Source organism: Magnolia sinica, chromosome 5 (genome assembly GCF_029962835.1).
Source record: "Magnolia sinica isolate HGM2019 chromosome 5, MsV1, whole genome shotgun sequence".
Taxonomy (NCBI): domain Eukaryota; kingdom Viridiplantae; phylum Streptophyta; class Magnoliopsida; order Magnoliales; family Magnoliaceae; genus Magnolia; species Magnolia sinica.
Window position 1 is genome coordinate 69,113,154 of NC_080577.1, and position 72,089 is coordinate 69,185,242.

Consider the following 72,089-nt stretch of genomic DNA (forward strand, 5'->3'; position numbering starts at 1 on the left):
AACCTACCGAGTTCACTGCCCCGGTAGCTTTATTGGGTCCCTCTGATGGATCGCGGTTTGTAAACTCCCCGGCTGCAATGGTTCAGCGAACTCATAAGAGTTACAGAGACTATTTGTGTACAACCTTGATTCCAACTACTTAAGAGTCTGAAAAACTGTGATTGCTCTAACTATTCAAGAGCTTAAACTGTGTGTGAAACTAACTGAGATTAAAAACTAGCTCCGCCCATTATAAAAAACACCATATAGGTGACATTTACTAACAATCAAGAATAAGTTGTTACTTTACTATATGTTGAAAATCACATATATTATCAAAGCATGTCTGTAAACATTGATAAAGTAAACATCATGCAGACATATGCTTAGTCATTTCTCATACATTCACAAAAATTTTGAATTATCAAAATTCATTCACAATATGTCAAAGTAATTAAGCATGAAATTACATTAGATGCAAATGAAAATTTACAAGTCTTCTGATCCGTGCCTAATGCAATCATGTATCATTGAAACTCTTGCTTTAATTGAACCTCAGCGGCTGCATTATCTAACTCCGCATCAACTATAAGTCTAACCCAGTCAGGAGCATCAGTTAGTTCTTGTTCCAAAGAAGCTATTGTTGCTTCATCCTTTGAAAATTTTGATTATTCAAGGTTGGTTATTCGAACATTGTCTTCAATATCTGCTTCGAGTTTACTGGTCCTTATATCCACTTCATACTACTGAGCCTTGAGATCAGAGATTTGCTGCCTAAGACTCAATATCTTCTCACCTATGGCCGCTGAAGAATGCTTAGAAGCCTTCAACTATTCCTGGAGAGAGTTGAATTCCTTACTATACCTAAAAATCATTGTCATTGCCTTTGAAAATTTGACTTTAAGTTGTGATAATTCTTTTTAACGAGCAAGTATTTTAGGAGCAATAGTCATATCTCAAGCAACTTCTAGTTTATGAATTGTGGCACAAAAATGAGAGAGAGAATCGCGTAGAGGAGAAATATTAATCTTTGCCATCCTCGCCGCATTGTCTAAATGCGCCAATGCTATATCTAAATTTGGCCACTATGTGGGATCCTTGAAAATACATATAGCCGCTGATAAAGAACCCTTCAGTAGAACTAATGCGTAGGGAGGAATCTTTTCTAAGGATAGTATGTTTGAAATAGTGGCAACAAAATTTGAACTTGTGGAGCCGCTTGAAGATGAATGAACTACAGTAAAAAGATGAAAGAAATATGAATTAGAATAGAACTTATGAAATATTCTTGTAAAATAAGGTATATTTACATATAACTGCAGCTGAAGCAACTAGAGCTGAAACCTACACTTCCACAGATTGTACTCTCTCAGGAAGGGATAAAGGACCGGGAATATCTGGAACCATGTTTTTAAAAGAAGGTGCCCTGATCTCGGTACTTGAAGTAACTATAGTCAGAGTTGTAGTATCGATTGGCTTCGTTGGAAAGATTATCTCACGCACTACTGTACTGGGTCTAGCTAGAGGCATAAGAGATACTCTAGTCACCCTAGTAGAATGCAGACCAAAGTAGGAGCAGCCGCCTCATTCTAAACTACGTCTATAGTAACACGACGTGTCTTTAAAGTCGTTAAAGTACCAGCTATTGGACCAGAGAATATTTTACGTGGAAGAGGAGAATAGTTATTGTTGAATGACATAGTCAAATCAACTTCCTGTACATCATTATATTGTCCGTAGTCTAGAGGCTCTTCTTCTTCGTCAATTTCTGTAGTTATTACCTGAGGGACAGTGGTATCCTATGGTGTTTCTTTCTCCACCACAGTAGTTGCAGCGATAAGTTCCTCTTCACCAATGTCGACTTCCCCTTCTTCCTTATTTGTATCCATTTTCCCTTCTTCTTTTGAATCATTGGAAGACGAATCATTTTTGGCAAAAGAAGTACTACTAGAAGAGGACTCTTCATCTTCACCATCTGATGATGATGACGATGATGATGAATTCAAATCTGGTTCTTCGATAACCACCTGTTTCCCTTTCTTCAAAGATCTTACTTTCATCAACAGGAACGAGTTTTTTCTGCAGTAACAATTGCAGGAGAAACAGAGGATCTAGCCTGAATATGTGATCGTGTGACAGGAGAAGATGAATCTCTACGAACAGATGATGGTTGAGGGAGAATATCTGGAGATACTTCTTGAGGTTCAATAGGTTCTACAACCTCTGAAGCAGGAGACGGGATAGTAGAAACATGAGTCGAAGGGGCCTCTATAGTATCAGCAATATTTACTTGACTGGTCTGCTTCCTTCGAGCTCTAAGATGCTCCAAAGGGGAATCCATGGGCTATCCAGCCCTCAAGAGTATTCAGTGGTTTAATTTGGTGGATTGGTTCTTCTAAAGAAATCTTCACGCAAGCTTCATCGAGGGCAGGGGCATGATCATGCTCAACAGTGTGCCCTACTCCTTGCACAAGGTCTCGTTTCCTCAACTTAGGAGGAGGCACCCATATTGGAGAATTCATTGCCATACAATGATGAACTAGGAGATATTGGTGTGTCCACCTCCTCATCCAAGGATATGTAGTGCGAACAAAACGCCCAAAACCAAGAATGATGAATTTAAAATTAATGCACATGGCAACCAATTACTTTCAGACCAACCCCAAGTTGTAAGGACCCACACCATATCTTCTTATAATGTGAGTCACTACTTCAGGATGTTCGGGTACTGTTTGATCATAACCAAACTGATGGGTGTTTGGGTAATACGGTTCTCTCCAAAATTCATTACCTTCTCTTAGCGAAAGACTGATGGATCTGATTGAGATGAAGAAGGCTCATTCAGTCGGAGGAAGATTGTCATTATCCACCGCTTCATAATCATCAGTGTATTTAGAAAATGAGAACTGATAAAATCGATGGCGCTTGTTGACTTGATCTTATTAGCTATCCATTCATACGTCTTCCTGGTCATTGATCGTTTTTGATAATGTCGTACTTTCGTCGGGTCATTGGATTGGTTATTTTTGAAACTGTGACAAATAGAAGAAAAAGAAGAGAGTAAATAAAGTATTGATGAAATTTATGCATATATGATACAATAAGTTGAAAATTATACCGCAATCCTCAAGAAAAATGGGCCAGCCAATGAAGGTGAGGAATTTTTTGGATGTCAGGGAACTTAGACATTTCTCTGAAAAGTTGGACCAAAGTATCTAAAACCAATGCTTGCCTTTGAGAGGGTGAGAAATGTGAGAATTCTGCATTGTCTGGGATGTATTCATCATAAAAATGGCTGGTTACTAGGAGTCTTGCCATTCTGTGTAGATCCCAAACAGTGATACTGACCTTGCCCAATGGTATGTGAAAGGAATTGGTGGTCGAGCACCAATAACTAAGGAAACCCTTGAAGACTATAGGGTCTTTATAGAAATACTCAGAGGTGACTTCTATAGCATCATATAGGATGACTTCTATTAATGTTGTGGAATGCTTGCCTAGAATTGCTTTCGCCCAGTCAGTGTAATAATTGCGTGAGTACAAGAAACCGTGAGTACAGAACTCTTCATTTACCCACAGAGAATCTCTATCTCTAAAGTGTTGTCGTACTGTCTCGTAAAAAGCCATGGGAAATGTAAATGCTATCTTATCAAGCTCCTAGGATTGTCAAATTTTGTAGTGCCAAAACCTCTTAGAATCTGTATCTTGTGTAGTTGTTACTATAAGATCAATTTCATGTCATCCTTGCCTACATTCAAAGACAAGATCAAGAAGTTCGAATACAAGTGCAAGAAGTTCAAAGTCAAGTTCAAGAAGTTCAAGTAATAAATTAAGTCTTCAAGCTTCAACTACTTCAAGAAATACAAGTAATAGATCAAGTCTTCAAGCTTTAACTACTTTAAGAAATTCAAGTAATGGATCAAGTCTCCATGCTTCAGCTATATCAAAAGAATGATATGTGATGAATCAATCTCACAAGTAAGGTTCGTTTGACCTTAGACTGACTTTAGGATAGGTCATACATTATCATAAGTCATTTACTAATTTTATAGGTCATTTTTTGACTAGTCCTAGTCATGATTTGACTAGTCCAGACACTGGCTCGACCAGTTCAAGAATTCCCTTAACCAGTCCAAGGTTTGTTATGAATTTTTAGGATTTTCTGTTGGACCCTCGACCAGTCCTGGAGACTGCTCGACCAGTCGAGTGAACAGTGCTCGACCAATCGAGCAGGCTCGACTCAAAGTCCAGCAAGCATTTTTGGTCCCACTCGACCAGTCGATGCAGGGCTCGACCACTCGACTAGGAATGATCTTATCTTATCGCACCCGAAAATTTGAAAATTTGTTGGTCCTTCAACCAGTCGAGCTGACCATTAGACCAGTCGAGTGAACAGTTTTTTCACATATAAATAGAGCACGAATTTTAGAGTTTGGTAAGTCAGTCAAGAAAAATCAAGATGCCACTCTGAGAGATAAGTTTGTGGTATTCTTAAGCTATATTGTGCTCGTTTAATATTCTCTTTTAATTAGCTTTTTGCATTTGATTATGAGTTTTCTATTCCAATCTTATTTGAAGAAGGGATTTAAGTTTTTTTTCCCTTTCTTGAGATCAAAATCAAATCAAGCTAGCCCAAGGTGATTTAATTTAAAAATCATTTAGATTTTAGAACCCTTTCATAAGTGAGTTTGGACATTGAACATCTACATTGAACATCTACTTCGAATTGGTTCTACCGGGCTTCATCAAAGGAGAATATCCAGATAAGTATATTTACATTTTTATAAATCTCTTTTTGGTTTTTGAGGTTGTGCTAGGAAAAATCTCCTTTTGGTTTGTCTGAGGTGATCCAGAAAATCTCAGTGTGTGGGGTTTTTGAATTGTGTAAGCCCTCTTGAAAGACACAATTGTGAAGGTTTTAGGTGAACCTTGAAAAACCTATTTCATAGTGAAAGCCAATATCCCGAGGGTGAGGATATTGGGAGTGGAGTAGTTGTATGGATGTTTTCTAATAGTTGGTGTACACAAAAGCAAACCACTATAATTTCTAGTGTTGTGGTGGATGGTTGAATGTGGATAAGTGTGTGAATGTTGTAATTCATTTTCAGCATTTGTGGTGAATGATTTTAATTTATTTTCTGCATGTGTGGTGAATGTTGTAATAGCAGTAGATATTTTTTTCTGTTTTATTCCTTATTCCTCAGTATTGGTTTGGGATTTTGATACACAGACTGTTCCAAAAATCAGGTTGTCATACCATAAGCCATTGGTTTTTGGTGTAAGGTTGTCCCTAGAACAACATTTGTATCAACCTCTCAATACTCGTGCATTTGAGGTTGATATTCATTTCTGCTATTTGGATTTGATAAGTGCTATCTTTATTTGTTTCTTTCTAATTCTGCATTTATATTTTAATTTGGCATAATCTTATTCACCCCCCTCTAAGACTCTTAGCACGGCCTTTTCAAGTGGTATCAGAGCCTAATAGGTCGTTTTATCTTTGTTATTTGGATTAAATTCCTGAGCTAATCGATCTAAGCTTTTTAAGATGTTAAATTTTGATATCCTCTCAATCACTAGGCCTCCACCATTTGATGGCTCAATTATGCCTATTGGAAAGCCAGAATGAGGATTTTTTTAAAAAATCCATAGATGAGAGCGTGTGGCAAGCCACGGTGACCAATTGGACCCCTCCTACCACTGAAGTGACTGGTACTGATGGATCTGTAACTGTAAAAGTTTTACCTTATTTTACTTGGACCAATTTTTTAAAAAGTGAGAGTAGTGCCAATGCAAAGGCTTTAAATGCTATTACTTGTGCACTATCACCGGATGAATTCATGAGAATTATATCCAGTGATATGTAAAGCAAGCCTGGGATATTTTGGAAATGACACACGAGGGTACAACAATTTTCAAGAAATCTAAAGTCCAAATTCTCACAACCAAATGTGAGGAAATACGTATGGAAGAAAGTGAAACTTTCATGGACTTCTATACAAGATTGAATGACATTGTCAACTCTATGTGGGGTCTTGGTGATAGGATCCCAGAAAGTAAAGTTTATGCAAAAATACTGTGCTCATTGCCTGAACGGTTCAATTCAAAAGTGATCGCAATTCAGGAACTTCGTGATACGGATAATATGAGGGTAGAAGAGTTAGTTGGGTCTCTTCAAACCTAAGAGTTAAGTTTTAAGGCACCCAAAGGTAAGTCGATCGCCCTCAAGTCTTCTAAAATTACTTCTCAAGAAAATAGTAATGATTCTGATTTAGAAACTCCTGAAGATGATATGGCTCTTTTAGCTAAAAAGTTTTATAAGAATTTCAAAAGTAAAAAGAGGGTTGATTTATAAAAACCTATTGAAAAGAAAAAACCTAGATCTAAAAATTAAAAATCTTTAAAAGACAGCTAATGCTACAATTGCCATGAATATAGGCATCTAACAAACAAATGTCCTAAGGACAAGTCTAAAAAGAAAGGTATGTTGGCTACGTGGGATGATTCTTCCTGCTCTGAAGTCTCTTCTGAGTCAGAAGATTTTGAACCGAGTTGGCTAATGATGTTAAAGCCCTAATGACTTTAGCCAAGTTCACTTTCTCAGATAATGATGATTCAACCAATGAAGAAAATCTGAATAGTGATAATGAAAATGAAGAAGACCTTTAAGATGCTTATGATGACCTATACAGGGAAAGTTGCAAAATTGTTGTAAAGTGAAAACTTCAGAAAGAAAAGTTTTTAAAACTAAAAGAGATTTTTGATAATCTAGTCTTAAAAAAATTACACTTTTCAGATTGCTTTAAATCATAACCCTTTGGCTAAAAAAATTGTTGACCTACTTAAGGAGCTCTTAAAATCTAACTCAGTGGGTAGGACTTATAACAACTACAAACATAAGAAGACCAACTATACTCCTAAACCCAAAACTATAATGAAATGGGTCCCTAAGGTTACTTGTTTGGTTGCTCACATTGCTTTCAAGGCTTCAAGTCAAAGTGGTACCTAGGCAGTGGATGCTCTAGACATATGATAGGTGACAAAGATTTATTCACCAATCTCAAAGACATGACTGATGGTTCAGTCATATTCGGTGACGGTAACAACTGCAAAATTGTTGGCCAAGGTATGGTTCAACTCTTTAACCTCCCTCTATTTGAGAATGTTTTATATGTAGAAGGTTTAAAACATAATCTATTAAGCATCTCTCAAATATGTGATAATAATCATAGTGTAAAATTTACCAACCAAGAGTGTGAAATTTTAAATAAGAATGGTTCTGTAATATTAATTGGTCGCAGAACTTCTTAGAACTACTACACTGTTAGTGATTCAATCTCATCTAAGCTATCGTGTTACATGGTCCAAACCAATGAGACTGAGTTATGGCATAAGCGCCTAGGACATGTACACTACCGCAACTTGTATAGATTGAGCAAAAAAGAATTGGTAAGAGGTCTACCCAAAGTAAAGAAAGTAGATAAAATATGTGGCGAGTGCCAGATTGGTAAAAAAACTAGGAGTACTTACAAAAAGGTGAACTCCTATGCCACATCTAAACTACTCAAACTTCTCCACATGGATCTCATTGGACCAACTAAAATGGAGAGTCCAGGTGGCAAGAAGTATATTCTGGTGATTATAGATGACTTTACTAGGTATACTTGGGTAGTCTTCGTAAGAGAGAAATCAGAAACTCTCGATTAAGTAAAAAGGGTACTTAAGCGTATCCAAACTGAAAAAGAATCACAAGTCACTAAGATTTCTCGACCTTAGTGACTAAGAGGCGAGCGTGTGAGATCAGTACGAATATTGGCTATTGATTTTAGCCAGGTTTCCCAATTGATTTCTCGACCTTACTTCAGAGGTCCTTCCACATCTTCGACAATAATGGCTTTACATATTGGCCAAGATAATGCATCGCTCCTATCAGAGAAATCAAAAGTGGGGACAACTGGATCTTTAATATAATCTAGGCATTTCTTGGTCACTTTGATTCTCTTTCTTGGATGGTCTTCATGGACAGGAGGAGAAGAGGAGGGTTCAGGGAATTGAGTAGGGGTTAATGAAGTCGGAAGTTTAGCATGAGAAGGTTGATCTGTCTTTGGGTCCATAATACGATAAGTTCTTTTTGTTCGAGCCATTTTAGGAGTTGAAGAAATTTAGCTAAGTCTTGGGAAGTTGAAGGAATTTGGTTAAGTTGAAGAAATTTAGCTAAGTGTTGGAACTTGAAGGAAATTCAGCAGAGTTTCGAAATTTGAAGAAATTGTACTAAGTACAGAGAGTTGCGCTGGCAACAGGAGTTGCGGGGGTGATAGAGTTGCATGGACCAAAAGAGTTATGCGGGCAGCAAGTAGCGCGGACAATTGAGTTGCGCGGAGAGGAGAGTTGCACGATGATAAAGGCTCGGTCTAGGAATTCTAAATGAAGGGAATGGTTAAGTCTTGCTATTTGTAGGAAATGAAGACTCAAATAGAGTTGAGCGGGACCAGACAGGGAATTGGTGGTACATGACAGGGAGTTGCTCGAGACCGTGCAACTTGACTTAAAGAAAGAGGAATTGATCCTCTGTTTGCCTTAATGATAAAAACAAACATAGGATCAAGGGGGCATTTATTAGAGAATAAAAAAAGTACAAATGATAAAGGGATGAAGAAAGAAACAATAAAGAAGTGAAGAACAAAGGATCAACATGAACTTTTGATTTCACGTGATCCTCGACCAGTCAAAGGTTGTCCTTGACTAGTCAAGGGTTACGTTGATGTTGCGCGGACTGCGTAAATTTGAGGCGGTTTCCAAATTTTTCCAACTCGGTGCGAAAGTTGGAGTTGCATAATTATAAATAGGAGTCCCTAGGATATTCCTAGGCATCTTCTAGGGTTTGAGGAGTGGAGCAAAAGGGTGGAGAGCCACTGCGAAGAGTTTTTCTTCTTCTTCCTAAGTTCTTTTTATGCTTTTCTTAAGAGATTTTAGTTCAATCATGTCTATGGTTGGCTAAATCCCTTAGCTAGGGCTAAGGGGTGAAGCTTGTCATGTGATTAAGATATTTTTCTTGTTTGATTCTTGTTCTCGTGGAAATTTTTTGATTCTAATTTGATATTTAAGGAATACTTTTAGTATTTAATGGTTTGTTGTGACAAATTATAATAGATCTGCAATAGCTTTGAGTATCTTCTTTTCCTGATTTGAGATTGTGAAGTTAGAAAGGCCTGTTGTTCACCATTGTCCCTTGGGCATGGCTGAGTGATGGAATCTCTTCTAACCTTCGCAATTCTCCTATGTTTGGTTGTGGTATCAGTATATCCTGTTGTTTACCATTGTCTCCTGGGCATGGTTAGATGATGGAATCACTTCCAATACTCACAACTCTCATCCGTTGAGATTTAGGTCAATGAAAGTTCAGATCTGAGTTTATTGATATATCTTCCGATTAGATAGGATAGGTGAAAAGGGCAAGCTTAACAGTCCTAGAGGGGGGTGAATACGACTATATTAAATAAAAATTAAAGTACCAAAATAATAAATAAATTAGGAAACTCAATCACACTAGTATTAAAAAAATTGATTCAAACTAGTTTGTATGACAACCTACACCTAAAACAAAGTTTAGGAAGGACAACCTTATTTCACGAACGATCGTAAGGATCAAGATCTCAAACCAAGCAAGAGAAAATAAAGCTATCTATTACAAACATTCACCACTTTTGCATAAATAAAATTACAACCATTCTCCACAAATGCAAAAAGTAAACATTCACCAAAACACCAAGAGTTATAGTGGTTCAGTGTGTACAACAACTATTCTCAAACAACAACACCTACTTCACTCCCAATAATCACTATCCACGTGATATTGGCTTTCACTAAGAACAAGGTTTTCTTAGGGTCACCTTAAAACTTGATACAGTTGTGATTTTAAAGGGCTATTGCAAACAAAAGACCCCTCACTGAGATTTTCTAGCTATATCAGAAAAACCAACAAATGAGATTTCCAGGGCATCTCAATAAAACCAAAATACAAAAGATAGAATATACTTATCTTCACTTTGAAGACGTATCTCTTGATGTAGCCTGTAGAACCGCTTCTCTTAAAGTAGATTGTTCAATGTCCAGTCACATAAACAAGGGTTCTAGGTTTTAGATTGATTTTAAATCGATTTAAACCAAAGGCTACTTATTTGAATTCCTCAAGATCTTAAAGAAGAGTATCTACTCTCTTTATAGAATAAGATTCATAAAACAAGAGATGTAGGAGCTAAAACAAAAGGATATTAAATAAATATTAAAAATACCATGCAATAGCTTGACAATAATGAGGACTTTTCTCTCTCTTTATGAAGACTTTTACTAGCTTAGATTGGTAATTTCGGATTGAGAGAATGCCTCTATTTATAGGATGAAGATTTGTTGCTTCGACTCGTCTAAGACTTCTTTCGACTCGCCTAAGGTCTAATAAATTTTCAAAATTTGAGTGCGATCGGATAAAATGGTTCTTCGATTGGTCGAAGGCCCTGTTTGACTGGTCAAGCATGGGCTTTGATTGGTCGAGGGTGTAAAAATTCAGTTGCTGGACTTCAAGTCAAGCAACCCTCGACTGGTCGAAGGCCCCTCTTCGACTGGTCGAGCAGTCTGCTCGACTGGTCGAGGAAGCAACAAAAAAATCCATTTTTCTGAATTCAAACTCGGACTGGTCAAAGATTTCTTAGACTGGTCGAGCCACAGCTTAGACTAGTCGAACCTTAGCCTAGACTAGTCAAAGTATAGTCTAACATAAGTATAAAAACCCATATATACCTGAAACGACTGAACATTGAAGTTTAAACTTCACGGAACATGTTCTTCTAATTGATTCTTCAATAGAACTTGTAGAGCTTGATCTTTTAGTAGAATGTGAAGCTTGAACTTTCCATCTTGATCTACTTCCTAACTAGAACTTCAATAAAGTATTGAACTTAGTAGATTTTGAACTATCTGGACTTAAAGTAAGGTCTTGAACTTTCCATCTTGATCCACATTAGACGGACTACTCCATAAGTTGTTTTGTCTGAACAAAATTTGACAAACAAATGTGTGATTTATACAATAGAGCATTTACAATCTCCCCCTTTGTCAAATTCATGACAAAACGTTTAATATAACAATTACTAGAATAGAATCTTAAATACAATGTTGTAGAAGGTGCAGCTTTAATGAATGTGTAAAGATTTTGCTACTCCCCCTCAATGTGAGCTTCTCCCTGTATTATAACATACCATTCTAATGTAAAACTCCAACAACCATTATTAACATTTTCCATTCCAACCATATATCATCAAATATCATCATTCATATAATGCTGAGCATCTTCTACTTTCTACTTAAAATTAGTAATTCTCTCCTCCTTTTTGTCACAAAATGACAAAGGGAAGATCATTCATGTGATTATAATCAATAAACCATAACAGATTCAGTAGAAAAATAAGAAAATGCATAGAAACATGTTAATTAAAAGGAGTTATCACAAATGTCATCAAGAAGCATAAAGAGAGTAATGTTTGAGAGTTAGTAACCAACACACACAAAGATAAAAGTTATACATCCCCAAGATAAATGAAGATCAAGCTAATCGGATCTAGTGGAAGATGGAGGAGGTATGGAAGGATCAATTTGGTGAAGTCCTTTTGTAATGCGATGAAAATATTTTCGCATATATTTCATAGATGCTTTGTGACTTACAGCCAGAGTATCCTGAGTTACCTTTAGCTCAACAACTTTCTCTTCCAATGACTTGAGCCGATCATCAACCTGGGAAGGCTAATAGTCAAGATCAGCTGCATCATCCGATTCAAGTTCGGTAAAGATGTCATTCATGGATGTGTCTTCTGGTAATGATGTGTCTTCTTCCTCTTCTTCATCCTCATCTCTCTGGCCGAGATGGAATTCCAGGTTCATCTTATGGATATTTGTATTATCAAATGGGAGGGTTGACTCTGGTGCCTCAGTCGATGGAATGACAACATTGCAATAAATAGCAAGGCTTGTCATGGATAAGCAAAAGGGATCGACCCATGGCTAAGATGGATACGAAATTGGATAATTAAATAACATATTAATGAGGGAAGACAGATAGGAATGCCAGACACAACAGCTTGAAGAACACGAGACATGAAGGGAGTAAGTTCAGACTTATTCCCAAACCGTGGATAGACATTAGATGTGAAAATGCGATGAAGGACTCTTTATTTAGGAAGAATCTTATTGGCATGGAGGGCATTTCAAGAATTCCATTCAGCATTAAATCAACATAATTTACAAGTAATATTTTATTGCTTAGATTTAGTCATTTTTTTAGCAAGGGTTGTAATGGGTATGCCTTCATCATTGACATTAACATCAAGTAAACCTGAGATCAGGTGTCGATCAATAGGAATAGTCCCTTCTCTAAAATTAATAGAGAATATCAGATTATCAAGGGACAATTCACCTATTGAAGCATACATTCCTTGTGCTATTGAGCGGTATACCGTTCCGCCCCAACTAAGAATGTTTTCCCAACCAATCGCAATAAGGATAGGTAAGAGATGGAATGGAGCAATGTGGTCTACGTTCACAGTCCTTTCAATGAAAATTTCTCTAGAGCAGAAATCCCTAACATGCTCTGAATCTTCTTCGGGAGATCCTACGGTTCTCACCCTAATTGGAGTCGACCTAGAGGAGGAGCCGCTAAGGCCCTTGCGAGTAACCCTCCTCTTAGTGTAATGCTCCATTTAGAGATTGCAATAGAGCGTATTAAGGATGATAGATGGGTTTAGCTTAAATCAGATTTTTGCACAAAACCCACTATAGAAAGGATGTAAAATACAAAATAAGCCACAAATGGAAGATTAACTAGCAAATAGGAACCCAAATCTAGAAGGAAATTTGAAATAAACCACTTACATTAAAGAAATGGAGATGGGTTCGACGAGTAAAGCCATGGTTAGTCTAGGAAGAAAGCAAAAATGAAGAAAAAAGTGTGTTTTTCCCTCTTGTAATGAGCAAACCTGCGCATCTCGACCGGTCGAGTACAGTCCTCAACCCGTCAAAGGTCGATTGGTCGAGGACGTGCTCGACCCATTGAGCAGCTAACAAAAAATCTCATTTTTTAAAATTTGAAAATTAAATGTTTTACATTTTAAAAATTATAAACATACAATGATAATAAAAAAATTTTATAAACAACATGATTTAATTAATTAAAAGTACACATACCAGTATCATGTTTTAATTTAAAATATCTATTTTTGTCAAGCGGTTTGGTCATAATGTCTGTAAGCTACTTTTCAGTCTAAATATAATGAAATGTTCTTGTCCTCAACTAATTCTTGAATATAATGATATCGAATATCGATATGTTTCGTATGAGAATATTGAATAGGATTCTTTGAAATATTAATTGCACTTGAGTTATTACAATATAATATCATTGTATCTTGCGCAATCCCATAATTAGCTAACATCCTTTTCATCCAGAGCAGCTTGGTGCTAGCATTGTCAGCTGCAATATATTGAGCTTCGCCTGTTGAGAGTGATACAAAATTCTGTTTCTTGCTGAGCCAGGAAACTAAACAATTCCCTACATAGAAACATCCACTGCTAGTAGATTTTCTATCGTCGATGTTTCCTGCCCAATCTGCATCAGTATATCCAGCAAGTTATACAATTGTATCATACGGATACCATAGACTGAAATTAGAATTACTTGAGACATATCTGATTATCCATTTAACAGTGATTAGATGTGATTCCTTAGGATTAGATTGATATCTAGCACAATTTTCAACGCTAAAAGCAATATCAGGTCTACTAGTAGTTAAGTATAGAAGACTACCAATCATGTTATGATATAAACGGGAGTTTATACTTTTACCTATTTCATCCTTTAAGAGTTTGAGAGTTGTACTCATAGGAGTATCAAACTTTTTTGCATTCTCAAATCTAAATTTCTTTACCAGATTTAAAACATAATTAGTTTGATAGATGAATATACCATCTTCCTGTTGTTTTACTTATAATTCAAGAAAGTAATTCAATTCTCCAACCATACTTATTTAAAACTTGGATTTCATCAGATCTGCAAACTCAATGGATAAGTTAGTGCTTGTAGATCCATAAATAATATCGTTAACATAGATCTATACTATTAAGATATGATCATTATATTGTTTTGATGAATGACGTTTTATCAACGCTTCCCATGATAGAGTTGTGACTAAGTAAGAATTTAGTCAACTTTTCGTATCATGCCCTGGGAGTTTGTTTTAAACCATAAAGTGCCTTTTTAAGACGATATATATGATCTGAAAGCTTAGGGTCTTCAAAACCCTTAGGTTGTTTAACATATACTTCTTCATGTAAATCACCATTTAAAAATGCATTTTTAACATCCATTTGATATATTTTAAATTTCTTATAGCAAGCAATTGAAATAAATAATCTAATGGATTCAAGGCGTGCAACCGGTGCGAAGGTTTCATCGTAGTCAATTCCTTCTATCTGAGTGTAGCCTTATACAACCATTCGAGCCTTGTTTCTAATGATATTTCCCATTTCATCAGATTTGTTTATAAAAATCCATTTGGTTCCAATTTATGTTTATCAGAAGGTATAGAAACCAAATACCAAACATCATTTCTGACAAATTGATTTAACTCTTCTTGCATAGCCAATATCCAATTTTCATCAGTAAGTGTTTCCTTTACATTTGCAGGTTCGATTTGAGAAGTGAAGCAGACGTAGTTAAAGATATTTTCTAACTGTTTTCTTATCTGAACACCACTATGAGGGTTTCCTAATATCTGATCAGTCGGATGGTCTTTGATTGATCTTAATTCAACATTATCTGAATTAGACGAACAGTCAGATTTATCAATAAGGTTGACTTCATCATCATCTTGACTTGGTGTGGGTGTGATCAGGTGATCGTCAATTACACATTAATGGATTCCTGAATCACTCCTGTTCTTTTGTTAAGATCATGATATGCTTGACTATTTAGAGCATAATCTAAGAACATTCCCTCATCACTCTTATCTTCGAAATTTTTCAAATTTTCTCGATCACGTAAAATGAAACATTTACTTCCAAAAATTCGAAATGACTATTAGCTTCTTATTGAACCATAACTCATAGGCTATTTTATCTTTTTATCTTTAATTTTTCTAACATACACACGATTTATAATGTAGCAAGCAGTATTAACAACTTCGGCCCATAAATTTTTTAGTAAGTTCATGTTATTTAGCATTACATTGGTTATTTCCTATAACACTTTATTCTTTCTTTCAACAACCCCAATTGAGGTGTTTTAGGAGCAGAGAACTCATGTGATATACCATGGTCTGTACAATACTTCTCAAAATTGCTATTTTTAAACTCAGTACCATGATCACTTCTGATTTTGATCACATGTACTTCTTTTTCAGTCTGAATTCGTTTTAAAAATTTTCTGACTTCATCGAGAGTCTCTGATTTCTCTCGCAAAAAGGCTACCCACGTATATCTGGTAAAATCATCAACAATAACCAGAAAATACTTCTTTCCATCTCTACTCTCCATTCTTGTTGGTCCCACTGAGTCCATATAGAGTAGTTCAAGAGGTTTGTTTGTGGTTAAGGAGTTCACTTTCTCGTGACTACTCCTAATTTGCTTGCTAATCTGACATACGCCACAAATTTTTTCTTTCTTTTTTAATTTAGGTAAGCCACAAATATGATATCTCTTGCTCAATCTATAAAGATCTCTAAAGTTAACATGTCCAAGACGTTTATGCCATAGTTCCATTTTGTTTGTTTGGACCATGTAATATGAAAAATTAGAAAAGCATGAGTCATTAATAATATAACAATTTCAGAAGTCCTACGACCATTTAATCTCACACTTCCCTTCTCATTTGAAATCTCACATCTTTGATTTGTAAAATTTACAGTGTTTATTATCGCATATTTGAGATATACTTAGGAGGTTATGTTTTAGACTTTCAACATACAGTACATTCTCAAAAGAAGGAAGATTAGAGAGTTGAATAGTACCGTGGCATATGATTTTACAGTTGCTTCCATCACTAAAAGTAACTGATCCGTCATTTACTTCCTTGAAGTTGGTGAATATCTCTTTGTCACTTGTCATGTGTCTTGAACATCCACTATCCAGGTACCATTTTGAATGGCTAGTGGCTTTGAAGGCTGTGTGGGCAATAAGACATGTAACCTTTGGAACCCATTTCATTATGGTTCTAGGTTTAGGAGTTCCATTAGATTTTCTCTGTTTCTGGGAGTTGGAGTTTCTCCCCTTTCTATTAACTCTAATTCCATCTGAGTTGGATTTTAGAAGCTCTTTGAGTAAGTCCATGATTTTTTCAGCTAAAAGAGGTTTGTTATATCTTTGATTTCCATAGGTGATGATATTAGTATTAATCTTAGAAACTTGAAAAGGTTTTGAATTTTTGAAATCATTTTGACCATAATTTCTCAAATTCTTACCTTTTGAGTTTGAGGATTCTCCTTTTACAAATATAGGAGACGAATTCTTATTTTTCAGAGAATTATCTTTAATGTAGCCCATACTTGATTTGTCACCATATTTTCTGGATGAGGTTAATAGTTTTTCCAGTTTTAGGTCTTCGTGGGCATATCTCCAAGTATCCTTAGAACTCAAAAGAGTAAAAAACTTTGAGTTTTAGATTCTTATTTTCAATTTTAAGTTTTTCTAACTCTGAGGTTTGAAATTTAAATCTAGTTTTAGTTTTTCAAAACAATCTGAAAGATGAGATTTTTCTAAACCATTACTTTTAAGTTCTTCTTTTAATTTAAGATATTTTTCTCTTTGAATTTTTAGTTTGACAACAATTTTACAACTTTCCCTATATAAGGCATTCTAGGCATCTTGAAGATTATCTTCATTCTTATTTTGAAGTTCACTCTTGAGATTTTCATAATCAAATAAGTTACAACTATCTAAGGAGGTGACTCTGGTAATAGTCATTAGGGCTTTTACATCATTTGTTTTTTTTTTTTTTTGTTCTGATTCATCAGACTCAGAAGAACTTTCAGAGCCGGATGATTCACCCCAAGTAGCTATCATGCCCTTTCCTTTTAACTTATCCCTTTTAGGACATTTATTCGTCAAGTGCCCATATTCATGACAGTTGAAACATTGATTGTCTTTTACAGATTTTCAAGATTTAGATTCTTCTTTTCTTTTGTTAGATGGTTTTTGAAAATCTGATCTTTTCTTATTTTTAAAAATTCTGTAAAATTTTTTAGCAAGTAAAGCCATATCATCTTTTATATCTTCAACATTAGAATTAACACAATTTTCTTTTGAAACAAATTTAGATGATTTAAGAGCAATGGACTAAAATTTAGATGAAACAATTTTCTTTAGGAGCGTTAAAATTTAACTCATACGTTTGGAGAGAACCAACTAACTCCTCAAACTTCATATAATCAGTATCTCTTAATTCCTAAATGATAGTTACTTTGGAATTGAATCTCTCAGGAAGAGATCACAGTATTTTTACACAGACATTGCTTTCTAGGATTCCATCTCCTAGACCTCATATGGAATTTACTATATCATTTAGTTTTGTATAGAAGTCCATGAAAATTTTATTTTCTTTCATATGAATTTCTCTAAAGTTTGTAGTGAGGATTTGAACTTTTGATTTCTTGACTATAAAAGTTCCTTCATGTGTCATTTCGAGAATATCCCAAGCTTGTTTAGCCATATCACATGAAACAATTCTCTTGAATTCACCAGGTGATAAAGCACAAGTTATGGCATTTAAGGCCTTAACATTAGCATTGCTTTCACTTTTCTGAGTTGCAGTCCATTAAAAGAATGCAGTTTCTCTAATATATTTAGTTCCATCACTACCTAATACTTTAGACATAGGAGGTTTCCATTTGGTTACAGTGGCTTGTCCCATGCTTTCATCTAAGGATTTTAAAAAAAATTCTCATTCTGGCTTTCCAGTATGCATAGTTAGAGCCATCAAAAGGTGGTGGCCTGGTAATTGTTGAGACTCAAATATTACATATTTTCTCCTATTTACATCTTAGTTTTATGAACATGATAATGTTTAATGTTCTATTTTACTTATGTTTGTGTTGCAAGGTAAATTTAAGAGATTGGATTGAAAGGGTGCTAAAAGCATGGATTTGATGCTTAAGAATCACCAAGGTAAGGGATGGATCTTAGGAGACCAAGATTGAAGAATTCACATGCCAAATATCTAAGAAAATCAAGTGAGGAATGAAGAGAATCAAAGATTTGAAGTGAAGAAAAGAAATCCTGAAATTGTCATGAAAAAGCATTTATGAAACTCTGGAGAGTGAAGTCTATTTTGAAAAACTGCGCAGACTGAAGTATATTTTAGCAAACTGCGTAAATTTGAGGCGGTTTATAGAACTTTTTAACTAGGTGCGAAAGTTAGAATTCCACAACTATAAATAAAACTCCCTAAGATGTTCTAAGGCATCTTTTAGGATTTAAGGAGTGGAGCAAAAGGATGGAGAAGCCATCGCCAAGAGTTTTTTTTCCTTCTTCCTTAGTTTTTTTTTCATGTTTTTCTTCAAAGACTTTGGTCCAATCATGTCTATGGTTGGCTAAACCTCTTAGCTAGGGCTAAGAGGTGAAGCTTGTAGCATGATGGGATGTTTCTATTGCTTTGATTCATATTTATATTGAACTTCATGGATTCTAATTTGATATTTAAGGAATACTTTCAGTTTTTAATGGTTTATTGTGACTCAAATTACAGTAGATCTGTAATAGCTTTGAGTATCTTCTTTTCCTGATTTGAGATTGTGAAATTAGTAAGTCTTGTTGTTCCCCATCGTCCCTTGGGCATGATAGGGTGATAAAATCCTTCCTAATCTTCACAATTCTCCTGCTTTGAGATTATAGGGTTGGTAAATCCTGTTGTTTGCCATTGTCTCCTAGACATGGTTTGGTGATGGAATCCCTACCAATTATCATAGTTCCCCTTCATTGAGAATTAGGTTAATGGAAGTTCATATTTGGTTTTATTGATATATTTTTCAATTGGATAGGATAAGACTCCAATTCTAATTATGTTACTTGAATCAAGCAAGAGGGCTCCCTGATCTCTATTAGTGGATCCTTGACACCTTAGTTCCCACCTTTAAATTCTTAGTTTTAATTACTTAATTCACAATTGCTCTCTCAATCATTTTAGAATTAGTTTTACATCTTCTTCTAGTTCTACTTCTAGTTAATTTCAGAAACGCACAAGATCAGTCCCTATGGGTTCGACCTCGGTCTTACCGAGACTATTACTACATCGCGACCCTACACTTGGGGTTGTGAACAAGTTTTTGGCGCTGTTGCCAGGGATTGAGTTGCGTTTTCTGGATTTGATTAGTTTTGGAATTAGGTTAAGATTTGCATTTATTTACTTTCTATTTTTAGGTTAGGGTTCTTTCTAATATGTTTTTAGAAACTAAATTTTCTTTCTATTTTTAGATTTAGAAACTTTCCTAATTTGTTTTTAGAAACTAACTTTTCTTTCTATTTCCAGATTTAGAAACTTTCCTAATTTGTTTTTAGAAACTAACTTTTCTTTTTATTTTCAGATTTAGAAACTTTCCTAATTTGTTTTTAGAAACTAACTTTTCTTTCTATTTCTAGATTTAGAAACTTTCCTAATTTTTTTTTAGAAACTAAATTTTTTTTCTATTTCTAGATTTAGAAACTTTCCTAATTTGTTTTTAAAAACTATTTTTAAGAAAAAAAAAACTAATTTGTTTTTAGGACTAACTTTTTATTTTATTTTTAGGTTAGGGTTTTTTCTAATTTATTTTTAAAAACTAACATTGTTTTCTGTTTTGTAAGATCCTAACATAGAACTCTCCAAACCAGTAAACTCCTTCTAACTTCTCCTCTACTTACTTTCCATATTGCTATAGGAATTTTCTTTTATTCTATTTTAGGATTATATTCAAAATTAGGGTTTTACCATGTATATGCAAGAGTGGGAACGTCAGCATGCTGAGCTAGTTCAAAAAAGTGCGGGATATTGTGAAGGGCTGTCAGATGATTATGTTAGAAAACAACCTGTCTCAAAATTTTCTGAAATCGTCATCGAGAACCGACCGGAATGTAATGCTCCATCGGTTAAGAAATCCTTACGTGATCATATGCGAGAGAATAATTACACTCTACGGATTAAGAAAATAGTACGTGAATGTTAGAGTCATCGTGATTATGGGAGTGAGGACTATCTTCCCCCATCAAATAAGAAGAAAACAATGTGTGATTATATTGTGAGTGATAATATGTACCAACAACCATCAAACTCTCCCACCTATGACTTGTATGACTATGATCAGTGAAAACATCAACATTGGAGAGAGGAACCACCAATTGATTTTAATGACTACTCCCTTGGATTCTTTACCTATGGGATTGAACAAGAAATAATCTGAGAGGAGCCAATTCAGAAATACATAGCTATTCAAGAACAGTTCAACGAATATGTCACACAAGCACTCGCTGCCATTAGAACATCATGCAAATTGCTCATATCTTCAATGCAAAGAGTTCAATCACACCTCAATGAAGAGGAAGAGGCTAGGTTATCCTAGCCTCAACCTAATCCAAAAAAATAATGTAACGACCTTGGAATTTTTGTGCTAATCTTTCCTTAAGTAGTTGTTTTTGGGGTAATTAGCGCTATACTCGATTGCTTGTGAAATTTGCATCAGTCACTTTAAATTGTATCTGCATGGCTCTAAACTTGTAGATTAGTTAGCGCTACGTTACTCTGAAACCTGGGATCCATCGCTAAATCCAGTTGTTCTGGGGAATTTTTGGAAGTTCTGGATCGGAGCTGGACCGCGCGTCGAAAGTCCGATGGCGATGATCTTAGGCTGTTGCGGTCACCGAGTTGGGCTTGACCATCACCTCGAAAATCAAGTCCATGTGATGTTCTGGGTCGATTTGCTTGAGCTCGGAGTGAAGAGTGTGAGAACGGTTGGAATTTAATAAGTTTTTATGAAATCTGAGTCGTGTCGCTTGCGCGACGATTTTAAGCAATCTGACTGTTGGATTTTGACCCAATTTCACCCTCTGATCAAGATAGTTGGCCCAGGCATATCCTAGTGCTTGTGGACCTGATCGAGATTCCGTGACCGTTGAATTGAGTGTGGTCCGCCACGGCTGATCTGAAGAGCCGGTCGATATGAAAACTCAGCTTGACCTAGATCCATGGTCAAGGAGCTTAAGTCCGACCTTTCGTGGTTATAGGCCCACCAGAAGTGCTTCGTTGGATCGAGAGAGGCTTGCTTTGGTTATAACCTAAGTATACCTTGTCCCTGGGGTTATTTCCATCATTCTGAGGCCTATATATAGTCCTTAAACCCTAGCTCTCTTTTCCATACGATTTTCTCTAACCCTAGCTTGGAAAGAGAGTGGAAAAGAGAGAGAAAGTGAGAGAGATAAGTTGGTGAATCATCTTGGATTCTTCCTTGTTCTTCTTCATCTTTGAACCTTCACTTTGAATCGTTCTTCTGACGGTTCTGAGTTCTTTTTGGGGTAAGTTAACCTAACCCTAACCTGTGTTAGAGCTTAGATTAGTTTTGGAGTTGTTGTATCTCATTTCTATCCTTGTCTTAGGGTATTCTATCGCCGTTGATGAAGACATCTCGTCTAAATCTCATTTCTATCCTTGTCTTAGGGTATTCTATCGCCGTTGATGAAGACATCTCGTCTAAATCAGTTCGGTGTTATTTCCTTACTTAAGGTGCGGACTTTAAGTGTATAGGTTATGGTTTTCAAGTCCTTCAACACCAGTTAGTGATTTATTCTTGTTATGGATGAGATTTCACATGCCAAATGTTGCGTTTACATTGTTTTCCTAATATGCATGTGCTATATTGAGATTTGTGTATTCTATATGTATTTATAAAGTACCGTATACGTATAAAATATGCACTTATGTTTGCCATGATTATTTGTCATATATGTATGCTAGATGCATGTATGACGACTCCTTGGTAAAAGGAATTGTCTAAAAGCATGTATTTCAACATACGTCATGTATGTTGTTCCATGTATGCTAAGTGTTTGTAGAAATGCATGAATGATCTAAAGTGTAACTTATTACACTAGTTGCGGGCGTTGAGAAGTGATTCTCAACACTCCTATTGATGCGCATGATTTCCTTTATGCAAGTTACATTCCATGTTATTTAAATTCAAGCATTACTTATGCTTACATTTATGTTAAGTTGATATTCTTCAAATGCGTATGTACCATGATTTGAGTTGTTGTTCCATTACTGTTTTACATTCCATATGAATATCTGTTGTAGTATAAGGTGTTTGGGACTATGCCTTAGTCCAAAAAATTGGTAATTGACCCTATATTCGTGGTTGAGATTGCTTTCACCACGTAGGACGTATTAGACGAACCCGAGCCGTACTAGAGTTGGCGGCAGTGGTTTGGCCACGCGGAGTGTTTGCGCACTCTATGTCGTTCAATTCAACGTGCGCTCGTGCTAGTCTAGTTCGTCAAGTAACCCGATTGTCCGATGTATGTTCACCATGTATTGGACGCTATTGCTTGAATCTAGGGTACCGAACTCACCAGTGAAATCCTATTAACTATGGTACTTGATCCGCTAAAACTCATGAGCCGAACATGGTGGTATGGGACACCGTGGTCGAGCTGTCGGCCTACGCTGGGGTGACGAGCCTTCCCGTAGTGACCAGTGAGCAACTAAACTCGTGAGCCGATCATAGTGGTATGGGACACTATATTCGTGCTGCAGCCTACATTGATTGGTGACGAGCCCTTTGTAGTGACCTCGAGCATACCTGGATACCGCAAGGAAGTGACGAGCCGAATTGTGGTAGTAAGGGCATGAAAGGCGTGCATTGATTGGTGACGAGCCCTTTGCGACGACCTCAAACATATGATCGTATGAGATGTCTAGGATTGACGACCCTAGTATGGATCACTGTTTGGATGGTGATATGAGGAAGGTATCTTAGCTTCCCAATCCTGCTGTATGAAATGGACTAATAACAACTTGGTAATCATATCCATGCACTGCATTTGCATGTGCTTTGTAGATGTGGCGCACTTTGAGGCGATGTTATGCGTAACATAAGATGAAGACGCTGAGGGTGTACGCGTGAGGGCACGCATCATATTGCATACATCCTTGCATTAACAAGAGTACTTAGGATTTATTTAATTATCTTGCTTTATCATTACTGTTTGATTGAACTAATAACATGTTAACCAATGCCTTATTGTTCCACTGAGTTGATCACTCACTCCCACGTTTCTGGGGCGGTGTTAAACACCCACCAGACTCTGTCATAGGCTCTGATGTTGCAGATGTGGATGCGACTTCTGAGGCAGAGCGGGAGCTGGATGATGATGAGGCTGCCTTCTCTTATATGCAGTTTTCAGACGGGTTCTAGCGAGCCTCGGTCTGATGTGCGGGATCATGGGATTATTTTTGGGAACTTAAATGATGTAACTTGATACTTATAATTTTGTTAAATAACACTTTCATACGATCTGGCTTATATATGTAATTCAGGGGTTTACACTTGAACACATATTTTACTATAAGTCTTCCGCTTGCTTTATTCACTTATCCCTGAATCATATCTGTGTTTTGGCTTAATCTATTCTATATTTTATGCACTAATACAGTCAACATACATCCTTCATTAAATATGTTGCATAAGTGATGTTTTGGAACTCGGGAGCAGAGTTATGCTCGACCCCCGAATTTCAGGGCGTTACAAATAATGTGAGGAAAGTGATCCTAACTCGCTTATGAAGAGTACTGAAATTGAGAATGAAGAGTTGGACTGTGTTAACTGGCATACGGTTCAATTTTCCAAAGAGTCGATCTAAATGACTGTCTAAAGGAATAATCAAGAGATATGGGTATCTTTCAAATATAATGATACTTTCACATAATACACTTGGCTTTAATGAAGAGGAAGAGGCTAGTTTATTCAAACCTTAACCCAACCTAGAAACAGAATGTGAGGAAAGCGATCCCATCCCACTTATGAACTGTATTGAATTAGAAGATGGTGAGTATTGGGATGACAATCATGATTTTATAGCCCAAATTCCCTTGGAATCAATTTCAAGTTTGGCCTAGGTAAATGATCATGAGGTACAGGAAGTTGTCGACTATAATGATCTACTCTACCCATCTGACATGTATGATTTACATGTGGAGGATGAGCCTCTTTCAATTGATCTTCCAAGTCTTTTGAGACATGTTCAGACCACTCCCCTGGTTTAGATTATAATATGATTAGGGAGCTGGACGAGTTGCTCGATATGACTTTGGAATTTGAAACCACTCAATTGAGGCCACCATCTAAGCTCTTAACCCTTGACACTATAATGCTTCTACTGAGTAGTATAAATGAACAGAGTCTTCACATCAATGTGCCTACTGACCCACAGTCTACTTATGCAGGGTAGGGTGAGATGTATCCGGTGAAAATTGACTCTCATCAAGGTGAAGAGCAAGAGAGTATGTTTCTTAGACTTTGGCTAGTCTAAGAGAAAACAAATGAATCAATGGGCATATCATCACAGACCTCAATGTGGAAAATGAACCCCTCTCAACTGACTCTCTTAACTCTCTGGAAGATTGCTTGGCATATTTTGTAGATTCAAATGACCCTATGATAAAAGAAATAATGGATGCCTTACAGAACAATGCCTCAGTAGTTGTTATTAACTGAGAGAACCCTTACTCTAAAGAACCTCCTTCCACAGATCTTGAATGTTTACCATCAAAGGAGGAGGAGCTGAAAATTGAACCTAAGTCTGAAACTTTGGAATGTGTTGAGGCTACATCACATACTATTTTTTTTTTTGAATTTCACTTACTTATAGTCTCTGATTCACCATATTGCTCTAACTTTGAAATTTTGTTTGCCACAGGTGAATTATATATGCTTTGGATACCTCAGGCGATTCATCGACGATTTTTTGCTGAGGCCCATAAATTTCTCTGGAAAATCATGCTCCAGGGCATCTAGGCCTATTGTGAAAAGGGCTTTTGGATGATCTTGTTAAGAAACCTACTGAGAAATTTATCAAGATACTGGCCGAAGGAAGAACCTTGTGGCATGACTAAGTAGCTTTCCCCTGTTTTCCTAGTTAGGTTTATTGCTTTTAAAGAATTTAGGATTAAGATAGTTTGCTTTTCGTCATTTAGGATAGTTTACTTTTTACTATTTAGGAAAGTTTATTTTTTTATGGTTTAATTCTTGTGCTAACCCATCTTCACATTGAGATATTTTGGAAAAAAAAACCTTAAAATTCCTTCTTCAGGTACTACCTTTCCACCACTTCCCTTTTCTTTTCATTGCCTCATTTGCATTAAATGTTTATCTCTTTTACATTGAGGACAATGTATATTTTAGGTCAGGGTGTGTGGATTAGGCAGGCTACTCAGTTGTTTTCTTAGTCTTTGGGCGAAATTGTGAAAAATTGAGAAATTTTTTTAAAATTTCTGCAAATTTAAGTAATCTCAAAGTTAATCCATGAATTAGAATTACAAGATACTTAATGTTGATGCCTTATATCTCTTGGATTTTAGTCACTTGGGAGATCTCAAAATTAAGTTAAGTCATTGATCCTCAATTAGAAGTTTTAAACATTGATTGAGTCATGATTTCACATGTCACATCCATCTTACATATTAAAATGTCAGTTTGATATTGAATTGTTAACTTGATGATTATTAAGCATGGAAGGAACCAACCTAGGAAATTTGTCCATCATGTTCAATGGGAAGAATTGAAAAGAAAGAAAAAGAAAATATCCAGCTAAAAAACAATTATCGTCGAAAAGGGCTACTTATTGAAGATCATTGAAACTATCGAACATAGCGTGAAAGCCATCGATGAAAAAATCAAAAGCTAAAAAAAGGTGGAACTAAAGGATGAATTGTAAGGCAAGTTTCAGTTTAAGTTTTGGTTGTCTTGAATGCTCTTTTAATTATCAATGTTATCATGAAAGTGACGAATTGAACCTTTGATTGTGATAAGTCTAGACTTCATTATACACCCATGGAACTCAATGCTTGGAATTGTTCTAATTGGAGAATTAATGTTTTGAACTTGATTATGAAACTTAAGGAGTGTTAGAGTTTATGAGAAGTTAATGCACAACATTAATATATTTTAGAATTCTATTATCTGGATTGTTTTTTTAAACCACTTGAGCTTATAGAAATTATCGTATAGTTCTCTAAATATTTTTCACATACTTTGCTTGGGACTAGCAGAATGCTAGTTGGGGAGTGTGTTAAGACTCAAATATTGCATATTTTTCCCCATTTATATCTTGGTTTTATGAACATGATAATGTTTAATGTTCTATTTTCCTCATGTTTGTGTTGTAAGGTGAATTTAAGAGCTTGGATTGAAAAGGGTGCTAAAAGCACAGATTTAATGCTTAAGAATTATTAAGGCAAGGGATGAATCTTAGGAGATCAAGATTGAAGAATTCACATGCCAAATATCTAAGAAAACCAATTGAGGAATGAGGAGAATCAAAGATTTGAAGTGAAGAAAAGGAATCCTGAAATCCTCATGAAAAAGCATATTCTGAAACTCTACATCATTTTGTGAAATTGTGCAGAGTGAAGTCTATTTTGGAAAACTAGGTAGAGTGAAATATATTTTAGCAAACTGTGGAAATTTGAGGTGGTTTCTAGAGTTTTTTAACTAGGTGCGAAAGTTGAAGTTCCACAAATATAAATAGGACTTCATAGGATGTTTCGAGGCATCTTTTAGGGTTTAAGGAGTGGAGCAAAAGGGTGAAAAAGTCGTCGCCAAGAGTTTTTCTTCTTCTTCTTTAGTTGTTTTCATGTTTTTCTTAAGAGACTTTGGTCCAATCATGTATATGGTTGGTTAAACCTCTTAGCTAGGGCTAAGAGGTGAAGCTTGTAACATGATTGGATGTTTCTATTACTTTGATTCATGTTTATGTTGAACTTCATGGATTCTAATTTGATATTTAAGGAATACTTTCAATTTTTAATGGTTTATTGTGACTCAAATTACAATAGATATACAATAGCTTTGAGTATTTTCTTTTTCTGATTTGAGATTGTGAAATTAGTAAGTTCTGTTGTTCGCCATCGTCCCCTGGGCATCGTAGGATGATGGAATCCTTCATAATCTTCACAATTCTCCTGCTTTGAGATTATGAGATTAGTAAATCCTGTTGTTTGCCATTGTCTCTTAGGCATGGTTTGGTGATGGAATCCCTACCAATTATCATAGTTCTCCTTCATTGAAAATTAGGTCAATGGAAGTTCAGATTTGATTTTATTGATATATGTTCCAATTGGATATGATAGGACTCCAATTCTAATTGTGTTACTTGAATCAAGCAAGAGGGCTCCCTGATCACTACAAGTGGATATTTGGCACCCTAGTTCCCACCTTTAAATTCTTAGTTTTAATTATTTAATTCACAATTACTCTCTCAATCACTTTAGAATTAGTTTTACATCTTCTTCTAGTTCTACTTCCAGTTAATTTCATAAATGCACAAGATCAGTTCATGTGGATTCGACCTCAGTCTTACTGAGATTATTACTACATTGCGACCCTACACTAAGGGTTGTGAATAGTAATAGACAAGCTATTAAATTTTGACACAATGAAAGCTCTAGATCTTTTAACTCAAGAAAATTAATCCTAATAAAAATGAGCAACTTAGATCTGATACCACTTAAAAAGGGTGAGCTAACAGTCCTAAAGGGGGGGGGGGGGGTGAACAAGACTATGCCAAATAAAAATTAAAGTGCTGAAATAATAAATAAATCAGAAAACTCAATCACACTAGTATTGAAAAATTGATTCAAACTAGTTCGTAGGACAACCTACACCCAAAAAAAAGTTTAGGCCGAATAACCTTATTTCACGAACGATCATAAAGATCAAGATCTTAAACCAAGTAAGAGAAAATAAAGCTATCTATTACCAACATTTACCACTTTTGCATAAATAAAATTACAACCATTCTCCACAAATGCAAAAGTAAACATTCACCACAACACCAAGAGTTATATTGGTTCGGTGTGTACAACAACTGTTCTCAAACAACCATACCTACTTCACTCCCAATAATCATTATCCACGTGATATTGGCTTTCACTAAGAACAAGGTTTTCTTAGGGTCACCTTAAAACTTGATACAGTTGTGATTTTAAAGGGCTATTGCAAACAAAAGACCCCTCACTGAGATTTTCTGGCTATATCAGAAAAACCAACAAATGAGATTTCCAGGGCATCTTAATAAAACCAAAATACAAAAGATAGAATATACTTATCTTCACTTTGAAGACGTATCTCTTAATGTAGCATATAGAACCGCTTCTCTTGAAGTAGATTGTTCAATGTCCAGTCACATAAACAAGGGTTCTAGGTTCTAGATTGATTTTAAATCGATTCAAACTAAAGGCTACTTGTTTGAATTCCTCAAAATCTCAAAGAAGAGTATCTACTCTCTTTATAGAATAAGATTCATAAAATAAGAGATATAGGAATTGAAACAAAAAGATATTAAATAAATATTAAAAATACCATGCAATAGCTTGACAATAATGAGGACTTCTCTCTTTTTATGAAAGCTTTTACTACACTACCAAAAAAGGGGCAAAGGATACAGACCATATTAGCTTTTTGCTACAGATGTCAAGGTTTTAATCTGTAGCTAAAGAGTTGTCACACCATTAATACTTAACAGTGGCGTGAGGGGATCTATAGGACCTACAAAAATATATGTATTCTATTTAAGCCGTCCATCTATTTTGAAATATTATTTTAGGACATGAAACTAAAAATCAGCTAGATTAAAGGCTCGAGTGAACCACATGGTAGGAAACATGAAGATTAAATCACATGTACTTCCTATGGTGTGGTCCACTTGGGCCTTGAATCTAATTTAATTTTGGGATAAAGAACTACAAATATTTATGAAAATTAATGGATGGAATGGATAAACCAAATACATCATAGTGGTCCCCACGGAGCCCCTGACAGGACCGTTCGTCTGTCTTACCACACCCACACCCAAAAATGGGCGCGCGCTCAAAACAGAGCCGCGCCCGAAAAATCTCCTTTATTTCTCTCTCTCTCTCTCTTCGTTCCCTAACCCTATCTTTGCTCTATCTCTCTCATCTTCCTCACTCCCTCTCTCTCTCTCTCTCTCTCTCTCTCTCTCTCTCTCTCTCTCTCTCTCTCTCTTCCTCAATCTGTCTCTCCCTCTCCATCTCGTGCTCCATCTCCCTCTCCATTTCCCTGTCTCGTGCTCCATCTCCCTCTCCCTCTCTTGTTCTTCATTCTTCCTCTCCCTATCTCGTGCTCCATCTCTCTCCATCTCCCTCTCCGTCTCGTGCTACCTCTCCCTCTCGGCGCATCATCTCCATTGCCACCATCATTGTCTCCAAATCTGGTGCAACCAGCAACTCCCACCCTTCACATCTTCCCCGACAGGTATTCATTTATCTCAAATGGAGATTTAGATTTTTTTTATAGATCAACAAATCCGTAAATTATAGAGAAACAATATGGAATTAAGGGTTTCCTAAAATCTGTAATGGGAAAAGGATTGGGGCTTTCCCAAAAAAAATTACTTTTATAGTTTAATCTGTAATGTGTACCATTTAGGGGTGAACACAGTTCGGTTGGTCCGGTTCCAAGGTGAAACCGGAACCGAATCGTTCCCAACAGTTCCAAGAAAACTAGAACCCTAACCGGACCATTCGCACCCTAGAACTGAATTGGAACTGGATAATAAAAAACTGGTTCGGTTCTATAGTTGCATGATTTGTTTTTATAATCCAATCCAATTGCATGGTTTTTTTTTTATAATCCAGCCCAAGCTCTTCTGGAGGTGTGAAAGCAGTGGAAGCTAAGGCAAAGTCATTTAACGCTCGAATGATGGTTAATTACTCTTAGATTATTAATTACCATTTTTCCATACTTTGATAAAAGCTTCATGCATTATGCTTTACCATATTTTTGTAAACTTAGCTTGTATTTCTCTTAAAAGATTAATGTTTGTGGTACAGAAATTGAAATTATGGAAAAGCTTGTATTTCCTATGATTTTAATATATTCAAAAAGATATGTGGAGAAAGAACAAGGGATGCATCCAAAGTTCCAAACTTATGTAAAGAACAAGGGACGCATCCAAAGTTCCAAACTTATGTAAAGAACAAGGGACGCATCCAAAGTTCCAAACCTATGTAAAGAACAAGGGATACATCCAAACCTATGTAACAAAGACATGGCACTTCTTTTGAAATTAAGCTATGTCAAGTGTTGACGCATGTCTGTCTCTCCGTCCAGCACTCCTGGTTACAACTAAGAGATTTATTTTTAAGTTTAGTAAAGTTATGTTTAATTTTTTAGTCTAATTAAAATAGGTTGTAAATCATTTGCAGGTTTAGCATATAAAAAAGTTAATGTTGAAAGTCTCAAAAACTGGTGAACTACTAATGAGGATTTTGAGATGTTCGAAAGAAGAGATACGTTGTAAGTGCAATTTGGAAAGAACTTATATGAGGAAGAGACCAGGAATGATAACAAGATGTGAATGCTTGACAAAGATTGTTGTCAATAAAAGAAGAGTGTAGATACATAGGCTCTAATCAAGTTTGTAGAAAAACATAGTGACAAGTTAATAACTCCAACAAATCTCATTGTCTAAGATTGCATAGAATGCATCAAATTCTCAATTGAATGTGATTGAAAAAAATGAATGTTTAATCCAAATGGCATTACTACCCATTATCGACAAAATGGGTTTGAACTACACCCATTGGGCTTTTTGAATGACTAGTAATGCCATCTGGACTGAAAAAGAGTTCCCTGTCCCAATTCCAAAGGCAAATGGATGAAAATTTCAAATCATTTCATCACCAATTATATTGATGACTACAGGATATTTTCAGAATCTATGCAAGAGCATTCCAGCATTTAAATGAAATTTGGAAATTGGTCCGAAATCATCAGCACATAGGGCTAGTTCCAACTCTTCCATTTGTTCCTGAGTTGTGGTTGCATAAGCTACTTTTGGGGGTCATTCACCATCAATGGCCATTGTTGTTTTAGGCCTTCCTCTATAGTGATTTGTGCATATCATACAAAATGATGGGTTTAGTAACAAAGCTTTTTTTATATGATGCTTGCGGATTAGACTTGCCAGCATGTCACATGTATTGCTTTGTGAGAACCATTCATCAGATAGATCCACCAAGCCTGTTTCTTGGCCTCACTAAACTAGTTGGCATTCATGTATGGAGAAGATGGACAGTTAAAAAATGTTGAGCAGCAGTTCACCTATCCCATATATTTAGTTCAGCTGAGAGATTTTGCATTCTCAACAGTTACTGTGTAATTTTCATATATTTAGTGTTGATTCCAAAAATTCTGTTTTGCTTGTGGATTTAATCATGATGCAGTCATCTGAATTTTGAATTTTTCTTTTATTGGAACTAATGAATATGATGACCAAATTACAGAGAATATCACAGGTCAGAAAAAAGCATAACTGTTGTTGTTGCATTTGTACTCAATGATCTTAGTAATTCTTATGGAATGTTTGAATCCATCTAAAATGAAAGTTTCTATATAAGGTCTTTTTCAATGCTACTACAGTGCTTGAAAAGTCGTTGTTCTTGGTTTTGTTAATGTGTTAACTGAAATACTTGGAATGACTGAAGTTGTTAGCAAATGGGGCTGCATTCAATCTGGAATCTAGAACTAATTGATCATATGCCATTGTCTTCTTTTTGAATTCTCTGTCCTCTTAAAAAGACTGGGTACATTCCTTTTAATTTTTCATTTTGAAAATAGATGGTTGCTCAATGTGCTTAACCATCCCAAAGTTTAGGTAATGTCTGTTTTTTTTTCTTTTTGTTTGGTGAGCTAGACTGTTGATTTGATGGTTCCATCATGGAACAAGACCTCCATTATTAGAAGTTCCTAATAAGCCCTTTTATCAATAAGCCCTTTTGCATGATTCAGATTGTTGTTTTGTGATTTTAAGGGCAAGCTTAAGTCGTTGATTTCTTTCTGCAGGAAGATTTTTTTATAATATTGCATGACACCCTGGCTGAAAGGGAACAAGTGACCGAATTACAACCAGTTCCAGATGCTCATGTACCAGTAATGAAATTCAAGTTCTATGGAATATCAATTGATCTTCTTTATGGTAGTGGGTACTCATCTTCCTCTTGGTCCATGATATCCTGGCTTTTTGTCATTTCGTTCGTATAATTTTTTTGTTCTGTCAATATAGCTAGGTACAACATTGGTGCAGCTATCTTGCTCTGGGCACCCGTAGTCTTAGTATGTCTCATTGTCCTTCAATAATTTAATATATCGAGATTTCTTTCCCTTGTCCTTCAATAATTTAATATATTGAGATTTCTTTCCCATCATTATTTACATTTTTCTTCTTAGTCGATACTTGGAAGTTAATATAATCATTTACTCTGTTCTACAATCTTTAAAATCTTTATTTGTAAATCTGTGCCCATATGCATTGTCGGAGAAACTAAAAAACTTACTCATTCTCAGATTGCATTGTGGAATATGCATCCATTATTCAAAGAAAGGATGACATTCCAAGCACTCACACTTTCTCTCCTTGCTAGCTAAATTGGTGAGTCTTCTTTCCTTCATACTATATGATTCACTGATGAAGTGGCCTGGCCATTTGGACAGGCCCATGTTTATATTATCTTGAAATTGATGAAGCAGATCTAGATGTGCGTCGGAGCTATCTGGATGTTGAGCGGGGGTCCCTGGAAGGTGGGAATAGCTGTTATGACCATGATGAAGCTGTCCATTTCCTATGGACAGCAATATGGGTGGCCTAGCCATTTGGACAGGCCCATGTTTATGTATTATCTCAAAATTGATGAAGCAGATCCGAATGTGCGTCAGAGCTATCTGGATGTTGAGCGGGGGTCCCTGGAAGGTGGGAACCACTGTTATGACCATGATGAAGCTGTCCATTTCCTATAGATAGCATTGGAGGGGCCTGATCATTTAGACAGGCCATGTTTATATCTATATTTGCAGGGACCACACCCTTAACCTAAACCACACCCTAAACCTATAACCTAAACCTTAACCTATAACCTATAAGCTAAACTTATAATCGATAACCTAACCTTAACCTAAAGCTAAAACCTAAACCTAAACCTATAACCTAAAATCTAAACCTAAAACCTAAATGTATTCTCAAATCCTTAAACCTAAACCTACACCTAATCCTAATCTCAACTCCCTAACCTAAACCTAAACCTAAACTTGAAAACCCAAACCTAAACCTAGTCCCGAACCTTAACCTATTTTCAATTCCCTAAAGCTATAACCTGTAACCTATAACCTATAACCTACACCTAAACCTAAAACCTAAACCTAAACCTAAAACCTAAATGTATTCTCAAATCCTTAAACCTAAACCTACACCTAATCCTAATCTCAACTCCTTAGCCTAAACCTAAACTTGAAAACCCAAACTAAACCCGATCTCAAACCCGAACCCTATTTCCTAAACCTAAACCTTAACCTATTCTCAATTCCCTAAAGCTTTAACCTATAATATATAACCTATAACCCTAAACCTTAACCTAAACTTATAACCTCAACCTAAACCTTAACCTAAACCTAAACCTATAACCTTAACCTAAACCAAAACCTATAACCTAAACCTTAACCTAAAACCTAAACCTATAACCTAAAACCTAAACCTAAACCTAAAACCTAAATGTATTCTCAATCCCTAAACCTAAACCTACACCTAATCCTAATCTCAACTCCCTAACCTAAACCTAAACCTAAACTTGAAAACCCAAACCTAAACCCGATCCTGAACCTGATTTCCTAAACCTAAACCTTAACCTATTCTCAATTCCCTAAAGCTATAACCTATAACCTATAACCTATAACCTACACCTAAACTTATAACCTTAACCTAAACTTAAAACCTAAATATATTCTCAAATCCTTAAACTTAAACATACACCTAATCCTAATCTCAACTCCTTAACCTAAACCTAAACTTGAAAACCCAAACTAAACCCGATCTCAAACCCGAACCCGATTTCCTAAACCTAAACCTTAACCTATTCTCAATTCCCTAAAGCTTTAACCTATAACCTATAACCCAAAACCTAAACCTAAACCCTAACCTAAACCTAAACCTATAACCTAAACCTAAACCTTAACCTAAACCAAAACCTATAACCTATAACCTACAACCTACAACCTAGAACCTAAACTTATAACCTATAACCTAACCTTAACCTAAATCTAAAACCTAAACCTAAACCTATAACCTAAACCTAAAACCTAAAACCTAAACCTAAACCTAAAACCTAAATGTATTCTCAAATCCATAAACCTAAACCTACACCTAATCCTAATCGCAACTCCCTAACCTAAACCTAAACCTAAACTTGAAATCCCAAACCTAAACCCGATCCCAAACCCGAACCCGATTTCCTAAACCTTAACTGGGCATCCTATGCACCCTATATGCTCAAGTAATATTTTCGGTATCCACTCATACGGCCATCCACGAATATCCCTGTAGAGGTAAGGCCCTGATGAAGCAAGGGCGGTATCATCATGAAATGAGATGCCAATGCATGAGTCACACATACAGATCATGCACCAGCTTCAGGCACTCAATGTGCATAAGGGGAGAAACTTCATCCCTCTATGACCACCACACAATGCAATCAATACACACAGATGAGGCATATGGGTCATAATGATGTAAGTGCGCTACCTGTAGAATATACTCCTTCCCAAGGATGAACAAGGTCTAGATACATTGACAAGTACTCTAAGGGGAAGTGAAGTCCTCTAGTGAGGGCTCAATTGTAGGGCCCGTATCCTAGTCCGTACCATTTCGTAGACTCCTGCGATCCTTCCCGCTGAATTTCGGCAATCTGTGACCTATAATCAACGTTTGTACACGGCCTTAAGTCATATCCCATAGATCCGAGTCAGCTCAATTCAAACTTATAATATTGCGACCGCAACGTCACCTCGGTTTCAACGCCGCATCTTGCATACCAATCTGATACCCTGGCCATGAGATGTGGGCCCGCGTTCAGTTCAAGAAAACACCACTCGTTTGCAATCCCAAGAGAATTTCTACATCATGTCCCATCAATCAATCAATCAATCACCTCATGTCAAGCACAAGAGCAATCCCAAAGTTAACTCTCTCCCTCTCTCTTTCTCTCTCACACACACACCCATACATGTTAAGTACATCTATCAACTCACACCCATCACCTCTCTTACAACCACCCCTTCTCTCTCTCTTTCTCTTCACATTTTCTAAGCAACCAAGAACTGCACATCCAAGCACTCCAAGGAGAGAAAAGTGTGTTGTGTGTGGCCCACTTCCTATCCCAAGATCCATCATCCTAGCCCGTCATTTCTCATCATCTTCTAACCAAGTGAGACACAAGGAGTTAGACGTTCCATCGGACCAAGAAGATCGAACGATGGGTATTTTATAGGCCTAGATTTCATACTTTAATGATGGGCCAAGTAAGGCCTATCGATTGATGGTATGGATCTCACTTTGGACCCTAGATGTGGCCGATGGCCCACCATGATTCACATGATCATTCCATGATGGGGCCAATCTCCATGGACCCCATCATGATATTTACTTTCTAGTTTGAAAAGGGTCATCTAGACCTTCCATTTTGGTAGAGAAGGAATCTCCACCATTGATTCTGATTTGGTGGGCCCACATGTAAAGGGACCCACATGATGAATGGTGTATGGATGGAAGGGAGGGCCTATAGTGTTGGGGTCCCTCCATCACATGTCTCTCTCTCTCTCTCTCTCTCTCTCTCTCTCTCTCTCTCTCTCTCTCTTTGATCGTGGCCCACCTTGTGATATAATTTACATCCATGTCGTCCACCTTCATGGGACCCACTTGATGGACGTGTTAGATCTACACCGTCCAGGCCATGTGCCCTACCTTAATGGTGATGGGAAAACACAAATATCTAATTGACCCAAATCAAGTGGGCCATGACCATGTAAGACCCACCTTGATAATATATTCAGACCGTCCGTCCAGCGTCCCTGGACACTAGATGTGGGTTAGTGGAGTGTGAACAGACAATGGGATGTAATAACAGCAAAAAAAGGGTATATAAGTATATATATATATATATATATATATATATATATATATATTAGCTTGGTTGAAAGGTTTTAGGTGGGCCGCTATGTAGGCCCCACCTTGATGTATGAATCTAATCCACGCCGTCCATCCTATTTCTCAGCCTATTTTAGGCGTTGAGCCGAAAAATGAAGCTAATCTGATTTTCTAGCGGGCCATAGCATAGAAAACAGTGGTTTCTACCACTTAAATCTATTAGGGCCCACCTTGATGTTTCTACACGCCAAAACATGCTGATATTGGGCTCGTTTGGTTTGTCATGAGCCACAAAATCCAATAAGTGGAGTGGATTCTCCTGATACGGGCCCCACCTAGGATAAACCGTCGAAAAATTTAAAAAATAAATAAATAAATAAAAATTATAGCAGGCACTGCTACTACTGCACGTCCAGAAGACGCTGCAGTAGCGTCCTGCTGCATAGGAGGGAGATGGCAGGGACCATGGGTCCCAGCCGCTAGCCCCATCATGAAGTAAGTGTTTTATCTACGCCTGCCCACCCTGCACGTGTGTTGTGTCCGTGCAGCGTGGGACCCACATGATGTATTTGTTTTATCTATACCATCCACAATTTGACCGGTGGGGCCCATCATGATGTATATTGTCCAACCATTTTGAGATATCATTTTATGGTATGAGGTAAAGAATAAGTTAGATCTAAAGTTCAAGTGGACCCCACCATTGAAATAGTGGACAGTGACATCCACTGTTCAAACTTCTAAGGGTCATAGTAGTTTTCAATTAAGCCAATATTTGTCTTCACTTCATCTATCACTATGTTAACTTATGAATAGGTGGGATCTCAAATACATCACAGCGGGCCACTCCGTGATGTGTCCAACCATTGATCTAGTGGACCACACTGCAGAGATTAGTGGAGGATTGAACGTCTATCATTGAAACCTATTAGGGTCACAAAAGTTCTGGATCAATAGGGAATTTGTTTTCCCTCTTAATCCAGGTCTTTAAGACCTTATGATTAGATTGGGTGGAAAATAAACTTTATGGTGGGCCCTGTGATCTGTTTAACAGTGAGAATTATTATCTCCACTACTATTTGTGGTATGGTCCAAATGATCATTTGATCCTTCAATATGATTCTTTTTTAAGGGATGTATGAGGCCCAACTTGATATATATATATAAGGCCCATGTGATGAGGCCCATCTGGATGTATTTGAGGCCCATGGATCAAGGCTCAATGGGATGTACATAAGGTCCATTGCAATGTGTAATTCCACTATGGTTTATATAATGATGTTTATGGAGGGCCGTGCCTTGGGAGCAATGATAGTTTAACGTCCACATTGTAAGGATAATGTTGATTAAATGTCCGCATTATGATTCCCCCTAGGGTCCATTGATAAGCCCATACTTGTGTGTAGGCCATCTAGGCCCATCCTCGTTAGAAGGATAGTTCATCACCATATAACATGCTTAGTGTAACTCCATGATTCATGTCCATACGCATCATATGTATGCTTGATATGAGGAATGTTTGATCATAGCATAAGCCGTTGGGCTGAGACCTTTACGGGACTCCTTATGAGACGGAGTGCCCCACATGATCACGCAGTATGCGCAGGATTTCTACATGACTGGTCGGTGTGACTCGTGTATCTCGCATATGTGTGACATGATCATTATACGCCCTAGAGACATCAGGGCCGTGGCCTCCACTGGCACATCGTGGATAGCCGAATTGGATATCAGAAATATTGGCTTAGCATTGTGGGCACTTAGGATATCCTTGGGTGAAAATCCCAAAACCTTTTTGGTACCAGGAGATGCTCCAACATCTAGACTGAGTGCATACACGAGCACCCAAGTGCCGAATACCAGTAGGCCGCGTCTCCCACTGTGTCCTGGTTGGTTAGAAGGGGGTGTGGCTTTATCCATCCAAGTGAGGGGGTTGTACGCTAGGCTGAGTTTGACCAGCTCCCAAATGAGTCCACTATCGACGAGTCAGGTAGGTATTAGCAGACTACTGGTCAGGTAGATAGTGTGGTCTCTTCCACTCGCTGGGCTGTACGACTAGGGAGGCGGCAGTCAGTGTGGAGTGTACTAGACCTCAGTGATATCCCATAGGAGAACTGTACTGATATGTGTACTTAATGAGGACTGGCATGCTTGTATTGCATCTCACGTATGACATTTGGCTACGTAGGCCTTGCATCGCATAGCCTTGGTATGGCCAATAGCATTCATGCCTTGCATCGCATAGCCTTGGTACAGCTGATAGTATTCATGGACTTACCAGCATATTTCCGCATTACCTGATACCGCATACTTGGCACTTGTCGTGCGCACACACTTACACCACCCTCTAGGTTTTTGTAAGCTTATGCACGACCATTGCGTGCAGGTGATGTTGGATTGCAGCAGCGCTGAGGTAGGAGCGCACATCAGATTATTTTGAAGCTTTTTGATCACTTTGTATTTTCCTTTTCGCATTGTACTTAAAGTTTTTGATATAATGGATATGTGGTGATGTTGTTTTGTGACTTGGTTATACTTGTGATTATGCTCCATTACAAAAAAAATCATACTAAAAATCCTCCTTGTAGGATCCCAGGATTGGAATCTGGCATATGAATGCCGGGAGTCGAGAATGGGGCACTACGGAGGCTTGGGCGCCGGATTCGGCGATCGAGAATTTTATGAGCCCGTTTTCTGAGTTTGGGGCGTGACAGAAGTTGGCATCAGAGCATAACTTGGAAATACCTGAGGATCACATCACATATCTACTATGAACTTAGAATGAATAGGTCCCGAGTCCGAATAACTTAGTGATTTTTCAACATAGACCCTTAACATTTATGCCTTCGAGAATTCTCAAGGCTGATTAGGCCCTTGTTCCTTCCTATAGGACATGTCGCCTAGGAGAGTGACCCGAGCGACTCCCGCTCCCCCGTGTGAGCCTGTCGCAGCCCCAACAGCACCCATGACTGCAAAGCAGCTTCAACAGATGCTGTAGACGATGACCGCTATCCTTCAGGGGCAGGGCGGGCAGCCTGTTGTTATGTTAGCCCAGGCGAAGCAGGAGTGCATGAGCGCCCTTCTCAGAGACTTCCGACGGCATGATCCCTACATTTCCAGGGCATCTTAGACCCTACTATAGCGGAGATATGATGCTCCGAGTTAGAGAAGATTTTTAACATTATGAGATGTACGACCCAGCAGCGGGTCCCATTAGTTGTATTTCTTCTCCAAGGTGAGGCTCAGCATTGGTGGGCATCTGTCGCTTGAGCGATAACGGCCGATTTTGAGTGGACCTGGGAGGACTTTGTAAACCGGTCTGACCGAAAGTTGTTCCCGAGCATGTACAGTAGCAGCACGCATTAGAGTTTGAGACCTTAGTCCAGGGGGACATCACTGTGTCCCAGTATGAAGCACGTTTCGTCGAACTATCGAGATTCGTGATGTACCTTGTTTATGATGAGGGGCGAATGGCCTGTCATTTTGAGAACAGCTTGCGTCCTGCCCTCAGGAGTCGTGTGATCGGACACATGCTTCCGACATTTGAGCAGATTGTGCAGAGGGCCTAGGTCTATGAGGCAGATTGGGCCAATTTGCAGAGGGTCTATGACCAAAGAGGAGACCAGAATAGGAAGGCGCCCTCCAATAGCTCCCATCAGAAGCACCATCATCCACAGCAGCGACGCACAACCCGCCTAGCATTCTGAGCACCAGTGGCATCGCCAGCACCACCTTCAAGACCATTCCCGGGTACTTACTTTGGATGCGGTAAGACAGGACATCGTAGGCATGAGTGTTCCCATCCGCAGCAGTAGCAGCCGAGGGCACCATATCAGCCTCCACGGCAGCCCCCACAACAGTAGCAGCGACCGCAACATCAGCCTCTTAGACCTCCTCCGTAGCAACAGAGGCAACAGATCAGGCCGCCACAGCGACAACAGCAGCAGTAGAGACCTCAGAGGGGACCTGCACCTCCCCAGCAAGCCCAGAGCAGATTTTATGCCTTCCAGCAGGACCCTCAGTCATCAGGAGGGGTCGTCAAGGGTACTCTCCCTATTTTCACATGCATTGTACGTGTATTATTTAATTATGGTGCATCGCATTCCTTTATGGCCAATGATTTTTGTCGATCGACCGGTTTGCCAATGGAGTCTGCCATGAGGATTTGTCATGGTTGACGCCTTTGGGGAAGACTGCAGTGATAGACTGATTTTGCTCATCTTACCCCGTTCTGATTGGGGATGTCTTTTTACCTGCTGATCTGTTCGTATTGCCGGTGTCTGAGTTTAATGTCATCTTAGGCATGGATTGGCTCGCCGAGTACAACGCCATATTGGACTGCTCCGCGAGGACAGTTATGTTTTGTGTACTTGGCATGCCAGAGTTCCAGTTTGTTATCGAGCCCAAAGGAGTGCAACTTTCCTCTCTGTTGTTTGTGCTGTTGAGGAGTCAGTTGCTTTAAGTATCAGCTAGCTGCCAATCGTTTGTGGTTTTCCTAATGTGTTCCAGGAGATTCCGGGGTTACCACCTCATCAGCACACCGAGTTCCAGATTGATCTCGGGCCTGGTACTACACCTATTTCGAAGGCCTTGTATCGTATGACACAATTGGAGTTGCGAAAATTACAGAAGCAGTTGGACGAGTTGTGCGATTTAGGCTTCATCCGTCTGAGCAGTTCATCGTGGGGAGCGCCGGTGCTCTTCGTAAAGAAGAAGGATAGCTCATTGAGGCTTTGCATTGACTACCGTGAGCTCAACAAGGTCACGATTAAGAACAAGTACCTGCTCCCGAGGATCGATGATTTGTTTGATCAGCTGCAGGAGGCATAGTTCTTTTAGAAGATATACTTACGGTCCGGTTATCATTAGGTTCGGGTCCGAGATGAGGATATCCCGAAGACAGCCTTCAGGACGCGCTATGGTTATTTTGAGTTCCAGGTCATGTCCTTTGGACTGACCAATGCGCCCATAGTATTCATGCAGTTAATGAACGAGGTCTTCCGTCCGTATCTTAACTAGTTTATTGTGGTGTTCATCAATGACATTTTGATATATTCGAGGACCCGTGAGGAGCATGAACGATATTTGGAGATTACCTTGTAGACCCTCCGTACACACCAGCTTTACGCAAAGCTGGAGAAGTGCGAGTTCTGGCATGAGGAGGTGAAGTTCCTTGGTCATGGTGACGAGGCAGGGCATTGCAGTAGACCCCTCGAAGATTGATGTCATGCGTCAATGGGGCCAGCCCACGAACGCTTCTAAGATCTGCAGTTTCCTTGGTTTGGCGGGCTACTACCTACGTTTTATTAAAAGATTCTCTCGTATTGCAGCCCCGTTGACCAGGTTGACCCGGAAGGGTGCCGAGTTCATTCAGAGCGACGCTTGTGAGCAGGTATTTATGGAGTTGAAAGACCACCTCATGTCCACTCCTGTCCTCACTCTTGCCTCTGGGAGTGATGGATTTGTTGTATTTACCAATGCCTCGCGAATTAGCTTGGGTGTTGTCCTGATGCAATACAGGAAGTCAGTGACTTATGCATCTCACCAGCTCAAGGTCCATGAGTTGAACTACCCCATGCATGATTTGGAGCTGGCAGCAGTTATCTTCGCACTGAAGGTGTGGAGGCACTATCTTTATGGGGTAAGGTTCGAGCTCTTCTCCGACCACAAGAGCTTGAAGTATTTGTTCTCTTAGTCCGAGTTGAACATGAGGCAGAAGCGTTGGATGGAGCTCATGAAGGACTATGATTTTGATCTTCAGTACCACCCAGGCAAGGCGAACGTGGTGGAGGAGGCCCTCAACCGTCAGCCATAAGGCCTGGTGGAGCACATGATGATCCAGGAGTAGAAGATGCTTGAGGATGTGTCTACATTTGACTTCGAGATTGGCTTGCAGTCTTCTATTATGTAGTTATCGAGCCTGTCGATTCAACCCTCTCTTGTCACAAGGGTGATCGAGGCTCAGCAGGTAAATGAGTCAATGCAGAGTTATCAGGTAGAGGCGGCATTTGAGAGTCAGTCAAATTGGCAGATTGGTTCTGATGATGGACTTTATTTTAGAGGCCGATTGTGTGTCCTAGATATTTCTGAGTTGCACAGAGATCTTATGACTGAGGCACATCGATCACGGTTCTTTATCCACCCTAGCTCGATGAAGATGTATCGTAATATGAGGCGTCACTATTTTTGGGAGGGATGAAGCGTCAGATAGCTAGTTTTGTGGCCAAGTGTGACACATGCTAGCGTGTCAAGGCTGATCATTAGAGACCCCCGAGTCCCTTGCATCCACTGAGCATCCCGTTATGGAAGTGGGAGCACGTATCCACCAATTTTATCATGGGTTTGCTGAGGACTCAGCACGGTCACGACGCCATCTGGGTTGTCGTTGACCGTTTGACGAAGTCGACACATTTGTTTGCCATTCGTGAGACCTAGCATGCGGATCGGCTCGCCCGGCTGTTTGTTGATGAGATCGTGAGACTCCACGGTGTTCCTGTCTCGATCGTTTCAGACCAAGACCCAAAGTTCACATCTCAATTTTAGAGGAGCTTTCAGATAGCGATGGGCACTGATTTGCAGCTCAGTACCACGTATCATCTGCAGACCGATGGCCAGACCGAGAGGGTCAACCAGATCCTTGAAGATATGCTTCGAGCCTGCGCAATTGATTTCTCGGGTAGCTGGGACGAGCAACTACGATTAGCTGAGTTCGCGTACAACAACAACTATCAAGCGACTATTGGCATGGTTCCTTTTGAGGCCTTATATTGCAAACTGTGCAGATCTCTGAGTTGTTGGACTGAGGTTGGAGAGCGACGTCTCCTAGGTCCCGAGCTTGTGCAGTAGACATCAGAGGTCATTGACATCATCAGGTAAAGGATGCGCACAGCTCAAAGCCGGCAAAAGAATTTTATTGATCGTCGGCGTCGTCCCTTGGAGTTTACCATTGGGGACAATGTGTATCTCAAAGTCTCACCCATGAAGGGTGTGGTTCGTTTTGGAGCGAAGAGCAAGCTTGCCCTTAGATTTATAGGACTTTTCGAGATCACCGGGCGCATTGGCGCCGTAGCCTATCGGCTTGCCTTGTCATCTCAGTTGTCTAGCATCCACAACATTTTTCATGTCCCTATGTTGAGAAAGTATGGGTCAAACATCGTTCCCGTTATTGATTGGCAGTCGTTGGAGGTCCATGAGGACGCTTCTTACATTGAGTAGCCAGTTCGTATCCTCGATCGGAAGGAACAGGTCCTCCAGACCAAGGTCACTCCCTTAGTGAAGGTTCAGAGGGGCCATCATAGTGTGGATCAGGCGTCTTGGGAGTGCGAGGCGGAGATTCGAGAGCGTTATCCCCATCTTTTCGATGTTTGATTGTATGTTGTATTATGTTTTGATCATATATGATGTTATGTTTTCTATTCCCTTATGAGTTATGATTAGTTACGATGGTAGTATAAATTTCAAGGATGAAATTTTTATTAAGTAGGGAGAGCTATAAGGCCCGTATCCTATTCCGTACCGTTCCGTAGACTCCCGCGATCCTTCCCGTCGAATTCTGACAATCGGTGACCTATAATCGACGTTTGCGTACAACCCTAAGTCGTATCCCATAGATCTGAGTCGGCTTAACTAAGACTTGTACTATTATGACTGCACCGTCTTCGCGGTTCCAACGCCACGTCTTACATACCGTCTGATACCCTGGAGAGGAGATGTGGGCCCACATTCAGTTTAAGAAAATACCGTGCGTTTGCAAACCCAAGAGAATCTCTACATCATGTCTCATCAATCAATCAATCACCTCATGTCAAGTACAAGAGCAACCCCAAAGTCAACTCTCTCCCTCTCTCTCTTACACACCCATACAAGTCAAGTACATCTATCAACTCACACCCATCACCTCTCTTACAACCACCCCTTCTCTCTCTCTTTCTCTTCATATTTTCTAAGCAACCAAGAAGTGCATGTCCAAGCACTCCAAGGAGAGAAAAGTGTGTTGTGTGTGGCCCACTTCCTATCCCAAGATCCATAATCGTAGCGCTTCATTTCTCATCATCTTCCATCAAAGTGAGACACAAGGAGTTCGGTGTTCCATCGGACCAAGAAGATCGAACGGTGGGTGTTTTATAGGCCTAGATTTCATGATTTGACGATGGGCCAAGTGGGGCCTACCGATTGATGGTACGGATCTCACTTTGGACCCTAGATGTGGTCGATGGCCCACCATGATTCACATGATCATTCCATGATGGGGCCAATCTCCATGGACTCCATCATGATGTTTACTTTCTAGTTTGAAAGGGTCATCTAGACCTTCCATTTTGGTGGAGAAGGAATCTCCACCATTGATTTTGATTTGGTGGGCCCACATGTAAAGGGACCCATATGATGAATGGTGTCTGCATGAAAGGGAGGGCCCATAGTGTCGAGGTCCCTCCATCACACGTGTCTCCTTCTCTTTCTCTCTCTTTTTGTGTTTGATCGTCGCCCACCTTATGATATGATTTAAATCCATGTCATCCACCTTCATGGGACCCACTTGATGGACGTGTTAGATCTACACCATCCAGGCCATGTGGACCCTACCTTAATGGTGTGGGAAAACACAAATATCTGATTGACCCAAATCAAGTGGGCCACGACCATGCAGGACTCACCTTGATAATATATTCAAACCGTACGTCCAGCGTCCCTGGACACTGGATGCGGGTTAGTGGAGTGTGAACAGACAGTGGGATGTAATAATAGAAAAAAGGGTATATATGTACATGTGTGTGTGTGTGTGTGTGTGTGTGTGTGTGTTTGTATATATAATATTAGCTTGGTTGAAAGGTTTTAGGAGGGCCGCTCATGTAGGCCCCACTTTGATGTATGAATCTAATCCCCACCGTCCATCCTATTTCTCAGCCCATTTTAGGCGTTGAGCTGAAAAATGAAGCTAATTCGATTTTCTGGCGGGCCATAGCATAAAAAACAGTGATTTCTACCGCTTAAATCTATTAGGGCCCACCTTGATGTTTCTACACGCCAAAACATGCCGAATATTAGGCTCATTTGGTCCGTCATGAGCCATAGAATCCAATGGGTGGAGTGAATTCTCCTGATACGGGCCCCACCTAGGAAAAACCACCGAAAAATTAAAAAAATAATTAAAAAACAAATTTACAGTAGGCACTACTGCTCCTGCTGCGTAGGCGGGAGATGGTAGGGACCGTGGGTCCCAGCCATTGGCCCCACCATGAAGTAAGTGTTTATCTACGCCCGCCCACCCTGCACGTGTGCTGTGTCCGTGCAGTGTGAGACCCACATGATGTATTTGTTTTATCTATACCATCCACCGTTTTAACGGTGGGGCCCATCATGATGCATATTGTCCAACCATTTTAAGATATCATTTTATGGTATGAGGTAAAGAATGAGTCAGATCTAAAGTTCAAGTGGACCCCACCATTGAAATAGTGGACAGTGACATCCACCGTTCAAGCTTCTAAGGGCCATAGTAGTTTTCAATTTAGCCAATATTTGTCTTCACTTCATCTATCACTATGTTAACTTATGAATAGGCTGGATCTCAAATACATCATGGCAGGCCACTCCGTGATGTGTCCAGCCATGGATTAGGTGGACCACACTGCAAAGAATAGTAGAGGATTGAACGTCTATCATTGAAACCCATTAGGGTCACAGAAGTTCTGGATCAATATGGAATTTGTTTTCCCTCTTAATCCAGGTCTTTAAGACCTTATGATTAGATTGGGTGGAAAATAAACTTTATGGTAGGCCCTGTGATATGTTTAACAGTGAGAATTATTATCTCCACTACTATTTATGGTATGGTCCAAATGATCATTTGATCCTTTAATATGATTCTTTTTTGGGGGATGTATGAGGCCCACCTTGATATATATATAAATATATATATAAGGCCCATGTGATGAGGCCGATGGGTCAAGGCCCAATGGGTGTACATAAGGTCCATTGTAATGTGTAATTCCAACATGGTTTATGTAATGATGTTTATTACGAGCCGTGCCTTGGGAGCAATGATGGTTTGACGTCCACATTGTAAGGATAATGTTGGTTAAATGGCTGCATTATGATTCCCCCTAGGGCCCATTGATAGGCCCATACTTGTTACGTGTAGGCCATCTAAACCCATCCTCATTGGAAGGATAGTTCATCACCATATAATATGCTTAGTCTATCTCCATGATTTATGCCCATATGCATCATATGTATGCTTGATATGAGAAATGTTTGATCATAACATAAGCCGTTGGGCTGAGACATTTACGAGACCCCTTATGAGACGGAGTGCCCCATATGATCGTGTGGTACGCGCAGGATTGCTGCATGACTAGTCGGTGTGACTCATGCATCTCGCATATGTGTGACATGATCATTGTACGCCCTAGCGACAGCAGGGTCGTGGTGTAAGGCCCATATCATAGTCCGTACCATTCTGTATGCTTCCGCGGTCTTTCCGGTTGACTTTCGCCAACCCTCGACCTATATCCGACATTTGCGCGCGATACTAAGCTAAGTCCTGCATATCGGAGTCGACTCGACTTGAAACTTGTACCCCTAGGATTGCGCCGTCGCCGCAGTTCCAACACCACGACTCTCGCACTTATCCGATACCTAGGCAAGGAGATGCGGGCCCGTGTTCATTCCGAAGAAACACCGCTCGTTGCGAATTCTGAGAAAATCTCTACAACATGTCCCATCAATCAATCAATCAAGTCGAGTCAAGTACACTTCATACCTCAAGTACAAGCAACCCATCCCTTTCCCTTTCCCAAAGTCAACTCTCTTTCTCTCCACCCATCCCTCTTTCACCCAAATTTTAACCCAACCCATACCTCTCCATCCCCTTCCTTATAACACCCATCCCATATCATCCCATCACTTCTCTCTCTCCCTCATTTCTCAAACACTCTCCCAAGCAACACCCAATGTCCAAAGCTCTCCAAGTCTCCCAAGCCATGTGTGGTCCACTTTCCCACCCTCTTATCTCCCATCTCAACCTTCCAATATCCATCAACCTCCATCAAAATTGTAGGCAAGGAGCATAGGAGTCCAAGGAGCTAAGGAAGAAGGCCGATAGGTGGGTGAGCCACTGTTGATTTTAATTTTAGGGCCCACTTGTCATGGGACCCACATTGATGTATGCAATGTAGAGAGGGGCCCACAGTGGCGGGGTCCCTCTATCTCACCGTTTCTCTCTCTTTCTCTCTCTCTATTTTTATTTTTATTTCTTATTTTTTATTATTGTGACCCACCTTAAAGAATGGATTAGATCCACACCATGGACAGTGGAAATCCCATCATGTTGCATTATCCACACCGTCCTTCCTAAACAGACCTGGATGAAGGAAAAACACAAGTATCAGTTTGATCCGAGCGATGGGCCACGCTGATGTGGGCCCACCAAAACTATTTATTACATCCAAACTATCTAATCATCTGTTGAGGCAACACAAATATCAGCCTTATCCAAAGCAGTGGTGGGCTACACGTGTGGACCCACCTTGATCATGTGACAATCCACATGCCCAGATCCCTGGACAGTGGGACCTAGTGGGACGTCTGTGTCCACACGTCCAGACGTCCAGGTCTGGACGCTAGGACCCTCCCCTTTTAAAATCAATGTTACCTATTAATTTAATATAATATTATATTATATATATATATATATATTCATATTCATTTATGGTGGGCCCCATGTGGGACCCACTTGCTGGTGGAGTGGCTGGTGTACGTCACCAACGGCAGCGACATCAGGAAGCTCTGTGGGACCACAATGTGCTTTATGTATGGAGGACGTCGTCCATCTAAACCGTCCGTCCATTTTTCCTTTGGCATATGGGACCCACCCACACATGTAACACATGTGGGGTGGGGCCCACCTTTGATATATGTGTTAACCCACGCCATCCATCCGGTTGATCCGCTTCACGCGCCCCACCATGATCTTGTGCATTAGATCAGCATCGTCCAGAGCATCTAGGGGTCTCTGGACGGTGGCCTTTTTTTATATGCCATGTTATATTATAATATAATATATCATATTATATTATATAATTTTATATTATATTATATTATATTATATTATATTATATATGCTGTGTGGGCCACTCCCATGTGGGACCCATGTGGATCTGCACCGACCAGATGGATCTGGACGGTGGATCTGGGCAGCCACTCCCCCTTAGGTATATATAATATGGTATATTATATTTAAGTATATGATATATTATATTATATTATATGATATATTATGGTGGGCTCCACGTGGGACCCACCAGATGTATATTTAATATACATACATATATATATATGTATGTATATTGCGGTGGGGCCACATCCACGTGGGAGCCCACCTTGCTGCAAATATTCAAACCGCCCATCCCTTTTACGTGCTAGGCCATGTATATGGACCCCACACTGATGTATGTGTTACATCTGATCCGTCCATCCATTTGGCAAGCTCGTTTCAAGGCTTGAGACAAAAAATAAGACAAATCCAGTTATCAGGTGGACCACACTACAATAAATAGTGGGTTTGAACGTCTACCATTGAAACCCCTTTTTGGGATTACAAAAGTCATGAATCAATATGATATTTGTTTTTCCTCTAAGATCAGGTCTTTGCGATCTTATGAATAGACTAGATGGGAAATAAATGCTATGGTGGGCCCGTTGAAAATTTAATTATGGAAATTATTATCACCACTGTCAATTGTGGTATAGTCCAAATGATCTTTTGATCTGACTCATTGTTTGGATAATGCTCTAAAAATAATCTCTCTAGATGGATGAATGGTGCGGCCCAAGTAGTGCAGCCTACTTGTTGTATTTGAGAGGCCTAATATGATGTATTCGGGGCCCATGGGTTGAGGCCCATTGGGATGTATTTGGAGCCCATGGGTAGAGGCCCATAGTGATGTGTATTATGCCCATTTGATCGGCCCAATTGATTCAATCCAATTGATTCGGGCCATTTGTACAAGCCCATTTGATTCGGCCCAATTGATTCGGGCCATTTGTACCGGCCCATTTAATTCAGCCCATTTAATCATCCCAATTGGTTTGACCCAATTAATTTGGGCCATTTGTATCGGCCCATTTGATTCGGCCCATTTGATGTAATTGAGGCCCATGATTATGTATATTAGGCCCTTATATGAGACCGTGGGCCCATTATACGATTGGACCTATGAGCGTCATTCCTTGGGAGCAATGTTGGTTAAAGGTCCACGTTGATGGGCAATGATGGTTGGACATCCATATTGTGACCTTTCCTTAGGCTTTGTTAGGCCCATTCTCATCATTCTCTAGTAGGTTAACCCAAATGCTTGGGCCCCATTGATTTTAGTTGATCCATAATCAGCCGTCCATCTACGGACCCCGCCTTGTGTCGAGGTTGATTGTCGAAGCCGAGTCAGATTGTCGAGGCCAATTCCGATTACGATTGTCCAAGCCGATTTCGATTTTGATTGTCTAGGCCGATTCCGATTCCGATTGTCGAGGCCGATTCCAATTGTCGAGGCCGATTTCGATTATCGAGGCTGATTCTGATTTGTTAAGGCTGATTCCGATTTGTGAATGCCGATTATCGAGGCCGATTCCGTTGTCGAGGCCGATTCTGATTTGTCGATGCCGATTCCGATTGTCGAGGCCGATTCCGATTGTCAAGGCCAATTGTCGAGGCCGATTCTGATTTGTCGAGGCCAATTGTCGAGGCCGAATATTAAGGCCAATTATCGAGGCCTGATGTGATTTATATGCGGCTCGTATTTGAGACCAATTGCGATGTGTATTCAACCCATGTTTAAGGCTCAATGTAATGTATATGAGGCCTATGTGATGAGGCCCATTATGGTGCATTTGAGGGCCAGGCGATGGAGCCCGTTGTGATGTATATTAGGCCCATGTGAGAGGCTCATCATGATGTGTATTAAGCTCTTGAGTGAGGCCCATGGTATTGTATATTAGGCCCTTGTGTGAGGTCATGGGCCCACTATATGTTAAGCTCTATGTGGGCCATTCCTTGGGGGCAATGTTGGTTAAATGTCCCCATTATCGAGGCTGATTGTCAATGCTGGTTATTAATACTGATTATGAGTATGTGACAGCATAGCATCATGATACATGCCCATACGCATCATCTGCATGTTTATTATGAGATGTGATTAACTATTACATATGCCATAACACAGATGGTTTATAGGACTCCCTGATAGATGGAGTTATCCCACATGAGCGTACGGTATGCGCAGGATTGATGCATGATTGGGTTACAAACTCATGCATCTTTCATTCTGTGATTGTGATTACTGTACGCCCTAGCAACATCAGGGCCGTGACCTCCACAGGCATGTCGTGGATGGCCAGATGGGACACCAAAAATGTTTAGTTCCAGCATCTAGGCACTTTGGATGTCCACGGGTGAAATTCTCTAAACCTCCGAGGCTAGGAGACGCCCCAACGTCTAAACCGAGTGGATACATGAGTGCCCGAGTGCTGAATACCAGGAGGCTGCGTCACCCAAGCCTTTGACTGATCTTAATTCAATATTATCTAATTTAGATGAAGAGTCAGGTTTATCAATAATGTTAAGTTTGACCAGCTCCCAAATGGATCCGCTATCGACGAGCCGGGTAGGCATTAGTATACTACTGGCAGGTGGGTAAGGAGGTCTTTTTCACTCGCTGAGCTACACAGCCTGCTAAGGCAGTAGCTACCTTGGAGTGTACTAGACCTCGGTGATGATCCAAGAGATGTACAGCACTGATACGTGGACTTATCAAGCAGGAGTTACATACTCATTCATTCATTCATTCACTATCCACTCGGGCTGGTGGTGCGCCTTCGTATGGCAAGGATTTCGGTTGGGCGCACAACTAACCTGAGATCAGGAGTCTACCACATTGAGTCTGGCTATCTAAATTTACGTACAGGACTAGTTTGGAAAGAAGTCTCTTGTGATGGACCTGATAACCTGCGATACTACGTACTATCATCCCGACTTCACTCCAGCTTGGTCATTTCATTCGCATCGCATATTACATTGCATCCGTGGCATTTACCATTTTGGGTTGCCATGTTTTTGCATTTATATGGCCTAGATACAGCTGACGGTATTCTTGGACTCGTCAGGATTTGCATATTACATTATATCCTCGGCATCTGATATTTGGCTCTCTACGACTCCTCATTTACATAGCTGATCTGTATTGCGTACTCTGATATTGTATGATTTATAAACTTGCAGTATTTCCGCTTACTCTGATATCGTATGATTCATGACCTTGTCAGTATTTCTACTTATTCTAATATTGTATGATTTATGGCACTGTATTGCATACTTGGCACTAACCTTGTGCACACACCTTCACCACCCTCTAAGCTTTCTATAAGCTTATGCACTATAGATGCTTACAGGTGACATTAGGTCGCAGCAGAGTTGAGCTTAGAGCGTGCAACCATCTTCTGGAGTTTTGATTTTTGACATATGTATTTCCCTTTCAGCACTTTATTCAAATGTTTATATTAGTAGATATGTGATGATGTTGTTCCTGTGATTTGGGTATACTTGTGGTTATACTTCTTATGAGATAAATGTATGATGGAAAATCCTCCTTGTAGGGTCCCAGGATCGGAATCTGGTGCATGCGCACTGGGAGCCGAGAATGGGTACTATGGAGGCTGTCGGTACCAAATTCGGTGATCAAGAATTTTATGAGCCCAGTTTTCGAGTTTGTGGCGTGATACGGGGCCTCCACAGGCACATCGTGGGTGGCTGGATTGAATACCGAAAATATTAGCTCTAGCACTGTGGGCACTTAGGATGTCCTTGGGTGAAAATTTCAGAACCTTTTTGGTACCAGGAGATGCTCCAACGTCTAGACCGAGTGGATACACGAGCGCCCGAGTGCCGAATACCAGTAAGCCGCATCTCCCACTGTATCGTGGTCGGTTGGAAGGGGGTGTGGCCTTATCCGCCCGAGTGAGGGGGTTGTAAGCTAGGCTGAGTTTGACCAGCTCGCAAATGAGTCCGCTATCGACGAGCCGGGTAGGTATTGGTAGACTACTGGTCAGGTAGATAGTGTGGTCTCTTCCACTCGCTGGGCTGTGTGGCTAGAGAGGTGGCAGTCAGTGTGGAGTGTACTAGACCCCAGTGATATCCCAGAGGAGAAATGTATTAATATGTATACTTGATGAGGACTAGCATGCTTGTATTGCATCTCGCGTATGACATTTAGGTACGTAGGCCTCCCATCACATGGCCTTGATATGGCCGATAGCATTCATGCCTTGTACGCATAGCCTTAGTACGGCTGATAGTATTCATGGACTTACCAGCATATTTCTGCATTACTCTGGTACTGCATACTTGGCACTTGCCCTGCGCACACACTTACACCACCCTCTAGGCTTTTGTAAGCTTATGCACGACCGTTGCATGCAGGTGACGTTGGATCACAGCAGCGCTGAGGTAGGAGCGCGCATCAGATTATTTTGGAGCCTTTTGATCACTTAGTATTTCCCTTTCCGCATTGTACTTAAAGTTTTTGATATAGTGGATATGTAGTGATGTTGTTTTGTGACTTGGTTATGCTTGTAATTATGCTCCATTACAAAAAAATAAAAAATAAAAATAAAAATTCATACTAAAAATCCTCCTTGTAGGATCTCAGGATTGGAATCTGGCATATGAATGCCGGGAGCTGAGAATGGGGCACTACGAAAGCTGTCGGCACCGGATTCGGCAATCGGAAATCTGTGAGCCCGTTTTTCGAGTTTGGAGCGTGACATTAGTACTTTGGGATGACCCACAAGTTAAGAGAGTCATAAAACCTCAAGGAGAAAATGGTCTTAACAAGGTCCAAGGTGGGCCTTCAACCACTTATAAGGACCCTATGGGCCTACCTTAGGGCCACCAAGGAGGACATCCAACCTCAACTGGGTCCTAAAAGGTAGCTCGCTACACATATAAAGTAAAGTCCAAGACCCAAGCAATCCATGGCTTGATGGGTCATGCACTAGGCCCAATACTTTGGTATCATGGTGGGCCCTTAAACAAGGTTTGGTCTCAATCATAAAGGTTATGAGTCCACTCATTGTGGTTGGCCTAATGGGCAGCCCATTATTTCAAACATATGGGTAATCCTTACATTTAAAACAAGTAAGTTGGGTCTCACATCTCGGCCCAAGCATGGATTTATTTTAATAGGCAAGCAAGGGCCCAACTACTGGAGTATTTGGCCCATAAAACTCATCACAATAGTGTGCTATTTATTAGCCCAAGGGCCAGGGGTCCATCAAGAAAATTCTAGGTCAATGAGCCTAGGAAACCCAACATGCAAATATGAATATTATTCCAATAAAATCCCAATTGAAATGGGCCTTAAGTATACACTAATTAAGCCCAAAATTTAATTAAAATAGGGCAAGATATGTGTAAAAATATTCCCAAATTCAGTGGACCATGTTGCCCCAAAACATCCATTTATGGACAGCAATCATGGGCCTATTGTTGAAATTTCAGCCGCCCACAATCTGGCATTGCTGAAAATTCAAAAATTAATTAAATTATATGTTTATTTTAGTTCATGGTGACCCATACATGTCACAGGGGGTCCACCAAATGAAGGGAGTGGATTAAACACATAAATCAGATGGGCCATGCTGCTGGACTCGACGTCCAGCAGCAGCCCAATGGGCTGGGCGTCTCATATGTAGGCAACTCTATGGGCCTGGGTATTTGGCCCAAAAACTCACCCAAATGGGCCCCAATTGGATGCTACTGAAGGGGAGGATGATCAAGTTCCCTATGGACCTCACATGGATGAATGCTGGGATATAAAATACACTAAGGTGGGCTAACAAAGTGGCCTAAACGGCCAGCCAAGGCTTGGACGCCCCAGCCTGGGCGTCCCAGCCCAGTGGGCCACTCCAAGCCACACCACAGATGGTACATGAGCCCGTTGGCCCTAAAATTTTGCAAGTTGATACTTCCCTAGGTGGGCCACACCTCTACAAAATTTTATGATTTTTGGATAACTGTAAGTATTTTAATTAATTTAAAGAAAAAAGACTGTCCAAAAAATCTATCTGACTAGGATGTCCCAACGTGGTGGGATGTTCCGGCCCTTGCCACGGTGTGCACAGGGGTCCGTTGGCCTAAAAAATTGGTAACTGGGTCCTACCATGGGTGGGTCACACGTTCACAAAATTTCATGATTTTTGGATACTCATAAGTATTTTATTTTAATTCAGGATTACAATCTGTCCAGAAATCTGGTTATTGCTGGAATTATAACTGTCCCTATGTTTGGGACCACATGGAGTGGGCCTGGACCCACCTAAACCCTTAGATATTTGGGAGAAAGGTGGTCCTATATCTGGTCAACAAATAGGGTCCACTAGAGTGACCCATTTCTTTCAGAAATTTAGGTGAACAAGATGATTTCTGCTATAGCACATTACTGAACTGTCCAGAAAATTCTGGACAATTAGTCATCTTTGGCCCAACCCATGGGCCTCAATCATGGTAGGTGTGGGCCCCATCCCACATCAAAGTGGGGTCCACACACTACAAATCTCCTAAAGAAATTTGGAAAAAAAGAATCTGAAAATGGGTCTAATCATTAATCCAAAACACCTGCTCAACTGGATTGAAATCTAGACATCAACATATGTTATCCATATTTTGGCCCATGCATAAAAAAAAATCAAAGGGCCCATGGCCCTGATTTAACTTATGGGGTCCACCTTGACATGTCAGCAAAATTTCAGGACCTTGGTTTCATTCAAACCTCCATTAAAAAAAATAGGTATGGAGATCACCCAAACCTTGCATGTATGGTTGGGCCTGGACGTCCATTCAAGTGGGCTTGGACGTCCACACTACTTGAGGCCTAGGAGGTTGCTGACCTTCACTGGTGGACCTCACCTTATCAGTATATATAAAAGGAGATTACAGAGAAATGAGAAGGAGAAAGAGTGAGATCTGGCCATAGGTGGGTGGTCCCGCCACTAATGGACCACCTACACACCATGCACACCATTACAATCCTTATAAACTTCATGCATGATAATTTACATGAAAAATAAAGTGCTGGATGGTAGGGATTCCTCTCCCCACATGCATGCAAGGCCTATATGGCCCTTGATGTACAAGAAATGGGAAGAAGAAGAAGCCTCAAGGTGGATCCATGGAGAATGGCCCACCACGGCTAAGTTATGAAAGATCTAGGCCATTAGCCCTACCTAGGAAGCATGTAGGGCCTCCACCATGGATTGGTGGGCTCTACATGCTTCCATGCATAAAGCAAAAGAGAAAGGAAGAAGAGAGGAAGAAGAAGAAAAGAAGAAACCAAGGAGAGCGCCCACCTCACAAGAACACCAAGAATCTTCTACCGCTAGACTCCTTAGGCTCCAAGGTGCATAGATCTAAGGTTGAGATGGGATTGGGATGGATGGATTAAGGGGAAAAGGAGGAGAAGGGGGCTGGAATGGTGGGGACGTCCCACCCTCTTGCAAGGGAAGAAAGAAAGAAAGAAAGAAAATAGGAAAGGGAGAAATGAGAGGGAGAGAAGAGAGAGAGGGGTGTTGTAGCAATTCCATCATTACAAGAGGCTTGAAAAGAGCAACCATCATGCACTCTCTCTCTTGGGAAGAAAAAAATCTAACTTTTCTAGGAAAGAGGTGCTTAGTTAGATAGTCTTATGATGAGCTAGCAAAAGAGAGGCTAGATGGTGGCTACAGGGTAGGTGTGGGTAGTGTTGGTAGTGTGGGTGGTGTAAGAGATGTAGGTTTAGGTGGTGTTGGTTAGAAAATGTGTAAATGGAGTGGGTCACCTTGAAAAACGTGTACACCACTCTAAGTGGGGCCACATAATCATGATCAAAGGGCTAAAATGATGAAATGCCTACAACTTATGATCTACACATCGGATGGACGCACGGAATGCGGCATCGAAACCGAGGCGATGATGCGGTCGCTATGGCACTAAATTTAGGTCGATCCAGGTCGGGTGTACATGACCGGACTTAAGAATGACCGTAAATACTAATTGAAGGTCGCTGGTCACCGAGATTTGACTGGTAGGACTGCGAGACCTAGAGGAACAAAATGCACACACTCGGGTAGGGTCTTACAGTAGCCCCTGAAGATTAGGAAAAGACCACATTTACATATCCTTATGGCACCTTTGCTTACCGAAGGATGCCATTCGGACTATGTAATGCCTCTACCACTTTTCAACGATGCATGATGAGTATTTTTTCTAATATGGTGGAGCAATATCTAGAGGTCTTCATGGATGACTTCTCTGTCTTTGGTCCATCCTTCAGCGAATGCTTGAAAATTTTGAAAAATGTGCTGAAATGATGTGAAGAAAAGAATTTGGTACTTAATTGGGAGAAGTGTCATTTCATGGTTCGTAAGGGAATTGTCCTTGAACATATCATCATCTCGTTTAAAGGAATCGAGGTAGATAAGGCAAAAATTGATCTTATCTCTAACTTACCTCCCCTCAAGAACATACGAGACATGCGATCCTTCGTAGGACACGCCGGGTTTTACAGAAGATTCATAAAGGACTTCAGTCTCCTCTTTCATCCTTTATGTAATCTACTTCAAAAGGATGCACCATACGAGTGGACTGAACAATGCCAGGAAGCTTTCACTAAGCTTAAGGGCATGTTAATCACTGCACCTATCATGTAGCCACCCGACTGGAGCCTTTCTTTTGATCTTATATGTGACACGTCTGATTATGCTCTTGGGGCAATTTTAAGTTAGAGAAAAGAAAAGAAGACCTACGTTATTCATTACACAAGTAGAACTCTAAATCCTGCCCAAGTGAACTACTCGACTATGGAAAAGGAACTCTTGGCTGTAGTGTTCGCTTTGGACAAATTTAGGTCCTACTTGATTGGATCCAAGATTATCGTTTATACAGATCATGCGGTGTTCAAGTATCTTCTTTCTAAGAATGATGATAAGCCCCACCTGATAAGATGGATCCTCTTACTCCAAGAATTTGATTTAGAAATAAAAGATAAAAAGAAAGTAGAGAACGTACTGACTAACCATCTTTCTCGCCTTCATCTCCATAATTCTCCTGAGATGACACATATCAATGACATATTCCCTGACGAACAACTGTTCAAAGTCTCCCTTTCACCTTGGTTTGCTGATATTGCTAATTATCTTGCCACATGTTTCATGCTGACACATTGGACTATGCAACTGTAACACCCCATACTTTCCAGTACTCAAGTGTTACCACATAATCTAACTTAGTATAAATAGGAGCCTGTCTTAGGTGAACATCCACATTCATTCTAGTCTAAATCCAACAGTTGAAAACAGTCCCAATCCCTACATTAAGCTATCTATCCGTCGATTCCCAAGATGGATTATCATGTCACTGAAGAGACCTATTTCCTCAGGATCCCAACTTCACTGATGGATAAATCTAGCTGAATCACGAATTCACAATCCTGAATCACAAAATCCACCGTTCACCAAGTTTACAACATCTCATAAGACGATCCATCATTTAAAAATATAGATCGGGTTGTCTAGTTCCACATCCAGCTCCCAGATCATACCTAAACATTCTTTAGGATCCAAAGGGTTGTTGATAATTAAATACTAGTCAATCCAATCACTAGAGTGTTGGAACGATCAGCAAATCATGATTTGGTAATTAGAGATTCATGTGGTATAACTCATTTTAAAGCAAGTAACCCTAATGTTAGGGCATGTAGCTAAATGATGCATGACGAATAGTCTCACATCTTACATATAAGCATAATAATAATAATAATAATAATAATAATAATAATAAATAAGTAAATAGATAAATAAATGACAGTGTGTAAAGGTAATAATAATGATAATAATAATAATAGAAAATCATGAGATGATAGTCCTAATGACCTATAGAGCGAGACCCACAACATGATGCACACATGGGTGAAAACAATAACAATAATAAAGAAATAAATAATGATAGTGATAAGTAGTAATAATAATAAAATTAATATTACTATTAGTATATGGTTAGTTATATATTATAAGAGTCTTACAAACGATCCACTAAGACCTTTTAACCATTGACGTTCAATCTCGGGATGTCCGACCTTTAGATCGGCAGGAATCCACCATTAGGTCATAAAATTTAAGAGTATGGCCCACCTGGATCTCGGATATGCCCCATCTTTGGTCAAAGGCTATTATAGGGCCCACCAAGTGGAATGGAAGGAGTGAATTTACAAATCACATCACGGAGATTTTGAGGCTGCACGTGCACCTATAAGTGGTGCACTCACCGTGCACCATGTCCATGTTATCGGTCAAAGCGGGCTGACCCGCAAATCCCTTAAAAAGAGAGGATTCTCTCTCTCTCTCTCTCTCTCTCTCTCTCTCTCTCTCTCTCTCTCTCTCTCTCTCTCTCTGTTGCTCCCGCCCGCACCTGACAAATGGACCGAACCCGTTTTAGTCAAGATATGGCCCACCTACATCATTCAAAAGGAAGATCTGAACCATCCATCTTGTGCGTAGCGTGGCTCTAACCAAAACCATGTTTTCCATAAGCATTCACGCAACCATATATGCACACGATTCTGGGTGCAAACCGGCCCTACAAACAGAAAGTATCTAAAAATGAAAACCTTCCGTTTCTCCGTCCGTATGCCAGCTTGGCAATCTGAGGGAGGTGAAATCCCTCCATCTCAGTCGTCTGTGAGATGCAATCCTAGCCCTCCAAGGCTAGGTTTGTATAGAAGAAAGAGAATGAGAGAGGGAATGGGGCGTTTCCTTCTATCTCCGAACCCACACCCCAAAGCTTTTCTAACCTTCATTTCAACACATTTAAAAGCTTCATAGGGTCCATTTGGCCTATCCATGAAAATCAGATTGAAGAAAACATCACCGTTTAGAAGCCACCATTAGAGCTCCATCGTCTTCCTCATCAAAATGCAACAAAGGTGCGATCTCTGTTGGCCTCTGATCATCGATCTGTTTCATCAGTAAGATAAGAGATATGAGTTGCCCTCCAACCGAGTTAATGGAGGGGAGGAAGGACAAGAGAGAGAGAGTTCGGGGGAGAAGCAAGCAGCTACTGCCATCGTGGGTGCTGCACCGTGCTGACCCACCTGAGCCACCAGTCGAGGTCGAGTCTCGACCATTGCTGGACGTTTCCAGCAGTAGGAAGGAAGAATAAAGAAAAAGGAAAGAGAGGGAGAGAGTCGTGTGGGTTGTGGTGCTGCACTGCATGGCTCGCCCGGTTCTTATGGCAAGCTCCGGTCGCGGTTAGGCTGAGTCTAAGCCCTATCTGGCCATGGGACAAGGCTCAGGGAGAGAGGAAGGAAGAAGGAAGAGGACGAGAGAGTGGGGCTGCCTTGCTGCATTTTTGCCTGTAGTTCATCCTTGTATAGCACCGAGTGGGGCTGCCTTGCTCCGCAGACCATAGCCATGTCCTTTTGCTCCCATGCACGTGTACACACGCAGATCACTATCAAACGCAAGATGAATGACAGTGTGATTTGATACAGTGGGCCACACCAAAACTTGATCATAACCACCCATTTTCGACTGAAATTTTGCCAGGAATCCAATGAATGAGGTGGAATTCTCTGAAAACATCACTATGGGGCCCACCGAACACCTCAACGCAGGTTTATACGCAATTACGCACGTCCGGACGCTATTTCCACTATGGCCGATTGCGCGATCTTAGCCGTGATCGGATGGCCAATCTGGACCGTCCAAAAGTTCAGAAAGGTGGCCACGACCCTAGCTAAGAAGTCAGATTCCAAGTTTGGACAATCAGTCGTCCAAAACTTGTATTCAAACGCAACATGCTAAATGCATTTCTTACGCACGCGGCTTTTGCTGCGAAAATTCTCCACCACCTCTAGCCAACCGACTCCCTATGGCTATAAAAAGGAGGCAGACATGGATAGCAAGATCATCAGAATGTGTGAAGTGCAAAGGCAGAGAGAGAGAGAGTGTGGAGGCGGCGGTTGTTAAAAGAGTTCTTCCTTCCCTTCTTTGTTTGTTTTGTTTATATTGTTTTGTTTAAGAGATTTTTAGTCAATCATGTCTATGATCGGCTAAGAGGTGAAGTTTGTAGCGTGATGGAGTGTTTTTCTATGCTTTGATTCATGTTTATTAAACTATCTTTGCTTCTAGTTTGATTATAATGAATGATTTTAGTTTGTAATGGTTTGTTGTGACTTAAATTACAATGGATCTGCAATAGCTTTGACCATGTTCTTCTCATTATTATGATTATGAAAGTAGTAACTCTGTTGTTCACCATCATCTTATGGACATGGTTGGATGATGGAATCCTTCCTAACGTTCATACATCTCTTAGATTGGTTGTGAATTGGTTAAATTTTGTTGTTTGCTTTGTCTCATGGGCATGGTTTGTGATGGAATCACTTCTAGTTTTTATACCTCTCATCTCTTGAGAACTAGATCAAAGGAAGTTCATAGTTGAGTTTTAATGACATATCTTCCAACTGGATGAAGATAGGACTCTGATTCCACTTGTGTTCATGAATTAAGCATAGACCTCCCTAATTGTTATAAGTGGATCGTTGACACTCTAGTTTTCCACATTTGAATTTTACAAGTTTTAGTTAAAGTAATTCACCATTATTCTCTTAAATTTTTCTGATTTAGATTATATCTTCTTCTAGTTTTAGTTCTAGTTACTTTCAGAATATGTACAAGTCCTTGTGGATTCGACCTCAGTCTTACCGAGATTATTACTACATCGCGACCCTATACTTGGGGTGGTGAACATGAGGCACCAGAATCTGTTTTACCATTTAACAATACCAATCTGAATAAGATGAATCTAGAATATCTTTCTGGTCAATGTGACGACGAAGAAGCACCTGTACCACCAAAAGATACGTCTATAGACGATATCTTTGCTGACATCGACGAGTCAGATGATCCAATTGATTCAGATTTTCAGCCTTCTCAGGTTGATGATCAACTCAAATCACTGAAAGAGAAGGTCACGGCATTACAGGTTTCTCAGGATAACCTGACACAAACTCAAAAATCACCTATGAAGTACATGAAAAAGTACTTCCACCATATTGCGAGGAGTATGCATTAGATGGATCCCTCCATACCTGCTCCTTCTTCCTCTGGATCTGACTAAGTTCTTTTTATTTCACTTTTATTTCTATGGGGCTGTATAATTATAATTTTATTTGGTTTGCTTGATAACTCTTTCTAACTCTGCTTAGATGCTTATTACCTTGACAATCTAATATGCTACTTCTTATGGTTTTCTACATATTTATGTGATTATTCATATGCTTTTACTTGATAGTTATCATCCTTCTTCCCTTGTCAACTTGTGACAAAAGGGGGGAGAGAGTTGAAACATAGTATAAATATATGATGCATGTATATGAATGATTAATATGTAGAGTTGAAAAAAATGACATGAATGATTGGAATATTTTGAATATATGTTATGATGCATGTGAATTGGGAATAGGTATGCTATGCTTGGAATGGTTGTATGAACAGGGAGAGTACAACTTTAGGGGGAGTACAACTTTTTGCAATCTTTCAATCTTCAACTACATCATGAGTACAAGAATACAAGGCTACATTCGGATTCTTGTAACACTAAGTGTTTTATTAAGAAATTGACAAAGGGGGAGATCGTAAGTGTTATTATGTTTAAAGCACATTTTATACCTGGTTTGTCAAATTTTGTCTTGTCAAAACTACTTAGCAAATTGATCTTCAAGTCAAGCTCATTATCAGGTTCAAGTCAAGCTCATAATCAGGTTCAAGTCAAACTCAAGTTTAAGCTCAAGTTCAAACTCAAGCTTAAGACCATGCTAGATATACTGAAAGTTCCAATAGAAGATCAAGCTCCTTTGAAGTTTTGAATCCTATGAAGTTTCTAAACCTATGAAGTTCAGTCTATACAAGTATTTTAAACCTATGAAGTTCAGTCCATACAGGTATTTTAAACCTTAGAAAGACCTTAGGTTAAGGGGCTTTCAAAACATATTTAAATTGGGTTTTTATACTTATAAATGACTGTGTTTTGACTAGTCTAAGTTTTGGCTCGACCAATCTAAAAATTTCTGGACTAGTCCAAGCACCAGCCGAAATATAACAAATTTTCTTTTGAATCTTCGACCAGTCGAGTGGACTGGTCAAGTTTTGTCTTGGACATATGGTCCGATAAAATTTCTAATCCTATGAAGTTCAGTCCATACAGGTATTTTAAACCTATGAAGTTCAGTCCGTACAGGTATTTTAAACCTTAGAAAGACCTTAGGTTTAGGGGCTTTCAAAACATATTTAAATTGGGTTTTTATACTTATAAATGACTGAGTTTTGACTAGTCTAAGTTTTAGCTCGACCAGTCTAAAAGTTTCTGGACTAGTCCAAGCACTAGCCAAAATATAGCAGATTTTCTGTTGAATCTTCGACTAGTCGAGTGGACTCCTCAACTAGTAGAAGGTTCCTCAACTCGTTATCCAGTAACTAAAATCAGATCGGATTCAGCTTGCTCGACTAGTCAAAGAGCTTGTTCGACCAATTGAAGGTCACCTTTGACCAGTTGAAGATCTATTAGATCTTATCCTGCTTGAAATTGAGAATTTGTTGGAACTGAATCCGATGCTTAGGCCAGTCAAAGACTGCCTTAGACCAGTCAAAGGAACAAACTTTCTGCCTACAAATAGAGGTTTTTTCTCAATTCGAAAATACAATTCAAGCCTATTAAAGCCCATATACAAGAGAAAGAGAGGCCTCATTTATTGTTAAACTATCAAGCAGTATTTATAATCTTTTTTATAACTTTTTCATTAATTCCTTCATCTCAAAACTCTGTCATTCTGATTCTAAAAAGAGTATTTACTCTTATTGAGATTTAAGAGAATTAATGCAAGTAGCCTTTAGTTTAAATTTAATTAAAATCAAGTAGAACCCTGGACCTTTTCGATTAGACTGAACATTGAACATTTATCATTCAAGAAAAGCATTCTTCGACTACAGCTTCTTCTACGGCGAAGATAAGTATTATTTTTTACTTTGTATTCGGTTTTTCTGAGATAGCCAGAAAATCTAAGAGTTGGTTTTTCTGAGATAAGATGAAAAAACTCACTGAAGGGTTTCTTTGTTTATGATAGCCCTTTAAAATCACAACTGTATCAAGTTTTAAGGTGACGCTGTGAAAACCTTATTCATAGTGAAAGCCGAGATTGCGTGGTTAGTAATCTTGGGAGTGGAGTAGGTGTGGCTGTTTGAGAAGAGTTGTTGACACACCGAACCACTATAATTCCTGGTGTTGTGATGAATGTTTTTATTACTTTTGTGGTAAATGGTTGTAATTTCTTTTATGCACAAGTGGTGAATTTTTGTAATAGATAGTTTTATTTACTATTGCTTAGATTGAGATTTTGATTCTTATCATATTCGTGAAATAAGGTTGTCCAGCCTAACTTGTTTGGGTGAAGATTGTCCTACAAATCAGTTTGAATCAACATTTCAATACTAGTGCGATTGAGATCTATGATTTATTTATTTATTCAGTACTTTGTTTGATTATTTGGCATAATCCTATTCACCCCCCCCCCCCCCCCCCCTCAAGACTTCTTAAGCTCGCTTTTTCAAGAATCATTAAGAATAGAGCATGAATCTCATTGTGATTGAGCTTAGGAGGTTTGGTAGAGCTTGGGATGCATTAAGGTCTCTAAAATGTCAAAATCCATCATTTGCACAAAGATTCAGTTGCAAAAGTTATAGGAAAAAAAGGCTCTAATGGATCTATAAGGGCTAGTCTTTGGTTGGGCCGAATGTTGCTTCAATCACACCGAATTTAATTTTGGTTGCATCAAATTTGACAAGAAAGCCATTGGACAGATTTTGGGCACCTTCGGTCACATCGAAAGTGGTATTCGGTGAGACTGAAGGTGACACTCGGTCTCAACCGAATTACCAAAAATTTTGCCCTAGCATGATGTCTTGTTTTAGCTGTTTTCGGTGGGACCGATGGTGGGTTCGGTGGGACCGAGGGTTACTAAAATTATGCAATTTTGTTGGCAACATGGGACCTCTAAAGGAAATATAAGGATGGCCAATTTAGGTTCCTGTGGCTTAAGGGATGATCGATAAAAGGTTTACCTATTGGGTTTAAGATCATCTAAAGGTTTAAGTTATTTTGGGTCAAGGGTTAGAGTCACCAAGGCACCTCATATACCTGTTCTTTGCTCTTTAATGCTCCACTTTCACTTGTGTCTCCGGTCTTCAACTTCCAAGGGCTCAACCGATTTCATGATACAAGGACTCATGTGATTGACAAATAGAATGTATAAATCAGTGCACTAACAATCTCCCCATTTGTCAATTACGTAACAAAAACCTAGCCTAAGACCATGTCATGGTCCATACTAATGACATACCAAAATAACATAAAATATTACATGCTCAAGATTACAATGATTTACAAATTAAAATTCAAGACTCGAGACATGTAACACTTGTAATACTCCCCCATACTTTCTCCCCTTATCTCATTAATCCCTTCAACAACAAATAAACCTTACAAGATAGAATTCATTGTTTTGGTGAGACTTAATCTCTCTCCCTCTTTTTATTAGGATTTGACAAAGAGTTGGTTCCAATAAATAAATCAATAAAAGCATACATGGAACAAATTTATGAGCCATAAATTTACTTATTACAAGGCACATACTAATAGGGGTTAAAAGGTGCATATAATCATTAAGAACATGGAGTGTGCTAATTATGTCATTCAAAGGATATACTAATCAAATTAGGAATGAGCAATGATAATCAAAGTTAAAGACATGTGATATTAAGATTCAACAACTTTAAAGCTTAAACTATCATGACAAATGAGTCTTAATCCTCAAATTTACCAATAAGACAATATGAGGTTGAAATCCTTAGATTTTCCTATATGATCACTATGAGGTTGGAATCCTCATATTTTCAATTAGGCTCATAATTGAGGCTGAAATCCTTAGATTTATCAATTGAGCCCAAAAGAAGGTCACCTTCTTGAGGTGTTATGGTCTCCCAAATCTCTAGGGAGGGATACTGTATTGTAGGTTGCTAAGACACGTAAGTTATTAAAGTCTTCAACACTATAAGAGTCTTCTAAAGTAGATTTGGACTTGTCCGTATCATCCCATGTTGTTACCATAGCCATGCCTTTGTATCTTGTTTAGCTAAGACAATCGGGGGAAAGATGTTCATAACCCTCATAGTTGTAACATTGGTTGGATTAGGTTGTCTAGCAGATTTTTCATTTCGTTTCTCAACCTTCTTGTCCCTCTTATCACAACTCTTCCCTCTACTCATTTTGAGAAAAATTTTAAATTTTCTTTCGAAATCCTCATTCTCATCCTCATTATCATTATTACTTTCAAATTTAACTGTCTTAAGCCTATGTGAATGCCTATGAGAGGTTTTGAAGATAGTAAGTTTCTTCGCTCTAGAGGAGGTCTTAAAGTATAGTTCATATGTTTGTAGGGAACCTAAGAGTTCTTTTACTTTCATCTCATCTATGTTCTCACACTCTTCTATCGAGCTTATCTTCGGATTGAACCTGTTTGGTAAGAATCTAAGTATTTTTCCACATATACACCCTTCTGGAATCCTCTTTTAAACCTCACATGGAATTGCAAATGTCATTCAATTTAAAGTAGAATTCCATGAAAGTTTCAGAGTCTTTCATTTTAATATTTTCGAAATGAGTCATTAAGAGTTGAAGCTTCGATCTCTTTACAGTGCTAGTTCACTCATGGAAGATTTTCAATATGTCCAAATCTTCCTTTCCGGTTTTACATGTGCAAATGTGTTTAATTTCATCGGGGTAAACCGCATAATAAATAACATTGAGAGCTTTGGCATCATAGGTATATTGCATTCTCTCATCGGCACTCTATTTGAATTTATCTTTAAGACCACTAATGGTTCTAACATCAACCACAACTTGTTACATGGGCATCATCCATCCTTATTCGACAATAGCCCAAACTATAGGGTTAAGGGATCTTAGAAAGACCATCATTCTAGCCTTCTAATAAGCGTAGTTAAACCCATCAAAATATGGTGGTTGTATAACAACACACCTCTCTTAGGTAGACATCATTCTTAAGCCTCTTGGATCAACTCAAGGCGGTTAAACCCTTCAAGAGGTACCATTTCTGATACTAATTGAAATTGCGTGTGGTGTAGGATACCATGGCTATACGCAAAAGCTTGGCGAAGCAAAGGAATGATGGCTATTTTCTAAATTGGGTGATTAGGACCAATTAAAAATTATACAATTTAAATCCAATTGCCTATTTAAACTAATATGAAAATTAAACTAAGGCAATTAACTCTAAGGCTTTCAAGTCAATAGGGAGTCCAATCACATAAACTACAACGGATGTGGCAATTAAGCAACTAGTCTATAACATGATACTGTACATGTGTGTGTGAGATTTACTACCTATCAACTCATAACATTCATCTAATCATACATACATATAATTAAACATTCATCATAAGCATAATTAAATAAGTGCTCAAATATAATCCCAAATATAAAACATGTATAGTGGTTTAGTTACCCTACTGCACTCCCAGCGGACACAATCAACCCATGAGTGTATCGAATTTCACTATTGGAGGTTTTAAATCAGGTTCACCTCTAACCTTTACAATCTTTCACAAGGACCATCTCCCACAACAGACTTTATGTGGTTTTCTATAGGCCCACCACGAACCTCGGTCCTACACAAGAACCTACTAATGTACAATCCCATTGGAGGCTCCCACAAGAGACTATATTTGGTTTTCAATTGGCTAACTAACAACCTTGGTCCTAATCCAAGGACCTAAGTTTTCTCCTGGCAGAGGCTTACTCGGAGATTAACATGTACACACTCGTGTCCGGTAGCCTATACAAGGACTTTGATTTAGGCCATACACAAGAGCCAATGTCTTACACAAGAACATAGTAGAGTTTGAAAATTTAAACTCTTACACAAAAATCTACACAGGGAATAAGTGTACGTGGACATTTACACATGACAACTTACTTGTCGGATTGAGCCCCTTTTGTAGCGTCTTCTTGGGTTGCTTGATCGATACTCTCCCGTGCTTCAATCAGTTCCTCTTTGCTCTCATAATCATGATATTTATGTTTTGCTAAGGCTTCAGCTCCAACATCAAACACCTTGCATGTGATGCTCTGATGCGATGACTAAGGTGATGAATGGTGTTTAAACTCAAGAGAGGGCTTTAGATCATATTTTCTAGTAAAGGAGCTTGGAGTGCTCATTAGAGTGAAGAATCACTAAGAAAAAAGAATGAATCTCATTGCGATAGAGCCTAAGAGGTTTTGTAGAGCTTGGGATGCACTAGGATCTCTAAAATGCAGATTTATAGGAAAAAGGCTCTAACGGATGTATAACAACTAGTTTTCAGTTGGACTGAATGTAGCTCCGGTCGCACCAACTTATGTTCAGCAGCACAAAATTTAGGTTTGGTCACACCGAATTTAGACATGAAAGTCGCTGGATAGATCTTAGACACCTTCAGGCGCACTAAAGGTAGTCTTTGGTTGTACCAAAAGTAGTCTTTGGTAAGACTGAAGGTGGCACTCAGTTGCAGTTAAATTACTCGAAATTCTGTCTCAGCACAATGTCCTGTTTTAACCATTTTCAGTCAAACCAACTGTGGGTTCGGTCAGACCGAAGGTTGCTGAAATTATGTAGTTTTATTAGCAACACGAAACCTCTAAAGCCAATCTAAGGATGGTCAATTTAGGCTCTTATGGATCAAATTACCTATTGTGTTTAAGATCATCCAGAGGCTTGGGTTATTTTAGGCCAAGGGTTAGGGTCACCAAGGCACCTCATATACCTATTTTTTGATCCTTAATGCTTCACCTTCACTTGAGTCTTCGGTCTTTAGCTTTTAAGGGCTTAACCGACTACATGACACAAGGACCCATGTGATTAACAAATAAGGTGCATAAATCAATGCACAAATGGATTAGGGTACTCACTATAAGCTACACGTTGATGTAGTTAGCATTACAAATTTAGAAACGATTAACTTTAAGATCAAATTCTCAATTATTTAATGATTTTAAACTTGAACTTAGAAATTGGAACACCAGCACAACCTTGGTCAGGATTGTTATGTGAGAAATGTTTTAGTACACCCAAATTCATCTTAAAATAACTTATGTGAGTGTAGTGGGGCCTAAGGAGGGTAATTTTAGAGTAAAAAATGTGTGATTTTGGAGTGATTTCCAGTTTGTCGGCAACTTGTCCGGTCCATCGGCAACTCGTATTTCAAAAAATTCCAGTTTCAAATATGTTTGTTGCTTGTAATGTTTTTTTTTATATATATTTTTAATCACTAAAATATTCTTTTTAATTTTTGGTTAATTCATTGTCAAGTCTAATTTCTCCCATTTCGAGTTTCAGAAAAATTATTAAAATTCCATAAGTACCAACTACACTCTTCCTCCTATCCTCTAATGTTTTTCCCTCTCCCATTCATATTCTCAATGTCTCTTTTAGATGTAAGGTGGACCTTAGGCATGTCTGAATCGAAGGAATTCACTCCGGATAAGAAAAATTAGCCATTCAAAGTACGAACTTAAATTGGCCATATTTTTTTATTCGAGATGAGTTACAAGACGCACGGCCTATGAATTTTGACCGAAATTTTGTTATGGGATCAACCGACACTTGTAAGCATTACTTGTTGCTCCGTTTTGTGAAAAAAATACTCTTTCAAAATTACAGTTTTATGAAAATTTTACTATTTTCAGTAGCTTTTAGTTTAGTTGTATCTCTTTAACCTTAAAGTTTTAATAGTTAATGTTTTCTTTGGATTTGCTTCTTATCATGCTTGGATCATCCGATCAAGTTAGATTAAGACTTACGATTTTTAGCAAAATTTACTATTCTGGGAAAGTTTCACTTTATTTGCATTAGGGCTATTAGTTAGGGTTTCATCTTATTATTTAAAGTCTTGTAGTCTCATTTTAAAGATAGGATTTAGTAGGATATTTTGAATTTCCTTAGTTTTTGTGGATTCAAGGTTCATATTATGTAGATGAGATGGTGCTTGTCCTCTTCCCTTTTCCATGCCCGCCCTGCATCGCTTTTTCCACCTTCCTAACGTCTTTTCTTTTCTCAAGTACCAACACCGTGATGAATGTGAGCAACATAAAACCCCGCCAATTAAGAGTATCGAAACCAATATGATCAGATGAATAGGATTTAGAGTACACTATCAGGCCTTGAGAAATGAAATTTATACAAATCCTACATGACTCAAAATTAGGGTGTTAGGAATTAAAGACTTGAACTTAGATTAATTCCCTTAGAATTAAGAAAACGAAGAACATAGAGAAGATCCTCAACCATTGGAAATCTTTCTAAGGTAGTCATTTGGACTTAAGCACCATAAGAAATCCTTTACCCAACAAGTTAAACATAGATTAAACAAGAAGACTTTTAGAACTTGACCTAAAGGACAATTTTAGAAATATAAAACTTAAACTTCCTAATAATTCATGATTTTTCCCTAAGCGTCTCAAATAGGTCCTTGTATAAGATCGCCACAGGTGTGTATGTGTTAGTCTCTATGGGAGCCTTTGACGAGAGTGTATGTAGGCCCTTGGACTAGGACCATAAGGGTTGTTAGTGAATCGATAGAAAATCAATTAAGTCTTCGCATGAGCTGTTTAGACAACCTTAAGTGTTGGGTTATGAAGTAGTATATTCTTGGTAAGACCGAGGTTTATGCATAGAGACTGTAATTCGGTTAAGAACACAACTAGAACTAGACTAAATCTAAGATTAAAAATTCCAACGGCTTAATTAGGGTGAAAACAGTAATAAGAGCAACTAAGGATCCAAGAATACCCAATTAATAAATCCTTAATGCAATTTGTCTAATTCAACTTAATAACTCAACTAGAATCGAATAAAGATTCATTCTATTCAAAAGATAGAAGGTTAAATCAATAAGTAATTTTCAATTAAGATATGTGAATTAAAATCGATTGATCTCATGAAGATTTAGGTAATTCGTCGCGAGAAATCCCAAGCATGTGTTATACTCGGAGTTAACAATATATCATGTGATTTTACATATCAATTCATTCTCCAAACTAAGAATTCAATCAACATAATCACAATTCATCATTGAAAACTAATGAAATTGAATTAAAAATTCATTAACAATAAGAATTCATTAATAAGTTCATCATTTCCTTTGGCCTTACCTAAGAGATTAGCCAAACATAATCATCTCTAAAATACAAAAACAAGAAAATTAAACTAGGAATCAAAGAACGGAGAAGAAGGAAGGTGTCATTGGCGTTCTGCCCTCTCTCTCTCTCTCTCTCTCTCTCTCTCTCCAGCCCTAGGATGTCAAGTGTCACATGTAACACCCCAGTTCCCGAAACCCGAATACACTATTCATTTTCTAAAAACCCAAGTGTTAACCTTTAGAGATAATTCAAATTTCATGTACATATTTTTTCTTTATCAGAGTTAGTAATTTAGCGAAATAAAAACAAATCAAGTATAAGAGGGAGTCCAAATATACACAACCAAAATTTTAAGTGGTTATCCAAAAACTTATACAAATCAATGTCTTATGTTTTTACAATACATGTTGGTATAAATTAAATACAGATGAATCAAAATAGAGAGTCGCATGATCATCTGGCTCCTCCTATTCCACATGAACACCAATATGCGCATCATCTACGTCTCTTGCACACTGAATATTGTTTGATAGCATCAATAACTATCGTAGTGAGATATAACCCTGAAGATTTAACAAACATCACAATAGTTAAGCATAGTTGTCAAGAATAATGTATAACAAATATTTCACAGTGATTATCATAGTAATTAGATAAGGTTCATTAAATACACATTCATTAAATAAATTCCACAAAGATAATCTTGTTTAAATGCATGTATGCATGCACATGTTCACAGACCTGAGGATGCACATCCAGCTGACAAAAAGGTCACCCAAGGAGAACTAGCCACCTGGAAAAGTACTCAAAGGTACGCCTTAAGGAGAACTAGCCATCCGGAAAAGACCATGCAAAAAGGACACTCAAGGTGAACTAGTCTCTCGGAAAAGTACTTAAAGGTACACCCTAAGGAGGACTAGGCACCCGAAAAAATTCATGCAATAAGGACAACTCATAGTGGTTCGAATGCACTCAATAATAATTTAGGATCACCCGGTAAAATACTCAATGGTACATCCTATAGTGTTCCAAAAACCCCCGTGTCTTACATCGACTACCCGGTAATGTCCGTATGCTATGAAAATGCATGATCAGCCCAACCATTATTATTTCAATTTCAAACAATCATTTTAAGAAAGCTCAAAGGTCACTATAGGGGGGCTTGTCACCCAACATAGGCCGACAACTCGGGCATAATGTCCCATACAACCATCCCCGACTCATAAGACTCTAACAAATAGTATATTTAAAGATAACCTACTCAACTAGTGGCCAATTATAGTTTTACAAGTGGAAATTATCATCGCAAAGTCATACGAAGAAGATCCATTAAAGTCACATGGGGCAAATATCCCATCAAGCTGCATAAGGCAGACAGTCCATCCCAAGGATGTGATAAAAAAGGATTTTCCCAAAAGCCACTTAGGCAACAAATGGTCCATAAGATAGTAAGTCCACAAAATAATATTTATATTAAAAGTATTAACTGATAATATTAATAATGATAACT